Source organism: Salmo salar, chromosome 06, assembly GCF_965601325.2.
Source record: "Salmo salar chromosome 06, fSalSal1, whole genome shotgun sequence".
NCBI classification, from domain to species: domain Eukaryota; kingdom Metazoa; phylum Chordata; class Actinopteri; order Salmoniformes; family Salmonidae; genus Salmo; species Salmo salar.
In genome coordinates this window covers 54,846,250-54,909,243 of record NC_138296.1, presented here as the reverse complement: position 1 = coordinate 54,909,243, position 62,994 = coordinate 54,846,250, and the positions used below count along the sequence as shown (strand labels likewise).

Sequence of the window (62,994 nt, the reverse complement as noted above, 5' to 3'; positions counted from 1 at the left end):
GAGGTCTGGATTTGGAGACACACTCAAAATTAAAGTGGAAAACCACACTACAGGCTGATCCAACTTTGATGTAATGTCCTTAAAACAAGTCAAAATGAGGCTCAGTAGTGTGTGTGGCCTCCACGTGCCTGTATGACCTCCCTACAATGCCTGGGCATGCTCCTGATGAGGTGGCAGATGGTCTCCTGAGGGATCTCCTCCCAGACCTGGACTAAAGCATCCGCCAACTCCTGGACAGTCTGTGGTGCAACGTGGCGTTGGTGGATGGAGCGAGACATGATGTCCCAGATGTGCTCAATTGGATTCAGTTCTGGGGAACGGGCAGGCCAGTACATAGCATCAATGCCTTCCTTTTGCAGGAACTGCTGACATACTCCAGCCACATGAGGTCTAGCATTGTCTTGCATTAGGAGGAACCCAGGGCCAACCGCACCAGCATATGGTCTCACAAGGGGTCTGAGGATCTCATCACGGTACCTAATGGCAGTCAGGCTACCTCTTGCGAGCACATGGAGGGCTGTGCGGCCCCCCAAAGAAATGCCACCCCACACCATGACTGACCCACCGCCAAACCGGTCATGCTGGAGGATGTTGCAGGCAGCAGAACATTCTCCACGGCGTCTCCAGACTCTGTCACGTCTGTCACATGTGCTCAGTGTGAACCTGCTTTCATCTGTGAAGAGCACAGGGCGCCAGTGGCGAATTTGCCAATCTTGGTGTTCTCTGGCAAATGCCAAACGTCCTGCACGGTGTTGGGCTGTAAGCACAACCCCACCTGTGGACGTCGGGCCCTCATACCACCCTCATGGAGTCTGTTTCTGACCGTTTGAGCAGACACATGCACATTTGTGGCCTGCTGGAGGTCATTTTGCAGGGCTCTGGCAGTGCTCCTCCTGCTCTTCCTTGCACAAAGGCGGAGGTAGTGGTCCTGCTGCTGGGTTGTTGCCCTCCTACGGCCTCCTCCACGTCTCCTGATGTACTGGCCTGTCTTCTGGTAGCCCCTCCATGTTCTGGACACTACGCTGACAGACACAGCAAACCTTCTTGCCACAGTTCGCATTGATGTGCCATCCTGGATGAGCTGCACAACCTGAGCCACTTGTGTGGGTTGTAGACTCCGTCTCATGCTACCACTAGAGTGAAAGCACCGCCAGCATTCAAAAGTGACCAAAACATCAGCCAGGAAGCATAGGAACTGAGAAGTGGTCTGTGGTCACCACCTGCAGAACCACTCCTTTATTTGGGGTGTCTTGCTAATTGCCTATAATTTCCACTTGTTGTCTATTCCATTTGCACAACAGCATGTGAAATGTATTGTCAATCAATGTTGCTTCCTCAGTGGACAGTTTGATTTCACAGAAGTGTGATTGACTTGGAGTTACATTGTGTTGTTTAAGTGTTCTCTTTATTTTTTTGAGCAGTATATTACTCTTACAGAATTTCCAAGTGGGCGAGGATATTGGAAATTTAATCAAAGCCTACTGGATGATAACTTGTTTATAAATAGGACAGAAGAATTTATAACTGACTTTTTACCGACATAACATAGGTACAGCAGATCCCCTTATTGTATGGGACCCTTTTAAATGTGCCTTTAGAGGCCATGCAATTCAGTACTCATCTATAAAACAAAAGCAATTTAGATAAGAAAAGAGTCCATATGAAACGGGGTGAGTGACTGGTTGCCGGGAAGTCAGGCGCAGGAGAGCAGAGATGGGTGATAACAGGAGAACTTTAATATACACCCTGGCCCAAAGGCACAGGCGAGGTAGCACAAAGCACAACCACGGTAACATGAACCGGATTAAACAAAACAAACAAACCTAGGTTTGAAACAAACCTAGCGCAAGCCAGCCTGTAGCATAACACCCTACACAAAGAACAATTCCACACACAGACATGGGGGAAACAGAGGGTAATATACATTTAGTCTGATGAGGGAATGTGAACCAGGTGTGCGGGAAAACAAATGGAAAATCAAAGGTGGAGCGGCGATGGTTAGAAGACCGGTGACGTTGACCGCCGAACGCCGCCCGTACAAGGAGAGGGACCGACTTCGGCGGAAGTCGTGACACCATATTAACAAAGGAAATTGAAGGACTAACAGTACTAACAGTAGTAACAGATAGCAATATAACTGTACCATAGAGGCACAGAATAAGTTAGAGGAAAAACAAAAGAAATGGAGGAACTTATTCAAGAAAGTTCCAGTGTAATATATTATAAAAGTAAACCGAACGGGATGAAATATGGGGAAAAATGCACCAAATTATTTTTCAATCTTCAACATAGAAATGCTAAACTTGTTACAAATGATGGAGTCATGCATGATTCACCAAATGATATTTTGAAAGAGGAAGTAAAGTACTTTCAGAATATGTTTTCGTTTCAGTCTCCTCCATCTCCACTAACTGAAGCTAATTGCATGGATTTATTTCCTATTAATAATGGAAAATTAACATATGTACAGAAAGACTCATGTGAAGGCCAAATAACAGAGGAGGGACTTCTTGATGCAATTAAAGCCTTTACGGCTGGGAAAACTCCAGGGCTGGATGGCATACCAGTGGAAGTATATCAAACTTTTTTTGATATACTCAGAGGACCATTATTAGCATGTTTTAACCACTCCTATATATTGTAAATGGTAGATTATCGGACACACAACAAGAATGAATGTCTGATTTCATTATTACTGAAACAGGATCCAAGTGGTATATATAAAGATCCAGTCCATTTAAAAAAATTGGAGGCCTCTTAGTGTTGTGATGCAAAAATTCAAGCTAAATGCTTGGCGCATAGAATTAAAAAGAAATTGTCAGATATTCTTAATCCTAATCAGACAGGTTTTTTACATGGATGATACATCGGAGATAATATAAGACAAGTACTGGAAACAATAGAATACTATGAAAGATATGGGAAACCAGGCCTGGTTTTCATTGCTGATTTTGAAAAGGCTTTGGATAAAGTACGACTGGAGTTTATATATAAATACCTAGAATATTTCAATTTTGGAGAGTCTCTTATAAAATGGGTTAAAGTTATGTATAGTAACCCTAGGTGTAAAATAGTAAATAATGGCTACATCTCAGAAAGTTTTAAACTGTCAAGAGGAGTAAAACAAGGTTGTCCACTATCGGCATATCTATTTATTATTGCCATCGAAATGTTAGCTGTTAATATTATTGTTGGATCTAATTTTAAGGGATTAGAAATCTGTGGCTTAAAAACAAAGGTGTCATTGTATGCTGATGATTCATGTTTTCTTTTAAAACCACAATTAGAATCCCTCCACAGCCTCATAGAGGATCTAAATACTTTTGCTAACCTCTCTGGATTAAAACCAAATTATGTGTAGTATATTCCATATTGGATCACAAAAAAATTCAACTTTTACATTACCGTGTAGTTTACCAATAAAATGGTCTGACGGGGATGTGGACATACTAGGTATACAAATCCCGAAATAAAGAAATTATCTCACTCCAATACATTTTTATAGAAAGTTAGCAAAAATAGATAAGATCTTGCTACCATGGAAAGGAAAAATACCTGTCTATTTGTGGAAAAATCACCCTGATTAACTGTTTAGTCATATCACAGTTTACCTATTTGCTTATGGTTTTGCCTACACCTGCTTTTTAAATTATATGAACAAAAAATATTAAATTTTATTTGGAATGGCAAGACAGACAAAATTAAAATGGCTTATTTATATAATGAATATGAATTCGGAGGGCAGACATTATTACATATTAAAACATTAGACCTCTCACTAAAGGCATCAGTCATACAAAAAATATACTTATATCCAAAATGGTTCTCTAGTAAATTAGTAAGAAAGTCTCACCCCATGTTCAAGAATGGCCTTTTTCCCTTTATTCAGATTACAACTGCTAACTTTCGGTTATTTGAAAATTAAATAATCTCCAAAATATCATATTTTTTTTAAACAAGCCTTAGAAAGTTGGTTGCAATTTCAGTTTAATCCACCTGAAAATACAAAACAAGTAATACAACAAATATTGTGGTTAAACTCAAATATATTAATTGATTAAAAAACATATTTTTCAATACATTTTTGAAAAAATTTATAATTTTTGTAAATCATAAATAGGACTGGTGGAGTTATATCACACATGCAGCTAACACAGACATGTGGTAATGTCTGCTCTACCCAAAATTACAACCAACTAATTGCAGCATTACAGGCATGGAGAAGGGGGAAAAAGTAAGGAACTTGTCTGTCAGCCCTGCATTAAAGACCATAAATGGTTAAAGAAAATTGTGATGAATAAAAACATATACCAATTTCATTTAAGGACCAAAAAAATGACAGCTGTGCCATTTAAATTGCAAAATAGTTGGGAAGAGATTTTCGATGTACCGATTCCATGACACATGGTTTATGAATTGACACGCAAAACAACGCCGGATTCAAAACTTCACATTTTTCTATTTAAATTATACAAAATTCTTGCACCAATAGAATGTTCTATATATGGGGGATACAATCTTCCCAGCTCTGAAGATTTTGCTGCGAGGAGGTAGAGTCATTAGATAATTTATTTTGGTACTGTCCATATGTAGCTCGTTTTTGGTCACAGGTCCTGGAATGGCTGAAGAATTGGAACATTTACCTAGAACTAACGCTGCAGATAGCAATACTGGGTGATTTGAAAAGTCATAGTCAATCAATCAATAACATAATAATAATTTAACAAAAATGTTTAACTTTAATTTACAATCTGTAGGAAGCTACGACGAAAGGTTCAGTACTTTTGTGAAGCATCACAGCACAGTTGAAAAATATATGGCAAATAGAAATCCAAAATGGATGGTGTTAAGAGATAGATGGGAGGGTTTGAATGGAGCTGAAGGGTGGGACTAATAACAACAAGATAACCAATGTAAAACATTAGTTTGTAAAATATATATAAGTTCAGAGGAAGGACTAAAAACAAACAAAATATAACTATTGTAAAATAGATTGTCTGTATAATATGTATAAACTGAAGGTAGAAGCCTAAGTGTTATTGTTTATTAGTTTACACCATTTGGGGGAGGGGTGGTTGGGTTTGCAGGAATAATAAAGGTATATACTTTTTTTAAAGTGTGTATATGTATGTGTATGTATGAATGCTTATGTATACATATATATGGGTATTTATGTGTATATATATATGTATGTATATATATATATATATATATATATATATATATATATATATATATATATATATATATATATATTCACCCCAAAAATATATGAGGGATTGGAAATGATGCAATTACATTGATGGAAGCAACAATCTCTCCGCAATATTAAAGATCAGAATTCGACTGTCTGTGTAAATGCAGCCAACGTAGACGCAGGGCTCTATTTTCGGCTGGCGTTGAGGCGGGGCTAGTGTCAAACGCATGCTCTTTAGAAATTTCGACTTGTAAAATCCAGTGCTCTGCTGTTAGTAATTTACCTGTTCTATATCAGCTCACTTGCTCTGAGCTGGGAAGGGTGGAAATATTTCCTTAAAAATGTGCATCAATGTGTCAATTTCAAGCAACGCTACTGGTGATATTAAAGACACATGTAAAGCTTGTTTTAGCGGTAATGCAATTGGGGTTATGGCATTGATTTTGCCAGCGGAGGTGCACACCGTAGGTCTGGGACGATACCAGTATCGCGATAGTTGTTAGTGTTTTAGGAAGGAAACAAAACACGAAGTGGATTTACTTCTTTAGGAAAACTTAATTTTGGAAACAAATTATGTTGTCATCCACAGTCATATTTATTTATTTTCAAGTAAAAGCACATACTATTTTACATACAGCAGGTTTTTAAAAGACCAAAGTGTTTTCTCTGCTTCGGGTTTTCATTTTTGCCATGCGAATACAATGTGCGTTTTCATTTTTCGAAATGCTAACGCAATGTGGGTAGACTAATATTTCCATGTTGACGTCAGAATTTGATTAGAATTATGCTCTGACTTTTTAGGCCTTATTATTGGCCTAGTGAATTGAATCTTGCTTATTGACTTCATTTGGCATGTCCATGTCCAGACTGCAATTTACAGTAGGCCTAGACCCTATATCAGTGTGAATGCTACAGCCTATGTTTAAAAATTTATTACAACATATTTAGCAAATATGGGGCAGGCTATTTAATGAACTAGGCTATAACGGACTAACATTCGAATTGGAGTTGATGACAACACAATGCATAAAATACCGCAAATACACAACTTGAAGCAACCAAATATTTAGCCATGGAGCACTTTCTGATTGGCCAGTGAGGTGTCAAGCCTCGACACACCCACAACTTGTTTATTCATCTAAACCCAGCCCTTTCGCCAGTTACTGTACCCAGTTGTGAAAGCTACCACCAAGTGCTAAGATTTCCTGTTGCATTACGCTTGTTATAATAGAGCCCACAATCTTATCTATGCTCAATCACAGTCACATTTTTGGTGAAAAATTACAAGATAAGATTCTGCTCTGAAAAGTACATATCAGTGTCATTTTTCTTCTCAATATGCAGGATTACAGTTGCATCTTAAAAAGATGTGTGCTCATGTGTGATGATAGTGTTCATGTGTGATAATGACAGTGTCATGGACACAACAGAGTGCATATCACACACCATTATTGTGAAGAGATTAATTTCACAGACCGATTAATTTCACAGGGCATGAAGAGTAAAATCTATTATTTCTTCTCAGTATCACCATGATACTGACATAATATTATGGCCTAATTCTATGTCTTTGAATTAGTGAAAGAATATCATAAGAAATAAGAAATTAAACTATTATTTTATTTTACAAATGGATGAGGTCCTACATTGTTGTTGAGGTCTTTGTTGTTGAGGTCTTAAATTCTAGGCTCTAGCCCCTCACTGGATTCTGTTCGACACCTCATGAGCATTTCTGTTGTGAATCACACTTCTACCAAGCATTTCCTTATGGCAGACAAAATATCCAGTGTCCGGTTTGTTATCTCTTACTGGGTTAGTCTGTAAGTGTATTGACACTCACTCACTTTGTAGAATCCAGCCAATGCTATTGTCCCTACAGTTTATGTATTGTCCCCTCAGGGTTTTTTTATAGGACAATGACAGCTTGCCGGCAGTGCCTCATCTTGAGTCATTATGTGTCAGCCATGTTGTCTTGTGAAGGGAGGAAATGGCCTGTGTTGCTGGTGTGGTGACGATACTGCTGGCGTAGCACTTGACTTTGGACCACATGATTCACTGGTTGACTCACAGAGTAATGTTAAGAATAATGTTGTTCTAGTCTTTTCTTTTGTAGTCCTTAAAGCTACTCAAGTATGACGTAGTTAAAGGGGTTACATGAAAGTTAACCCTATAAATACTATAATTAATTCACTAAATCTTCCATTAACATTTTAGAAATAGTCTGTTGTTTTCTGTTTCTGTTACAATCGGTTACAATTGATGTTTCTATTGAGAGAGAGAGGTATTAGTACAGAGGTGCAGACAGTTATTGGCTTGTATGGGCAATGGCCTAATGACTTCTGGGGTCATTTCTACACTGAAGTTGTCCTTGTGTCTGTGTGTCCTGTAAGCAGTATTATATACCTCGAGAAGTCTTGGATGGATCTGGAAAACATGTAGATGTTTCTGGCTCTGGCTCAGGCTCTGGAGAGTGGGCGGAAGGTAATCCTGTTCATTTTATGTCTGGGTGTGTATGTGCATATGTCTGTGTCTGAGTTTTTTACATTTCTCAGTACCAAACATCTCTGACCAAACATGCTTCCACTCCTTTCAGTGTCCAAAGGCAGCAGGCAGTTCAAATGACCATGGCACAGTGAGGTTTACCACAATCTCAACATTTACATTGAAAATGAGTCAAGGTGACTCCTTGTTCAATGCCATCGACGAAGAGGATAAAAGTGTTCCAATTATAAGGAGAGACAACACCATAAATAAAATAAGTGTGTTTTTTTAGGATTTACTATGAGCTAAATATGTTCTCAAGAAAAAAATTGTGGAGTGTGAGTATCCCCTCTTTTTAGTCTTTAGTGTGACTCAGACCTGACCTTTGACATAAGGCCTAAGATAGGAGATGATTCTGGATCGGTCATGCCCTGATCTGTTTCACCTGTCCTTGTGATTGTCTCCACCCCTCTCCAGGTGTCGCCCACCCTTCCCCATTATGCCCTGTGTATTTATACCTGTGTTCTCTGTTTGTCAGTTGCCAGTTCGTCAAGTCAACCAGCATTTTTGTTCTCATCGCCTGCTTTTCCCAGTCTCCTTTTTCTTGCCCTCTTCGTGTTGACCCTTGCCTGTCCTGACTCTGAGCCCGCCTGCTGACCTGTACCTTTGCTCGACCTCTGGATTGTTGACCCCTGCCTGCCTTGACATGTCTATTGCCTACCCATTGGAATATTAAACCATTGTCAATTTGACGTGTCTGCATTTGGGTCTTACCTTGATTCCTAATAGGATCCGCCATTGGCAACGTGGCAAAGAGCGAGGTTCATCTAGCAAACAAACTCTTGCAGGTAACGTCTGACTTATTTACTATAACTTATCTAGTGTATTATTCAGTACATCCTCCATATTTACTAACAGATGCACTCAGAGAAGGCTGGTGGGAGGAGCTGTAAGAGGATGTGCTCATTCTAATGGCTGAAATGGAATCCGTGGAATGGAGTCAAACGTGGTTTCCATATGTTTGCTTTATATCATTCTATTCCAGCCATTACAATGAGCCCATTCTCCTATAGCTCCTCCCACCAGCCGCCTCTGTTTACTCTGTGGTCCAACCTTATTAGATTCTTCCTCTTTGCAGCTATTATCGCTGGAGTGGTGGGGAGATTGGTCTTGGCTGCAGCTCTGTTAATTAACACTCATGATCTATAACATGAAGAAAGACCACTGTCAACCAGCAGAACACTTCGAACGGAGGATATCTGGAACCTAAGAAAAAGGAGTTTATTGCGTAACTTCCTTATGCATGCATGACTAAGTCACTTTGAATAAAAGCGTCTACTAAATGGCATATTATATGAAGACCGTATACATCAATGATGTCGATCTTGCTGCTGGTGATTCTCTGATCCACCTCTACACAGACGACACCATTCTGCATACTTCTGGCCTTTCTTTGGACACTGTTAACTAACCTCCAGACGAGCTTCAATGCCATACAACTCTCCTTCCGTTGCCTCCAACTGCTCTTAAATGCAAGTAAAACTAAGTGCATGCTCTTCAACCGATCGCTGCCCGCCCGTCCAGCATCACTACTCTGGACGGTTCTGACTTAGAATATGTGGATAACTACAAATACCTAGGTGTCTGGTTAGACTATAAACGCTCCTTCCAGACTCACATTAAGCATCTCCAATCCAAAATGAAATCTAGAATTGGCTTCCTGTTTCGCAACAAAGCATCCTTCACTCATGCTGCCAAACATACCCTCGTAAAACGGACTATCCTACCAATCCTTGACTTCAGCTATGTCATTTACAAAATAGCCCCCGATGCTCTACTCAGCAAATTGGATGCAGTCTATCACAGTGCCATCGGCTTTGTCACCAAAGCCCCATATACTACTCACCACTGCGACCTGTATGCTCTCGTTGGCAGGCCCTCGCTTCATATTCGTCACCAAACCCACTGGCTCCAGGTCATCTAAGTCTTTGCTAGGTAAAGCTCCGCCTTATCTCAGCTCACGGGTCACCATAGCAGCACCCACCCGTAGCGCGCACTCCAGCAGGTATATTTCACTGGTCACCCCCAAAGCCAATACATGTAGTTATTGGTGTGAAAATACCATATCCTTTGCTTTAGTTTTGTCATGTGTAGTTTCCTAACAGAAATGTTTCTATTTATTAATACTTTTTGACAGACTCTTGATCTTTTGTAGCCATAATTTACTTTATATGTAATTTTAACAAAAATTCCATATTTTTATTTGTAAAATGTGTTAATTTTGGATGTGACACACACCTTAATGAAATGGACACTGTACATACAACTGTGAATGTAGTGTGGCCGTGAGTCTACAGTGTACCTTGTAATCATTTGTCTTATGTCCCATCACTCATTATTGCTTAATAAGTGGAAATAAACAGTGACATCCCTCACACAATACACTGCTTGTGCTGCAACCGTGAGACAACTTATTACGAAGCAGAGCCAAAAACAATATCTCTCTGACTCTGATCACTGTCAATACACTGTTGAATCACTGAGGTCATAAAGAACTGTATTACTACATTTCTGAACCAGATTATATTATGTATATTAGGTGCTTCTTCACCTGCATTGCTTGCTGTTTGGGGTTTTAGGCCGGGTTTCTGTACAGCACTTTGACATCAGCTGATATAAGAAGGGCTTCATAAATACATTTGGATATTTTTATCTTGCAAACACACATTTAGATATTTTCAAATGCTTATAGAGAAACTGAGTCTTCTTGGGTATGACGCTACAAGCTTGGCACACCTGTATTTGGGGAGTTTCCACCATTCTTCTCTGCAGATCCTCTCAAGCTCTGTCAGGTTAGATGGGGAGGGTCGATTCACAGCTATTTTCAGGTCTCTCCAGAGGTATTAGATCGGGTTCAAGTGCGGGCTCTAGATGAGCCACTCAAGGACATTCAGACTTGTCCCGAAGCGACTCCTGCCATTGTCTTGGCTGTGTGCTTAGGGTCGTTGTCCTGTTGGAAGATGAACCTTCGCCCAGTCTGAAGTCCTGAGCACTCTGGAGCAGGTTTTCATCACGGATCTCTATGTACTTTGCTCCATTCATCTTTCCCTCGATCCTGACTAGTCTCCCGTCCCTGCCGCTGAAAAACATCCCCACGGCATGATGCTACCACCACCATGCTTCACCGTAGGGATGGTGCCAGGTTTCCTCCAGACGTGACGCTTGGCATTCAGGCCAAAGAGTTCAATCTTGGTTTCATCAGACCAGAGAATCTTGTTTCTCATGGTCTGCGAGTCTTTAGGTGCCTTTTGGCAAACTCCAAGCAGGCTGTCATGTGCCACTTACTAAGGAGTGGCTTCCGTTTGGTCACTCTACCATAAAGGCCTGATTGGTGAAGTGCTGCATAGATGGTTGTCCTTCTGGAAGGTTCTCCCATCTCCACTGAGGAACTCTAGAGCTCTGTCAGAGTGACCATCGGGTTCTTGGTCACCTCCCTGACCAACGCCCTCCCCCAGTTGCTCAGTTTGGCCGGGCGGCCAGCTCTAGGAAGAGTCTTGGTGATTCCAAACTTTTTCCTTTTAAGAATGATGGAGGCCGCTGTATTCTTGGGGACCTTCAATGCTGCAGAAATGTTTTGGTACCCTTCCCCAGACCTGTGCCTCAGAGCTCTACAGACAATTCCTTCGACCTCATGGCTTGGTCTTTGCTGTGACATGCACTGTCAACTGTGGGACCTTATATAGACAGTTGTGTGGCTTTCCAAATCATGTCCAATCAATTGAATTTACCACAGGTGGACTAATGTCTAAAAATCTGTTTTCGCTTTGTTATTATGGGGTATTGTGTGTAGATTGATAAGGGAAAACAATTATTTAATCCATTTTAGAATAAGGCTGTAACGTAACAAAATGTGGAAAAGTCAAGGGGTCTGAATACTTCCCGAATGCACTGTATGTGAGTGGGGATATTGTCATGTGAATCGTAACCGTTGTTTAGCTTATACCTTCATGCACTCACACACAAGTGTTAAATTAGTATATCCAGATTTGAATAGTTTGGATAGCACATGCAGATTAGCGTTTTTCGTCATGAATCTTGTTCTGGAGGCAGCTCTACAGAATGTGTCTTTGCCTGCTAGCAACCAAAGTCATAAATTCTAATTGTAAACCAAACCTTAACCCTAACTTTAGGGCTCCTGCGTGGTGCAGCGGTCTAAGGCACTGCATGTCAGTGCAAGAAGTGTCACTGCAGTCCCTGGTTCGTATCCAGGCTGTATCACATCCAGCTGTATTTGGGAGTCCCATAGGGCGGCACACAATTGGTCCAGCGTCGTCCGGGTTTGGCCGGGGTAGGCTGTCATTGTAAATAAGAATTTGTTCTTAAATGACTTGCCTAGTTAAATAAAGGTTACATTTAAAATGTATATATAATAATAACTTTAACCACACTGCTAACCCTAATGCCTAACCCTAACCTAAAATGAAGACTAAAAATCTAATTTTAGTTTTCATGAATTTTTACAATAACTTTGCAGCTAGCTTAAGAGGAAATCACTCAGTTCTGCCTCCAGGAAAAGACTCATGACAATAAACATCAACCTGCATAACACACCAGTCTGACTTCAGAGTTAGTCAAACCTTCTGTATCACTAGTACTCTCCTGCCATCTAGAGCTCAAAGGATGAGTACTTTGACTGGATCTCAGTTGAATTTGTCACACGTAATACCCTAACACATAGTTAATTGCTGTTTTGTATCCATCATTCCAACATTAGCTGGGGTATTAAAACAACAACAAAACACTCCAAAAGACTTCTGCATTGCTCAGGCATTGACCTGAATACAGTGTGCATCCACTTGAGATATGTATTCTATTCATGTTAACAGATTATCTTTATTTTTAACTCGTAAACCCAGAGCTTTACTTGGATTGAAATAAGTGCCAGTACTCATTTTGGGTGCCGGTACTGTTTACATTTGGGTGCAGAAGCTCCACAATACCTTTGAGCTAATATTCTATAAGAGGAACAGGAGCTCAAGCAGTAAAACATTTGAGTTGCCCATACTCAGCTCCGGTGAACTCCTGCCCAGGTCAAGCATAAACCCCATAAAGCAGAGATGAAAGATGCAGGCCCATGTTTAGTATAAGGGTAGAATAATAAAAAATGTTCTGAATAACAGTTTTTTTCTTTTTTGAGAGCATGCTTCTTTTAGAGAAGGGAAACTGATGTAAGAGAAGGAAAACTGACGATAGAGATGTAGGAAATGAATTTCCCCATCATCAACCCCCGAATGCGCCACAGTGACATTTTTGTGGATTTGTCAGTGTGGTGAGGCAGCTGATTGGTTGACGTTCATCATCCTAGCTCTACAATGGCCAAAAGGTGTTGTCAATCAAAACAGCTAATCGTTTGTGTTTTCATTCAACACGCCTGTCACATGAGTGGGCGTTTCATATCAGTGTCGGTTGTTGATGGTGGAGGCTTTCTTAGTCGCCCAGCTTTTTCAGCGATGTTTATCCCTACTCTTGAGGAAGACATGCACCATTTTAAACCGAATCGACACAGGTTCTACACAACGCGATGCTGTGGGTGTTGCCATGTCAGGACGGGAACCATCATTCTCGGCACTTGGTACATGGTACGTACAAATGCCAATGTCGCCTGGCTTTTTAGATTGTGCTAGCTTACGTTAACTAGCTAGTGTTAGCTTATTTGCGGTTATGTTGCAGTACCCCCTGGTTGCCACTGTACTGTCGAGGAGGCCATTGTGCTAACTACCAAAAAGCTAAACCGAAGTCAATCTTTGTCAAGAAAGTCAGTTTGATATCTGATGCGTGCCATACTTTTGTAACATTATATATATGGAATATGCTATATTGGCGCTACTGTTATCGGATAGCTAGCTAACTAACTAGCGGTTAACGTTACCCGTATGGACTTTAAGCTCCCCCCGGTGCACATCGGATGTTGTTCTAACGTAGGCTAACTGTTACCAGCGTGTTAGGTAACAGTAATGTTAGGGTAAATCCATTTGAATTCAATCACTTTTTGACCGCATCCCTTTTGATTTAAACACAACTTTCCATACATGTTTACACATGGAAGAAGTGGTCAGAAAGGGACCATTCAGGAGATGCAGGTAGGGAAGTCAAAAATTCATGCTTCTGCACCAGACCGGTCTCATAGACTAGACATCAAATCAAATGTTATTGGTTAGCAGATGTTATTGCGAGTGTAACGAAATGCTTATGCTTCTAGATCCGACAGGTCAGCAGTATCAAACAGGTAGTATCTAACAATTCCAGAACAACCTAATATCTAAGAAATTTCACAACACCTAATACACAATCTAGTAAAGGAACGGGATAAGAATATATACAATATATGGATGAGGAGTGACCGAGCAGCTCAGATGCAATAGATAGTATATAATAGATAGTGTAGGATACCGTATATACATATTAGATAAGTAATGTGAGATATGTAAACATTCTTAAAGAGGCATTATTAAAGTGACAAGTGTTCCATTTAAAGTGGCCAATGAGATCAAGTCTGTAGGTAGGCCTCTGTGCTAGGGATGGCAGTTTAACAATCTGATGGCCTTGAGATTGAAAAACAGCTTCTATCTCTCTGTCCCAGCTTTGATGCACCTGTACTGACCACACCTTCTGGATGGTAGAGGGGTGAACAGGCAGTGGCTCGGGTGGTTATTGTCCTTGATGATCTTTTTTGCCTTCCTGTGACTTCGGGTGTTGTAGGTGTCCTGGAGGGCAGGTAGTTAGCCCCCGGTGATGCTTTGTGCAGTTTCACCACCCTCTGGAGAGCCCTGTGGTTGTGGGCGGTGCAGTTTCCGTACCCGGCGGTGATGCACCATGACAGGATGCTCTCAATTGTGCCTCTGTAGAAGTTAGGTGGGTTTTGGTGACAAGCCACATTTTTTTCAGCCTCCTGAGGTTGAAGAGGCGCTGTTGCGCCTTCACCACACTGTGGACCATTTCAGTTTGTCTGTGCTATGTACACAGAGGAAGTTAAACCTTCCACCTTCTCCACTGCTGTCCCGTCGATGTGGATAGGGGGGTGCTCCCTTTGCTGTTTCCTGAAGTCCATGATAATCTCTTGTTTTGCTGACATTGAGTGAGAGGTTATTTTCCTTTCACCACACTCCGAGGGCCCTCACCCCCTCACCTCCTCCCTGTAGACTGTCTCATTGTTGTTGGTAATCAAGCCTACCACTGTTGTGTCGTCTGCAAACTTGGGATGATGGGGTTGGAGGCGTGCATGTCAGGAAGTCCAGGACCCAGTTGCACAGGGTGGGGTCAAGACCCAGGGACTCAAGCTTAATGATGAGTTTGTACTATGGTGTTGAATGCTGAGCTGTAGTCAAGGAACAGCATTCTTACATAGGTATTCCTCTTGTCCACATGGGTTAGGGCAGTGTGGACCTATTGGGGCAGTAAGCAAATTGAAGTGGGTCTAGGGTGACCGGTAGTGTGGCGGTGACATGATCCTTGATTAGTCTCTCAAAGCACTTCATGATGACAGAAGTGAGTGCTACAGGGCGATGGTCTTTTAGTTGAGATACCTTGGCTTTCTTGGGAACAGGAAAAATGTGGGACAGCAGACTGAGCTGGGTATTTATTGAATATGTCCGTAAACGCCAGCCAGCTGGTCTGCGCATGCGGCAAGGGATGCCGTCTGGGCTGGCAGCCTGTTTTACTCACGTCAGCCACGGAGAAGGAGAGCCCACAGTCTTTGGTAGTGGGTCGCGTCGATGGCACTGCGATTAAAGAAGTTGTTTAATTTGTCTGGAAGCAAGACGTCATGTCCGCGACGGGGCTGGTTTTCTTTTTGAATACTATGATTGTCTGTAGACCCTGCCACAAACGTCTGTTTGAATTGCGACTCCACTTTGTCTCTATACTGACACTTTTCTTCTTTGATTGCCTTGGAGGGAATAACTACACTGTTTATATTCGGCCATATTCCCAGTTGCCTTGCCGTGATTAAATGCAGTAGTACGTGCTTTCAGTTTTGCGCGAAAACTGCCATCAATCCACGGTTTCTGGTTAGGGAAGGTTTTAATAGTCAGTGGGTACAACGTCTCCTATACACTTCCTTCATAAACTCGCTCACCAAGTCAGCGTATACGTCAATGTTTTTATTTTTTTATTTAACTAGGCAGTTAAGAACAAATTCTTATTTTCAATGACGGCCTAGGAACAGTGGGTTAACTGCCTTGTTCAGGGGCAGAACGAGAGAATTGTACCTTGTCAGCTCGGGGATTCGAACTTGCAACCTTTCGGTTACTAGTCCAACGCTCTAACCACTAAGCTACGTTGCCTCCCCGTCTCTGAGGCTACCCGGAATATATCCCAGTCCACGTGATTGAAGCAATCTTCAAGTGTGGAAGCCTATTGGTCACACCAGCATTTGATAGACCTAAGCATGGGCGCTTCTTGTTTTAGTTTCTGCCAATGGGTGGGAGCAACAAGATGGAGTCATGGTCAGATTTGCCAAAAGGATGGCGGGGAGGGCCTTGTATGCATCGCGGAAGTTAGAGTAGCAATGGTCGAACCTGTTACTCGCTTGTGTACTGCAGTCGATATGCTGATAGAATTTAGGTAGCCTTGTTCTCAAATTAGCTTTGCTAAAATCCCCAGCTACAATAAATGCAGCCTCAGGATAAATGGTTTCCAGTTTGCATAAATTCCAGTGAAGTTCCTTGATGGCTGTCTTGGTATCCGCTTGCGGGGGGGATATACACGGATGTGACAATAACCGAGGAGAGTTCTCTTGGGAGATAATAAGGTCGGCATTTGATTGAGGAATTCTAGGTTAGGTGAGCAAAAGGACTTGAGTTCCTGTATGTTGTTACAATTACACCATTAGTCGTTAACCTCTCTAGGCTAGGCGGGACGAATTCGTCCCACCTACGTAACAGCCACTGCCAGCCTGTGGCGCGATTTTCAAAACCTTAAAAATCCTATTACTTCAATTTCTCAAACATATGACTATTTTACAGCCATTTAAAGACAAGACTCTCGTTAATCTAACCACACTGTCTGATTTCAAAAAGGCTTTACAACGAAAGCAAAACATTAGATTATGTCAGCAGAGTACCAAGCCAGAAATAATCAGACACCCATTTTTCAAGCCAGCATATAATGTCACCAAAACCCAGAAGACAGCTAAATACAGCACTCACCTTTGATGATCTTCATCAGATGACAACCCTAGGACATTATGTTATACAATACATGCATGTTTTGTTCAATCAAGTTCATATTTATATCAAAAACCAGCTTTTTACATTAGCATGTGACGTTCAGAACTAGCATACCCCCCGCAAACTTCCGGGGAATTCGCTAACATTTTACTAAATTACTCACGATAAACGTTCACAAAAAGCATAACAATTATTTTAAGAATTATAGATACAGACCTCCTCTATGCACTCGATATGTCCGATTTTAAAATAGCTTTTTGGTGAAAGCACATTTTGCAATATTCTAAGTACATAGCCCAGGCATCACGGGCTCGCTATTTAGACACCCGGCAAGTTTAGCACTCACCATAATCATATTTACTATTATAAAAGTTTGATTACCTTTTGTTGTCTTCGTCAGAATGCACACCCAGGACTGCTTCTTCAATAACAAATGTTGGTTTGGTCCAAAATAATCCATCGTTATATCCGAATAGCGGCGTTTTGTTCGTGCGTTCCAGACACTATCCGAAATAGTAAAGAAGTGTCGCGCGCATGGCGCAATTCGTGACAATAAAATTCTAAGTATTCCATTACCGTACTTCGAAGCATGTCAACCGCTGTTTAAAATCAATTTTTACGACATTTTTCTCGTAGAAAAGCGATAATATTCCGACAGGGAATCTCCTTTTCGGCAAACAGAGGAAAAAATCCCAAAGGCGGGGGCGGTCGGGGTCACGCGCCTAAGCCCAGTGTCCCTTGATCGGCCACTTGAGAAAGGCGATAATGTGTTTCAGCCTGGGGCTGGAATGACGACATTCTGTTTTTTCCCGGGCTCTGAGCGCCTATGGACGACGTGGGAAGTGTCACGTTAGAGCAGAGATCCTTAGTAAATGATAGAGATGGAAAAGAAGTTCAAGAAATGGTCAGACAGGCCACTTCCTGTAAAGGAATCTCTCAGGTTTTGACCTGCCTGAGTTCTGTTATACTCACAGACACCATTCAAACAGTTTTAGAAAATTTAGGGTGTTTTCTATCCATATGTAATAAGTATATGCATATTCTAGTTACTGGGTAGGAGTGGTAACCAGATTAAATCGGGTATGTTTTTTATCCAGCCGTGTCAATACTGCCCTCTAGCCCTAACAGGTTAATCATGAAACATACACCCCTGCCCTTCTTCTTCCCGGAGAGATGTTTATTCCTGTCGGCGCGATGCACTGAAAATCCCATTGGCTGTACTGACTCAGACAGCATGTCCCAAGCTAGCCATGTTTCCGTGAAACGAAGTATGTTACAATCCCGGATATCTCTTTGGAAAGCAACTCTTGCCCTGACTTCGTTAACTTTGTTAACTAGGGACAGGACATTAACGAGTAATATACTCAGAAGCGGTGGGTGGTGTGCGCGCTTCCGAAGCTTCACTAGAAGACCGCTACGTCACCCTCTCCTCCGGCGGAGTTGTTTTGGGTCGGCCTCTGGAATCAGTTCAAATGCCCTGGGAGGTCAGACAAAGGATCCACTTTGGGGAAGTCGTATTCCTCATCGTAATGCTGGTTGTGCTGGTAAGTTGCCGTTTCTCTGATATCCAATAGTTCTTCCCGGCTGTATGTAATAAGACTTAAGGTTTTCTGGGCTAACAATGTAAGAAATAATACATTAAAAAAACTAAATACTGCACAGTTTCCTAAGGACTAGAAGCGAAGCTGGCATCTCTATTGGCGCATTTGGATCACGTAACATAGTAAACATAAATCAGAGACACTCAAATGAGTATGATATGTTACATTTGGTATGGTTACTTAAAACAAAAGGCAGGTGGTTAGTCGGGGTGAATGGGTGGGTGTATAACGCGTGTTCAAATGTCATCACGGAAAATGTTTGCTAATTAGCAACTTTGCGACTACTTTTTAGCTACCTTGCAACTAACATTACTTAGAATGTTTGCTAACCCTTCCCCTAACCCTAATCCTTTTAGCTAACCCTAACCTACACCCCTTAATCTAACTCCTAACCATAACTCCTAGTGCTAGCAAACATTAGTGTTAGCCACTTAGCTAACATTAACCACAACAATTTGGAATTTGTAACACATCCGTTTTTGAAAATTCGTAATGTATTGTACATTTTGCAAATTCGTAACATTGTGCTAATTGAGATTCTTAACATATCGTATGAAACGGATGATGCACATCCACAAAGTAACATACCAACCGAAACGTAGCAGATCATACTAAATGGAGTGTCTCGTATTTATGTACAGAATAATACGAAATGCTCTGAGACCACGTTGGCTGCGCACACACACTAGCCCAAAGGCTTGCAGATGGCGATATTGAGTTGTTTCAATTTTACCACCCAAAGGCATAATATGCAGACAGAAATACACTCGTATCCCCCGTGGACCGGTTTGTACCCAAAACTTTGTCCATTCAGGCTGCAAAGGTGTAAATTTCCTCCTTAACTAGATTTAATGGTTTGATGGCGGGGGGGAAAAACTGGGGAAATATGCATACTTTCTTTATGAAACACCATTTTCGACCACCATGGTAAAGTGTCTAATGCCTAGGAATGCTAGTCCCGGATGTTTCGCATCGTGATCACCCAATCGGGTTGCAGCGTTCTATTTACCCCTGGCCGAACACAGGGAGCAACATCAGGAAGTAGCACTAGCCACTTGCATGGTGGTGGAAAATGGTGTTTCATGAAGAAAGTAGGCATATTTAACCTGCCTTCTCGCAATGAAATGTACTTAAAGAGGAAATCGACGCCTTTGCAGCCTGAATGGAGAATGTTTTAGGTACAAACCGGTCCACGGGTGAAACGAGTGTATTGCCGGCTGTATACAATGCGTTTGGATGGTAAGATGAAAGCATCAATATCAGCATCTGCAGGTCTCTAAATGGTTAAATGAGTGAGAATTACAGTTGAAGTCGGAACGTTGAAGTCATTAAAACTCGTTTTTCAAACACTCCACAAATTTCTTGTTAACAAACTATAGTTTTGGCAAGTCTGTTAGGACATCTACTTTGTGCATGACACAAGTAATTTTTCCAAATGTTTTTTACAAACAGATCATTTCACTTATAATTCACTAAATCACAATTTACATATACTAAGTTGACTGTGCCTTTAAACAGCTTGGAAAATTCCAGATAATGATGTCATGGCTTTAGAAGCTTCTGATGGGCTAATTGACATAATTTCAGTCAATTGGAGGTGTACCTGTGGATCTATTTCAAGGCCTCCCTTCGAACTCAGTGCCTCTTTGCTTGACATCATTGGAAAATCAAAATAAAATCAGCCAAGATCTCAGAAAACAAATTGTAGACCTCCACAAGTTTGGTTCATCCTTGGGAGCAATTTCCAAACGCCTGAAGGTACCACGTTCATCTGTACAAACAATAGTACGCAAGTATAAACACCATGGGACCACGCAGCCGCCATACCGCTCAGGAAGGAGACGTGTTCTGTCTCCTAGAGATGAGCGTACTTTGGTGCGAAAAGTGCAAATCAATCCCAGAACAACAGCAAAGGACCTTGTGAAGATGCTGGAGGAAACAGGTACAAAAGTATCTATATCCATAGTAAAACGAGTCCTATATCAACATAACCTGAAAGGCCGCTCAGCAAGGAAGAAGCCACTGCTCCAAAACCGCCATAAAAAAAGCCAGACTACGATTTGCAACTGCACAAGGGGACAAAGATTGTACTTTTTGGAGAAATGTCCTCTGGTCTGATGAAACAAGAATAGAACTGTTTGGCCATAATTACCATTGTTATGTTTGGAGGAAAAAGGGGGATGCTTGCAAGCTGAAGAACACCATCCCAACCGTGAAGCACAGGGGGTGGCAGCATCATGTTGTGGGGGTGCTTTGCTGCAGGAGGGACTGGTGCACTTCACAAAATAGATGGCATCATGAGAAAGGAAAAATATGTGGATATATTGAAGAAACATCTCAAGACATCAGTCAGGAAGTTAAAGCTTTGTTTCAAAGGGGTCTTCCAAATGGACAATGACCCCAAGCATACGTCCAAAGATGTGGCAAAATGGCTTAAGGACAACAACGTCAAGGTTTTGGAGTGGCCATCATAAAGCCCTGACCTCAATCCTATAGAAAATTTGTGGGCAGATATGAAAAAGCGTGTGCGAGCAAGGAGGCCTACAAACCTGACTCAGTTACACCAGCTCTGTCAGGAGGAATGGGCCAAAATTCACCCAACCTATTGTGGGAAGCTTGTGGAAGGCTACCCGAAACATTTGACCCAAGTTAAACAAACAATTTAAAGACACTCAATTAGTATTTGGTAGCATTACATGTAAACTTCTGACCCAGTGGGAATGTGATGAAAGAAAAAAGCCTAAATAAATCATTCTCTATACTATTATTCTGTATTTCAACTTCTTAAAATAAAGTGGTGATCCTAACTGACCTAAGACAGGGAATTTTTACTAGGATTAAATGTCTGGAATTGTGAAAAACTGAGTTTAATTGTATTTGGCTAAGCTGTATGTAAACTTCCGATTTCAACTGTATGTCATAGTTGCAATAATTTGTGAGTGGGCAACATGCTATCATCTTAACATGCTATTGCACTATTTTCCCTAATGTGGACAGTTTATTTTACTACCTTACACAAGCTTGCATTTTCACCCCATGAAATAATTACACATCCTTTTTACCTCAGATTGGTGATGCTACTATAACAATTTAGTCATCACGATGATATAAGATTGATTGCTTAAAACAGATTTCTATCTTTGGTTTTGTATCATTTGATTTTGTCACACGCTGGAGTGTGCAGGACTTATAACGCAGAGTTCATTTTTGATTTCTCAAAGAGCACAAAAAATGTGGTCCAGTCTCTATAAAAGTCGCTGGCCACACACCAATATACATATCGATCATCAAGTTTGCAGACAACACAACAGTAGTAGGCTTGATCACCAGCAACGAGACAGCCCGTAAGGAGGTGGTGAGGGCACACGGAGTGTGGTGTCAGGAAAACAACCTTTCACTCAGTATCAGCAAAACAAAGGAGATGATCGGGGACTTCAGGAAACAGCAGAGGGAGCACCCCCTATCCACATCGACGGGACAGCAGTGGAGAAGATGGAACGTTTTTTTTAAGTTCCTCGGCGTACACATCACAGACAAACTGAAATGGTCCAACCACACAGACAATGTGGTGAAGGCACAACAGCATCTCTTCAACCTCAGGAGGCTGAAGAAATTTGGCTTGTCACCTAAAACCCTCAAACTTTTACAGGTGCACAATTGAGAGCATCCTGTCGGGCTGTATCACCGCCTGGTACGGCAACTGCACCGCCCACAACCGCAGGGCTCTCCAGAGGGTGGTGCGGTCTGTACAATGCATCACCGGGGGCAAACTACCTGCCCTCCAGGACACCTACAGTACCCGATGTCACAGGAATGCCAAAACGATAATCAAGGACAACAACCACCCGAGCCACTACCTGTTCACCCTGCTACCATCCAGAAGGTGTGGTCAGTACAGGTGCATCAAAGCTGGGACCGAGAGACTGAAAAATAGCTCCTATCTCAAGGCTGTCGGACTGTTAAACAGCCATCACTATCACAGAGGCTGCTGCCTACATACAGACTTGAAATCATTGGCCACTCTAACAAATGGATCACTAGTCACTTTATGAATGCCACTTTAATAAAGATGTTTACATATCTTTCATTACTCATCCTGTATGTAAACTCAGCAAAAAAAGAAATGTCCCTTTTTCAGGACCTTGTCTTTCAAAGATAATTTGTAAAAATCAAAATAACTTCACAGATCTTCATTGTAAAGGGTTTAAACACGGTTTTCCATGCTTGTTCAATGAACCATAAACAATTAATGAACATGCACCTGTGGAAAGGTCGTTAAGACGCTTACAGCAGGTAGGCAATTAAGGTGACCGTTATGAAACCTTAGGACACTAAAGAGGCCTTTCTACTGACTTTGATCAACACCAATTGAAAGATGCCCAGGGTCCCTGCTCATCTCCGTGAACGTGCCTTAGGCATGCTGCAAGGAGGCATGAGGACTGCAGATGTGGCCAGGGCAATAAATTGCGATATTCGTACTGTGAGACGCCTAAGACGGCGCAACAGGGAGACAGAACGGACAGTTGATTGTCCTCGCAGTGGCAGACCACGTGTAACACCTGCACAGGTGGACGTGGTGTTTGCAGCATGCTGCACTATGACTGCAGTCTTTTTTTTGTTGTTGTAAGGGTCATTCTAGCAGGAATGACCCTTACGGAAAGGTTTTTTACAAACCTCCGAATTGTAAAAAAAAGTTGCCCAGTTAATTTAATTAGAAAAAGTAACCTGCTCAAAATGAGTGCGTAACCGGCTGTATAGCCACAGCCAACACTAGTGGAAAACACTGCACTTAGATTAGAACCATGATTCCTCCCAATGTGTTCTCCAACTCATAAAACATTTTTAGAATAAAGCTCAGTGCTGTTACCCTTGCAAAGTGAGGTATTGAATGCAGGGGTGTCAATAATTTTGACACCTACCTTACTTTTTTTTCATAAAAAAAATAATAAAAAAAAAAAATTACTTGCTAAACAATGTTTATCTGAGACAAATATTAGTATAAAATATATATTTTTAGTATACAATATAGCTCAGTATTAGAATGATTTTATACAGTAGTTTTTGCACATCTTTTATCAAGGGTGTCAATAGTTTTGGACTCTACTGTTTGCTTTCTTCGTGTGAACATCAAGAGACGTCACTATTTTCAGTTGATCAATATTCAAAACATTCTACAACACAAGTGTCCTGGGCCCGGTTTCCCAAAAATCATATTAAGGCTAAGTTCATCATTAGAACCTTAGGAGCATCGTTAAATATCTGTAATATCTGTAAATACTGTCTGTAATTTCCCAATATATTTCATGATTTATGTGCCAAATCTGTGATTTAGTGAATTTGTATTGAGTAGACATTCAAATAAGCCGCCTCAAAAGTTGCAATGGTAATAGGAGCTGATCCTTCTTCAGTATTGTGAAATAATTTTAAACTAAGATTCTAAAGGAGAAAGCTAATCCGAGAGCAGTGCTCCCTTCGATATTATCAGTATCGACACTAGAGGTGTGCCAACATGACCATACTCACAATCAGATCTGTAAATTGACAGTTGATAATCAGATCGAATGATATTCGTGATTGGAAAAAGTGGAAGTGTTTTAATATACCTAAATATATGTTGGCAAAATACACATTCTCAATGCAAAAAAAAGATGCAGATTATGAGCAGTGTGCAGAGGGGTGTGTTTGTCCTCAATTTGCAGTGGGCGAGAAACTGATCAGGTGAAATTATGAAGTGAGTGGATGGAGAAATACAGCTCCACTCTATCCAATCAGAACAGCAGGATCAACGTACAGCCCGCCCTTCTCTTTACAGACTGCCAAACTAGCCAGTTGAGTTATTTAGACCACGTTGAGCCTTGCACATGACTGACTGACATGAGAAAGATACGTGCTGGCACCCGAAAAGTACTCCCCCCCCCAATCACAGATAATTACAAAAATACTTTGATCATAATTGTATCTAAAAAAGAAAAAATGCCCATATCCGTTATGATACTCATTTTGTCTTACTACCCGGCACAACTCTTTTCGACACCTGCTCCAACGATGCCCTTAGCAATTTCTCTCTGCGTTATGTTTTGGGAAACGCATGTTACATCTTTGGCCGTTGCAGGGAAGATGCATCTTTAAAACACTCAGAAGCCTATGTTCCATCGTGATGCCGGTCCCAGGTCCAACATTGTATAGTCGTCATCTTCAGTGGAAATTAATAATAATGTGGTTCGTAAACCACTGGACCATCGGCCTCATGAAGTAAATTGCATAGGCCCACCATGTGTTGTGGTGGTGGATGGGAAGTTGACCATAAGAGATACTAATAAGAGTTTTTTTGAGGACACTGTCCAGACTAAATGTTTCATGGAAGTCGTGGCTCTACGTCTTCCTCCATTCCCCTCTTTCTTTCTATCCATCTTGGCTACATCTCTCTGCCCTTTCCACTCCTCTTTTTTTTTTTTTTTTTTTTTTTTACAGCTTTTACTGACATTCCTTAGTCTGTGTCATTCATGTCTGCGGAAAGGAAACGTAAGTTGAAACAGAAACCGGTGTAATAAAATATAGATGTTCTAATCTACAACAGACTGTATCCTAGCCTGGTGCCCAGTCAGATCTATTTGTAATGTCTTGACAACTCCTATGGTTATTGTCACTCACGCCAAATTATAGGCGTGCGTTGGCAAACAAACACACATGGATCTAGGAGCAGGCTATGTATTCAAGAACATAGTGTAACAATACCTTTCTCTCTCTTGCCAGGTGGTGAACCTGTTGATGGGCATCCTGCTGACTGTGGCCGTGACCCACCCAGAGAATGTGCCCACTGTCGACTTGCAGTATGAGGTCATCGAGCACTACTTTAGCCACACCTTCCAAGGAGAGGGGAATGTTCTAAAGGGTTAGTTTATCTAATCTTCATGTGTGGCTCATGTTCAGCTTGAGTTGTCTATGTTCGCCATTAGTGACAGTGTCCACAATTGCTGCAGGCAGTAGCTAGCATGATTTAGCATCATCCCCCGATTTATATAATATTTGTTAACATTTCCACGATATTAGCAAAGCTGCACTACCTTTTTATATACTGGTACCTCATGGCTGTCCCAGACACACACACAGAGACAAATCCCCTTGATAACATCATCATGGATAACTATCACCAAATGCCTGCTTCTTTAACCTTTTTAGCCCAATACGGACTCATGTAATGGACATACACAAAATAGTCCAAATTGGTGAAGTGAAATGAAAAAAAAATGTATTAAAAAAATTGAAAAGTGTGTATTCACCCCCTTTGCCATGAAGCCCCTAAATAAGATCTGGTGCAACGAATTACCTTCAGAAGTCACATAATTAGTTAGATTGCACACAGGTGGACTTTTAAGTGTCACAAGATTTGTCACATGATCTCAGTGTATATATACACCTGTTCTGAAAGGCCCTAGAGTCTGAAACACCACCAAGCAAGCGGCACCATGAAGACCAAGGAGCTCTCCAAATAGGTCAGGGATAAAGTTGTGGAGAAGTACAGATCAGGGTTGGGTTATAAAAAAAATTCAGAAACTTTGAATATCCCACAGAGCACCATTAAATCCATTATTAAAAAATGGAAAGAATATGGCACGAACAACAAACCTGCCAAGAGAGGGCCGCCCACCAAAACTCACGGACCAGGCAAGGAGGGCATTAATCAGAGAGGCAACAAAGAGACCAAAGATAACCCTGAAGGAGCTGCAAAGCTCCACAGTGGACTAAAATTGAGCTTTTTTTTGGCCATGACGGAAAACGCTATGTCTGGTGCGAACCTAACACCTCTCATCAACCCGAGAACACCATCCCCACAGTTGAAGCATTGTGGTGGCAGCATCATGCTGTGGGGATGTTTTTCATCGGCATGGACTGGGAAACTGAATTGAAGGAATGATGGATGGCGCTAAATACAGGGAAATTCTTGAGGGAAACCTATTTCAGTCTTCCAGAGATTTGAGACTGGGACGGAGGTTCTCCTTCCAGCAGGACAATGACCCTAAGCATACTGCTAAAGCAACACTTGAGTGGTTTAAGGGGAAACATTTTAAATGTCTTGGAATGGCCTAGTCAAAGCCCAGACCTCAATCCAATTGAGAATCTGTGGTATGACTTAAAGATTGCTGTACACCAGCGGAACCCATCCAACTTGAAGGATCTGGAGCAGTTTTACCTTGAAGAATGGGCAAAAATCCCAGTGGCTAGATGTGCCAAGCTTATTGAGACATACCCCAAGGGACTTGCAGCTGTAATTGCTGCAAAAGGTGGCTCTACAAAGTATTGACTTTGGGGGGGTGAATAGTTAAGCACGCTGCAGTTTTCAGTTTTTGTCTTATTTGTTTCGCAATAAATATTTTGCATCTTCAAAGTGGTAGGCATTTTGTGAAAATCAAATGATACAAACCCCCAAAAAATGTATTTTAATTACAGGTTGTAAAGGCTTCAAAATAGGAAAAATGCCAAGGGGGTGAATACTTTCGCAAGCCACTGTAGATGATTTAAATGAAAACATAAAATTATGGCATTATAAACAGTAGGCTATAGGCCTATTTCAATCATTGAAATACATTTAATACTAATCAATGAAGTTCTATTTTGATACCTTCAGGCTTCTGTTTGTAATTTGTCTCTATATATTTCATGATGTGTAACACATCTGTGATTTAGTGCAGTTGTATTGGGTTAACATTAGAATAAGCTGACTCAATATTTTCAGCCGTAGGTGGTAACAGGAGCTCATCCATTGTCAGTATTGTGAAATAATTCTTAAAGTATTCATTTTCACTAGTACTCTTAAGTTGTTTTTAGTGGTTGTACTAAATATCTTCTAATTACACGTTGCTTTTGTTTACATTGTGAACATAGCAGAAACTCGAGCTAGCTACATTGACTAACTAGTAGCTTCTTGACTTCATAAATATTAGTAACATAGCCAGTGGTGTCTAGTGGGGGCCATTATGCAACCAAAATCAACTTTATTTCTCATTATTTCAATTCACAAGATGGAATGAACGTGGGCATCATCTGTCAAAAATGAAACCTCTGCGAATCTCGAGCTTGGAGGCTGCCGTTGGATTTAACTCAACACGAGCAGTATATTTCATATTTCAAAGGAAGCGTTCCCTCAATGGCTAATGTCTGATGGCAGCTCCGCACGCCGATGGTTGTAGTGTAGCTGGGCTGTTAGTGTCCAGAAGTAATTTAGCCATGCGTTGCATTTGTATTGGGTAACCATTAGAATAAGGCGCCTCATATTTGCAGCCGTCGGTGGTAATAGGAGCCGATCTGTTGTCAGTATTGTGAAATAATTATAATTTTAAGGTACAATTTTAATGGACAAAGCTGATCCGAGAGCAGTGCTCCCTTTCTTTCGATCCTATCAGTATCGACACATGCCTCAATGACGCACTTGTCGACTGTTCTCTCTGCATGATGTTTTGGGAAACGAATCTTTGGCTGTTGTAGAAAAGATGCATTGTTAAAACACTCCTAAGCCTAAATTCTATTATGAAACTGGGCCCAGTGGTATGCACTCTGGGTTGTCTTGCTGTTTAGTTGGCTCGATCACAGGGTGGGGGGTGGGTGCGCTACATAAATCCTAGCTTTAATACAATGTCAGCATTCAGCGGATTGATTGGGCTATTATCAAAGCCTGGCACTGCTGTGGCTTCATCAGTGCCATTTGTAGTCGGCCTCTTCCCACTTAGTTATTATGTTTAAGAGTTTGGCGTCTACCGATTTTTCATCTTGCAGTAAAGGTTCAAAATCCCTGGTCCGACACTTTCAATGCTGTCCATCCCTTTCCATGTCCCCCACCTACTGTCTAAATAAAGTCCACAAAATAAAAGTATATTGTTTACAGACAAAATATGAGGGACTAAACTGCTGTAACCTGTAGTCTGATATGTTAGTGATATCAAAGTACAAGGTGTGGAAGAAGAGGGCCCTGAGAAATCAATGGCTTCCTGCACAGCTTAAGAGTGACTGTGTGAATAATAGACCTTGAGAGCCTTGGGACTGAACCACACATGCCTCTCCTCAATGACTTAATCATTCCTTAGCAGGAAGCCATGAGTGGTTAGAAGCAGACGGCAGGCCAATTCATTAGCCTAGCGTAGCCTGTGCTGTTGTGCGTTGTTGTCTTAACTGATATTACAGAGTGCCTGAGCGGGAGAATGGAAGGGCTCCCCAGAGCAAGCTAATGCTAAAAGAGAGCAACCACACAGCCCAGAGATGCTCCAGTTACAAACAAATCAATTAGGCCTCAGTAGTAGTGAGCTCACTCTGACAGTTATATGAATGCACTCTGTGTGGCTCTACCGTGGGATGCAAATGGCTCAGACCAGGTGGTCATGTTGGCCCGAAACAATTGCTGCACAATAATTCTTCAATTGTTTTTTAAAGGTAATTCAATGTTTGGGCTCATGTTTTTGAGGTTAGATTTTTCTCCCAAAAGCCTTTGACTGACATTATTTTCCAAGACTTAGACCAACACGTTTTTGGATTTGTACTTAGGGTTGCACATTTTGGGGAATATTCAAAGGTGGAAACTTTATGTGGGAATTAACAGAAATATATGCAAATTAATATTAATACCATTTTAATGTAGATGTTTTTTTGCATTGGATATATTTACCATATCATATGGAGACCGAAACATAAACCTTTTGCCTTATCATAAGTAGACATAATTGCAAATTATTAAATCCTTCCAATATAAATTAAAAAAAACAAACAATTTAGTTACAAATTGGACTTTAATTGAGTTGACTCTTCACATGGGCTGATTTCACTGAACAACAAAAAAGGAATATTGAATGATCCCCAATGATCCATCGCATCTCCCAAAAACGTTTTCAACATTCATCTGTAAAATGATAGTCTAGAAACTAAAGCTTTGGTTGTCTTCCTCTCAAGCTTCCATGTCTTCTCACTGGACCTCCTCAATATCCACCTCTTGAACATCAGACTGAGGCCTCATCTTCACTGTCACTTTCCAACCTTGTTGAGGATGGCTCGTTGTCAGGCTCAAAAAGCCTCAAATTTGCCCGGATGGCCACCAATTTTTCAAACCTTGTATTGGTCAGCCTGTTGCGTGCTTTAGTGTGTGTGTGTTCCCAAACAAGGACCAGTTGCGCTCTGAGGTGGCTGTTGGTGGTGGGATTTGGAGGATGATGGAGGCAACGGGAAAGAGCCCCAGATCCACAAAGTCCCTTCCACCAGGTGGCTGATGAGATATGTTGGCACAACTGCCATATTGCATCTCCATCCCAAAGCCCTTGCATGGAAGTGTACTTCGCCAGACTGCCAAGAACCTTGCCCTCATCCAGGCCAAGGTGGCGAGACACCGGCAGTGATGACACCATAGGCCTTGTTGATCTCTGCACCAGACAGGATGCTCTTGCCAGCATACTTGGGATCCAACATGTACGCTGCGGCGTGTATGGGCTTCAGGCAGAGGTCTTCACGCTTTTTGATGTATTTCAGAACTGCAGTGTCCTCTGCTTGGAGCAACAGTGAAGTGGGCAGGGCAGTACAGAGTCTGAACATCAGACAGGATTGCATTGTCTCCCTCAATCCGTGCAATGGCTTCTGCTGTAGGTTTCAGGTGTTTCAGGCTGCTTATCACTCTCTCCCAAATACATCATCTAGGAGGATCCTTTTGATCTTGGAGTGACTCCTTCCCCTCCAGGAGACTGTCAAACATGATGACAACACCACTCCAACGGGTGTTGCTGGGCAGCTTCAATGTGGTGCTCTTATTCTTCTCACTTTGCTTGGTGAGGTAGAGTGCTGCTATAACTTGATGACCCTTCACATACTTAACCATTTCCTTGGCTCTCTTGTAGAGTATATCCATTGTTTAGTTAATTATTTGATGTAGTTAATTATTCCTTGCCCATGAACATTCGACCACCCATCAGAGATGATTGCAATAGTCTGCTTTCTCTATGATTTGCTTGACCTTCACTTGAACTCTGCATCCAGCGAATTAGTAAATAAAGCATGTCTGGTTGGAGGGGTGTATGCTGGGCGACGAACATTCAGAAATCTCTTCCAATACACATTGCCTGTGAGCATCAAAGGTGAACCAGTTCCATACACAGCTCGAGCAAGACATTCATCGGCATTTCTCTGACTACGTTCCTCCATTGAGTCAAAAAAACTTCTGATTTCCAGGACAATAAGGTGTCTGATTCATCATTTTCACCTCGAATCGAAGTAGAGGGACTTTTGTTAGAGGTTGTTTTTTGTGAGTGCTGAGGGAACTTTATGCACTTGGCCAGATTCTGCATCTTTGTTGCATTCTTCACATATGATTTGGTGCAGTATTTGCAAATGTACACAGCTATTCCTTCTACATTAGCTGCAGTGAAATGTCTCCACACATGAGATAGTGCCTGTGGCATTTTCCATAAGATTTTTAAAAAAGAGTAAAAAACAAATACAATTCCATTTACAGATAAATAGATCAGCAGTTAAATTAAACAACTCCTTTGTGAGAATGTTTTAAAATGAAACATGCATGGAAACAGGTGAATTAACACTTAGCAGGCTCAAGCAAGCTAAAACCCACATGATAGCAAAAACTAACTAGCAGAAATTGTTAACAAGTTCGAAATGATTTAAACACATTTTGCTGTAGGCTACTATTTACTAGTTAACAAAAAATCATGTATGTCATAAAATATATTCACCCCACCCCGTATTGTAATCAAAACGTACCAGATAGCATGTAGTCCTTAGCTCAGACCATGTAGTAGTGTGGGCTCAATAGCATCTCATTAGTGTGCAAGATCTTGAGAATCATCTGCACATTTTGATGGAAGAATGCACTGTGCATGCAGAGGGTTGCAATTCCATTGAATTGGGGATAGTTTCACCAAAATATGCCACAGGACCTAGAATTGCCTTGTGTATCCCACAAAAAGGTTCACTATTATAAGTTAACTTTTTTGATGAATTTAAGCAACATTCCCCAAATTCCAGGGCTTAACTTCCCATGGAAAATTTCCAGAAAAATTCAGGAAATTTACCGGGAAGTTTCCCACCCTTTGCAACCCTATTTGTCTTTCAATAAAGTATTTTACCCTAATGAATGTCTCTCTCTATCTGTGTGTGTTTAGAGAATGCCTGTGTGGGATTCGCCATCTCTCTGCTGATGCTCACGATCAGCGCCATGATGGTCTATGGAGCCATTACTGTAAGTTCTTCTGATTTGTATGTCTGTGTGAGCGTGTTTTCATCCACATCCTGTCCACAATGGAATTCACGACAATTACAAATTCTCCAGTCACTCCTCAACATATTTGCTCAAATAACCTGCATAATCTTTCATTCTGACTACTCTCTTGGTTTGTTATGCAAATGTCTGCTCCTAAATACACACGCATGAAAGCCTTGTTTTCCTACTTTCTAATAATAGACCTTTTGGTCACGGCTATTCTAAACCCTGAATGTAAATTTAATGAACGTGTAAAAGCGGGCCTACGACAAATACCCCTGGAGGAGTGGGTAAAATAGGAGGTGGAAATGTTATTGAACCTCAACCATTACGAAGAAAGCGGACTGAAACAGGAAGGAACTACCTGGAGTTGTCAAATAAGAAACACTCATTTTGAGTTTTGCATTGCAAAATGTTTTAAAACGATATGTGCCCTAATGAATACAACTCAGATGGCAGCCCTTTGTCATGTCCTGGTGTCTGAAAAGATCATTTAATGTATTTAATGCTTTTTCAGCAATGGACATTGACTCATTGCATGCAAACTCCTTACTTGTGCATTCTACTGCCCCACCAGGGCAAGCAGAATGTTTGCTACACAACGTTGCTCTAACGATATCATGTTTACCTCACCAGGCCTGCCTGATGGGCATCCACACTGACAGGTTTGTTGGCTATGTGACGTGGACCCGACTAGATCTGCTAGTTTAAATGGCGACGCACAGCTAACACATGCGTCTCGCAGAGTTTCTGCGTAAGCATCGAGCGTTATGCCTTAGCTGTGACTACAGGCTCTTAAGTTACCCTTGTTGATGCCCTGTATTCAGTGTTCACACAGTAGGTCCATTGCTGGCTGTAGCCTCCCCTGCTAAATACCAGTCATGATGACCTAAGCACAGATGTCTACAGTGCCTTCAAAAATCATTCACACCCCTTGACTTTTTTTGTATACATTTGTTTGTGCTACAGCCTGAATTTAAAATGGATTAAATTGAGATTGTGTATCACTGGCCTACACACAATACCCCATAATGTCAAGGTTTGAATATGTTTTTAGAACATTTTAAACAAGTCACATAATAAGTTGCATGGACTCGCACTGTGTGCAATAATAGTGTTTAACATGATTTTTAAATGACTACCTCATCTCTGTATCCCACTCATACAATTATCTGTAAGGTCCCTAAGTCGAGCAGTTAATTTCAAACAGATTCAACCACAGATCAGGGATGTTTTCCAATGTCTCGTAAAGAAACACCTATTGGTTGATGGGGTAAATAATTTGTATATCCCTTTGAGCATGGTGAAGTTATTAATTACACTTCGGATGGATCAACAACCTTGTAGTTACTCCACATTACTAACCTAAGTGACATAGTGAAAAGAAGGAAGCCTGTATACTGTTGAATTTCCCAGCAAGAAAACCAAAAATGTTGCTTAAACAGAAGGGGGAACTAACAAACAGTCACTGACAACAACCAAAATGAAACAGGTGGGTTTTAGGAGGGTGTCCACTGAAAGTTGCATAGCAACAACAACTGGGACCTAAAAAAGATCCACCATGAGCACCCACTACCAAACTTAAAGACAGGAAGCAAACCAAATAGTTGAGCAAAATGAAAACAGGTAAGATCAGACAAAGGAATTTTTTATTTTTTTAATCAAATAGGGAGAGTCAACTAAAGGTGTTGACCCTCCACATCTCTCAAGTCAACTGAAGCACTGGGCCAGCACAGGGGAAACACCTTCCGTCTAACGAGGTGACACCAATCGGTGTGCCCTATGTGCTAAAAGTCCAACCTCGAAACATAAATGGAAAAACCAAAACCTATAACAATACAAAAAAGTATATTTAACCCATTTTGAATTCAGGCTGTAACATGTGGAATAAGTCAAGGGGTATGAATAGTTTTTGAAGGCACTGTACATAGAAACTCTTTGATTTGTGACATCCTCAACATAGTTTAGTACCCAACATTTAGATTAAGCTTTTGCTATGGCTACATATGGCCATTGCTTGACAAACCTCCTGACGAACTCTAGTGAAATGGCCATCCTTTCACACTTTTGTTTAGTAATGTGTGTGTGTGGTTTTTTCCCTTCCTCCCCCCGTAGCATCGTGACGGCTGGCTTATCCCGTTCTTTTGCTACCAGCTCTTTGACTTTGCTCTGAGTTGCCTGGTCGCCATCAGCTCCCTCACCTACCTGCCCAGGATAAAGGACTACATGAAGGAGCTGGTGAGTCATTCTAGCTGACAGGCAGTGATGAAGGACTAGTCTCACAAATCACAATTATGAAGCTAACCACAAGTCTTGTGAATGTTTTTTTAATTTTTATAATTGTTTTATTCTAACAATTAACAGGAACAATTTTATTATGATAACCAGCTGACATTTTTATGATACAGAAAAATAAACATCTGCTATAAAACAGATATCTTAAATAAACATCCAGTTAATGCTCTTGGTTTTCTGGTTAAAGCACAATCAACTGGTGAGGAGGCGCTCCGCGGACCCTAACACTTCAGCTTCACTATACGCGTTGCGTTGCTTTACCTTCAGCGTTGTGTCATTGTGATGTTCTACCTGCTACACAGAGCGCATTGTTTTGAGAGCGAAGGAGCATCTTTATAAAAAATTTCCTTACTGTAACATATTGGTCTATTATGCGTAAGTACCATAGCTTTGTCCAGTTTTTCGCAAGTACTCTCATTGTTTCTAGTGGTTGTACTGAATATCCTCTAATTACACGTTGCTTTTGTTTACATTGTGAACATAGTCAATGTAGCTAGCTAGAGTTTCTGTTAACGTGTAGCTTCTTAACTTCACAAATCTTAGTAAAATAGCCAGTGGTGTCTAGTGGGGGCCATTATGCAACCAAAATCAACTTTATTTCTCATTATTTCAATTCACAAGATGGAATGAATGTGTGTGTCATCCGTCAAAAATGGAACCTCAGCAATTCTGGAGCTTGGACGCTGCCGTTGGATGTGACTCAACGTGAGCAGTATAGCAGCTTTTATTGATTTCAAAGGAAGCATTCCCTAAATGGCTAATGTCTGATGGCAACTCTGCATGCCCGTTTGCTGTAGTGTAGCTGGTCTGTTAGTGTCCAGAAGTAATTTAGCCATGCATTGTAGTCATTGCGATCTCTAGCGTTGCTATTTTCTCAAGTTTTCTCATGTCAATTAACTTGTGACATTCCTGGATTACTCATTATTAAAGCCCGATTTAATCAACAAATACGATGGTCAGTTGAAAAAAGGTTAAGGGTACTTTTTTTTATTAAACAATTGAGACAATCTAAGTCAGATTACTTATATTTAAGGACAGAATCTATATACAATCCCGAAATCAGCTGTAACTGTCAGTAGTAGAACAAAGCTTAAACTATGTTTGCGTGAACCCTAAATATACAGAACATTTATGTTGAGTTAGCTTCCGGGCATGGTAGACTGCTCCTCACCACTCTATGAAAGCAGTTAATTAAAGAAAAACATTCAAATGGGTTGCTGGTTCAAAGTTAGTTTGTATTCAGAGAGAACTGAAGTAATTCTAAGTACTTGGGAAAGTTAGCTGGCTAACTCATTGACCTCGCTCTGTAATATACCCCCCTAGAGGGTTTAAATGTGTTCTCACTATCGTTGTCACCTGGCCTGTCTGTCTTTATGGGGTTTTGTTTAGCTTCTGTATGTGCTGAATGTCTCTCTCCTTGCCTCTCAGCCAGACTTCCCCTACAAGGACAACCTGCTCTCCATGGACTCCAGCTGCCTGCTGCTCTTCGTCCTCGTCTTCTTCACCTTTCTCATCATCATGAAGGTCTCTGGGAAATAGCTGTGATTGAATGCTGCACTCCATTCCCCCCCCCCCCCCCCAACCAGATTCCCAAGAATATGCAATTTATTTGATTTACTGCACTTGTTAGTGTTCATGTGAGATTTGATCTGATTTACCAATCCATGAAAGTACTTTAGTAGACTGATGATAGACCTTGACTGACAGGTCTTTAGTAGATGGGTTATAGACCTTCAGATGCTGAATCAGGGGTGTTTTGAGCTGGGCTGTAACAAAAGCCTGCACACATTGTGGCCCTCTAGGACCAGGTTTGAGCATCACAGGATCAGGTAGAAGGACTAAACATTTTGACCACTTTCCCCTCAGGCTTACCTGATCAACTGTGTGTGGAATTGCTACAAGTACATCAACAACAGGAATGTGCCGGAGATCGCCGTCTACCCTGCCTTTACGGCGCCTCCCCAGGTATGTCTGTGCCTGAAAAGCCCCCACTCGGATTACCGGTAATCACATTTGAAGCATACCTTTCACATCTTTAAGCAGTCTACAAACAGGTTCGGTTTGCTCCTAGCAGAACTTGGCTAGGCGACGCAAACGTCTGTGCTCGAATACTCCCTAAAGACCTTCGCTTGAAAAATGTGAAAATATTATGCCAATATTACTGTTGTTTATCCCTCTTGAGCAACAACATAGCCAGAAATACTTCATCAAAATAGTCTAAGATAAATCAAGAAATCTGTAATTAATGTTGACAATTTTTCAGAGGTCTAAATGTTTGGAGCAGTATTTAAAGTGAAAAGATTTGCATGAAAACTAGTAGCCTCTTGTTGAATGACAACAAACGCTTAATTGAAGAATCCCGTCCATAGTTCCATCTTCCACTAGGAGTAGCACTGTTGACCATTCACAGACGAAGGGGCGTGGACTTTGTCTACCGAACTTCGACTTGCCTCGAGAAAAAAATGTGTGCTCGATCAACCGAAGGAAAAACTGGCGAATAAAAATAACTGTTTTCCACAAGCACAAGTTGCCAGCCCAATAATTAAAAAAAGTAGCAAGCCAGGCTCCCCGGTTTAAGACATTTTTGCAGAACAAACTCTATTTTGGTGACCTCTGGTACATTCTAATGCTAGATTGTATTTTCACACTAATTAGTGTTAGTTTTATCAGCTGGTGTGCAATATGATATAAAACACAGGAAACATTTGAATTTTGACTGCATTGGACCTTTAAAAGAATCCTATAAGAGTCTGCTGACTTCCACGTGCTTCAAGCTTCCTTTTTTAAGAGAGATGAGAAAATACATCTGCCAGACAGGTATGATTGAAGAATGAAGCAGGTGTCAAACATTGGCTTTGCTACACAGAAAGCAGCAGTTGACTACTCCATTGTCAATACTTTGATTAAGTCACTATCTTTGAAATATCATAAGTATCATTCTTTTTATTCAATCTGTTTTATTTGATCATATTTTGGACCAGAGTTAGGCTCTCTCCACTAGCCTACCTATTGTTTTTGCAGTGAAGAGGATTCAGCATCTTCATCAAATGTTTGCATAATTAATCTGCAGATAATAGCAAAAAGGGAGCCAAATGAACAGCTCTCTTACCGATGGAATTTGGTAGGCTACTGACGAGTCACTCACTTTAACGTCACTGTCTGGCAAGTCCTGATGGACTTCATATAAAAAAATACAAACAAGATCTTTACTTGTCCCGATGTGATACTATGGACATACACTGTGTACAAAACATTAAGCATTCTTTCCATGACATCGCCTGACCAGGTGATTCCGGGTGACAACTATGATCCCTTATTGATGTCACCTGTTAAATCCACTTCAATTAGTGTAGATGAATGGGAGGAGACAGGTTAAAGAGAGATTTTTAAGCCTTGAGACAATTTTGACATGGATTGCGTATGTGTGCCATTGAGGGTGAATGGGCCAGAAAGATTTAATTGCCTTTTGAACGGGGTATGTTAGTAGGTGCCAGGTGCACCAGTTTTTGTGTCAAGAACTGCAATGCTGCTGGGTTTTTAAAACTTAAGTTTCCTGTGTGTATCAAGAATGGTCCACCACTCAAAGGACATTAGGCCAACTTGGCACACCTGTGGGAAACATTGGAGTCAACATGGGCCATTCAGCACCTTGTAGAGTCAATGCCTGACAAATTGAGGCGGTTCTGAGGGCAAAGGGGGGTGCAACTCAATATTAAGAAGGTCTTAATGTTTGTGGACTCAGTGTATAACTAACTACATTGTATGATTTATTAAGGATATACAGAACCAGTCAAAAGTTTGGACACGCCTACTCATTCAAGGGATTTTCTTAATTTTTTTTTAACCTTTTTCTACATTGTAGAAGAATAATGAAGACACAAAAATTATGAAATAACACATGTGGAATCGTGTAGTAACTAAAGTGTTAATACAAAAAATATATATTTTTTAGAATCTTCAAAGTAACCATACTTTGCCTTGATGACAGCTTTGCACACTCTTGGCATTCTCTCAACCAGCTTCACCTGGAATACTTTTCCAACAGTCTTGAAGGCGTTCCCACATATGCTGAGCACTTGTTGGCTGCTTTTCCTTCACTGTGGTCCAACTCATTCCAAACCATCTCAGTTGGGTTGAGGTCGGGTGATTGTGGAGGCCAGGTCATCTGATGTAGCACTCCATCAATCTACTTCTTGGTCAAATAGCCCTTACAAAGCCTAAGGGTTTGTTGGGTCATTGTCCTGTTGAAAAATAAATGATAGTCCCACTAAGTGCAAACCAGATGGGATGGCGTATTGCTGGAGAATGCTGTGGTAGCCATGCTGGTTAAGTGTGCCTTGAATTCTAATCACTGACAGTGTCACCTGCAAAGCACCATCACACCTCCATGCTTCGTGGTGGGAACCACACATGCAGAGATCATCCGTTCACCTACTCTGCATCTCACAAAGACACGGCAGTTGGACCAAAAATCTCAAATTTGACTCATCAGACCAAAGGACAGATTTCCATGTCCGTTGCTTGTGTTTCTTGCCCAAGCAAGCCTCCTTCTTATTGGTGTCCTTTAGTAGTGATTTCTTTGCAGTAATTTGACCATGAAGGCCTGATTTCACATTTGATGTATCTGTCACTTGAACTCTGAAGCATTTATTTGGGCTGCAATTTCTGAGGCTGGTAACTTATGCTCTGCAGCAGAGGTAACTCTGAGTCTTCCTTTCCTGTGGCGGTCCTCATGAGTGCCAGTTTGATCATAGCGCTTTATGGTTTTTGCGACTGCACTTGAAGAAACTTTGAAAGTTCTTGACATTTTCCTGATTTGATTTATGTTTACATCTTAAAGTAATGATGGGCTGTCGTTTCTCTTTGCTTATTTGAGCTGTTCTTGCCATAATGTGGACTTGGTATTTTACCAAATAGGGCTATCTTCTGTATAGCACCCCTACCTTGTTGGCTGGAAAGAAATTCCACAATTATTTTTAACAAGGCACACCTGTTAATTGAAATGCATTCCAGGTGACTACCTCATGAAGCTGGTCGAGAGAATGCCGAGAGTGTTCAAAGCTGTCATCAAGGTAATGGGTGGCTACTTTGAAGAATCTAAAATATATTTTGATTGTTTAACACTTTTTTTGGGTAGTGCATGATTCCATATGTGTTATTTCATCACTTTTATTCTACAATGTAGAAAATAGTAAAAAAAAATAAAAAAAAATTGAATGAGTAGGTGTCAACTTTTGACTGGTACTGTTGAGATTAACTTTATTGACTCAGTTTGACACCTTTTAAAGACTAGTCAAGCTTGCTGTTTGACAGTAATTGGCCTATGTGCCACCACTCCGTGGCTGCATATGAAACTAGCCAGGGTGCAAAGTTAAATTCTCACTGGCCTGGAGTGGTGATCTACTGGCCTGAACATGGTGTAGTTCTTAAATGCATTGTGGACATGCAGGGCCTATAGGTTGACATGCTTTCTCTCTATATTCACCTATTAATTGGCTACATTTGGTTATTATGATATGTATTAAACATCTGTGTAATATAATTTAGCAATGCAAGTCATTCGTCCATTCTTTAGAACTGCATTCTATTAATTGCAGTCATTTTTGTTTCTAAATTGTCATTTTGTGAAGATTTTAAAACAGGACACTGCCCCTGTAAAGACAAACGTTCCAGAAGAGCAATCGACATGGCTACAGTAGGCTTGCCAAGACAAATGCTACTGCTTGAGATGTTGTGACTCGTGGGAGCATGGTGGTGCTTGAATGAATGGCCAATCATATTGCTCAAATACAAATAGCATGACATTTACGTGTGTAGTCTTCAATGGTAGACTGACCGAGCAGGTAAATGTTGAATTGGAATGCGAAAAGTTACTGTCTCTGTCGGGACAGTGACTGACGAGATCCACTGGCCCCACACACATTTTTACTGGCCCCGGGTCAGTGGTCCATCAATGATGTCGGACCCTGAATGTAAAATAAATTAATGTGTCTGAAAACAATGGGCTTAGTGGATTTTGCCTTATTTTTACCACATTATATGGGATGTGCGACTCATTCATGCTCTCTCCCTCCGTGTAAAGAAATTTGACTGGAACCACAGCGTACACATCACACACACCAAAGTTACCAAGAGGCGGGACAGATGACTGCCAAACCAGCAGTGTTTCTCTGTCATCGTTCACTTTGTGACTGACCAGGCGCCTGTACTATATCAATAGATCGCAAGAAAGTGCGTTTTGTTCATTCTAGCGGAAGAGGGCTCTGCAGTCTTTCTGACTAGAGTTGAAAAGTAGCTTAGTTAATTTAACCTGTCTGGGAACCCTAGTCAACAGCCAGTGGAATCGCGTCGCGTGAAATACAAATACCTCATAAATGCTATAACTTCAATTTCTCATAAATGCTATAACTTCAATTTCTCAAACATATGACTATTTTACACCATTTTATAGATGCACCTCTCCTGAATCGAACCACGTTGTCCGATTTTCAAAAAGGCTTTACAGCAAAAGCAAAACATTCGATTATGTTAGGAGAGTACCCTGCCAAAAAAAAACACACTGCCATTTTCAAAGCAACTAGCATGCATCACAAATACCCAAAACACAGCTAAATGCAGCACTAACCTTTGACAATCTTCATCAGATGACACTCCTAGGACATCATGTTACACAATACATGCATTTTTTGTTCGATAAAGTTCATATTTATATATAAAAACAGCATTTTACATCGGCGCGTGATGTTCAGAAAACATTTTCCCTCAAATGCTTCCGGTGATCAGCGCTACAATTTACAAAATTACTATTCTAAAACATTGTTAAAATGTAATATTGTCATTCAAAGAATTATAGATTAACATCTCGTGAATGCAACCGCATTGCCAGATTTAAAAATAACTTTACTGGGAAATCACACTTTGCAATAAACGACGTGGTATGCTCAGAAAAATAGGCTAAGCGATACATGTTAGCGCCATCTTGGAACCATCTAAAATCAAATATACTATTGTAAATATTCCCTTACCTTTGATTATCTTCATCAGAAGGCACTTCCAGGTATCCCAGGTCCACAACAAATGTAGTTTTGTTCGAAAAAGTTAATAATTTATGTCCCAATAGCTCCTTCTTGTTAGCGCGTTCCGAAGGCTACTCATAATGTACGAGGCGCGCTGGACTTGTCGTCACGAATGTGCAAAAAAAATATATTTACGTTCGTTCAAACATGTCAAACGTTGTATAACATAAATCTTTAGGGCCTTTTTCAACCAGAGCTTCAATAATATTCAAGGCGGACGATTGCATTGTCTTACTAAACGTTTCAGAACAAAAGGGTTCCCATGGGCGCCCGTGTCATAGTAGTAATGGCCCTCCCCCTGTGACCAACTTCCCAAGCCTCTCTTTGGGTCAGTTTCTACCATAGAAGACTCAAACCACTTTGTAAAGACTGTTGACATCTAGTGGAAGCCTTAGGAAGTGCTAAATGATTAATAAGTCCCTGTGTGTTTCAATGGCAAAGGCTTGAAAGTGATTCCACACATCAGATTTCCTCTTCCTGTTAGGATTTGTCTCAGGGTGTTTTCTATCCAAATCTACTAATTATATGCATATTCTAGTTACTGGGCAGGCGTAGTAACCAGATGAAATCGGGTACGTTTTTTTTTCCGGCCGTGCAAATACTGCCCCCATCCCCAACAGGTTTTAAGTGGAAAAAGTAGCCGACTGTACAGACTAATTTAATCTCGACAGTCGGCGCTAGTGGAAAACACTTAAAACGTCATAATATATGCGCATTACTGATACAGTACACCCAGTCTCCTTCCCAGATTGTTTAAGAGACAGATTATAGCATTATCAAATGTCGCTAATATCTCTGGTCCTTTCACACTGCGAAGTTGGCTATATTTATAAATTGATTTATTGTTTAATGAAATGAATGTAATGATTAACTTTCTCTCTCTCCTCAGTACATCCTGCCCACCTACGAAATGGCAATGAAGATGCCAGAGAAAGAGCTCCCTCCCCCCTACATGCCTGCCTGAAGACCCCCCTCTCGTGTGTGTGTGTGTGGCCTCCCACAGTTTGCCATTTTTAACTCAGCAGTGCATTTCTAGAGGGATACTCTTTAAAGGCCCAGTGCAGTCAAAAACGTGATATTCCTTGTTTTTATATACATTTCTACACTGAGGTTGGAATAATACTGTAAAAATGATAAATGCCCTTCAAGTTTCAAGTTGTATGTATGCGATACACATGGGAGACACTGAATGCTTACTTACAGGTTCCTTCTCGACAATGCAACAATAATAAGAAACAATAAAAGATGAGAATATTAACAAAGTATAAATGGCTCAGTAGAATAACATTTTTACCATGATTATAATACAGGAAGGCACAAATTATAGTCCAATATTTGTGTGTTTTGGGGGCAAGTGGTTAAATTGTGTAATATTTAGCCCTTTTAGTGTAAGAGCTGTTTGAAAAGCGTGCCTAAAATATTTGCCTGTTTTGGTGGGATGGAGTTTTGACCTTCCATGGTGACATCACCATGTAGTAAATTAGTTAATAGACCAATAAGGAAAGAGTCCAAACTTCTTTTCCAATAGAGGCAAATTTTCAGACCACTCCAACAGCAAAATTCTTGCTTCGGAAATTGCTCTTTGCTAAGAAGCAGTTTTTGTTTTCAATTAAAATGGTCAAAAACAAACAATCACTGTAAGGTGCTTTAATTGTTACCCAGAAATGATTTCATATTTAGATAAAAACAGGCCCTGTAACATTCAAACCCAGACCCCATAATATTGTAGATAAGTGAAAGGAGAGTGGAGGAGGAGATCAAGTAGTCTGCCATCGGATGACGTGAAATGTGTAAAGCGATGAAAGTTTTCCGATCTTTTCTCCCCCCCGTCTTTTTGATGTCTTAGTTAAAAACAAAAAGTTATTGTGAAAGTACCATCGCTTGAATGCCTACCACCAGTTAGTTCATCTTCAGAATAAACACCATCCTTTCCTTATAGATTGATATTGTATGACTATAAAAAATAAACATTCTTAAGACAATCCACTTATGATCTCTTATCTTATCGTTCATTTCTGGGGGTTTTTTTGGCTTAAAATCTAGATTATTTTGTCCAAAGAGTTTGTCGGGGACATCTGTAGCAGTTTTATCTCTTCATCCCTTTATTTATTTAGCCTTGGATGTCCATCAGTTAATCCGCCACCTGTGTGTGCCACGTCCATTATCCTCTGCCTTCTTCTGTGTGACCCTGCGTTGTTAGCTTAGTAAAGCTAGTGAATTGTGTTGCAGTTAAATGACCTGATGCTGCTAGTTAAAGTGAAAGTACACTCCAAACCCAAAGTTTGTCAGATGTTTTCAGACCTCAAAAGTAGTCTGTCAAGGTAAGTCTTATTTTATCTCAACAAAAGTCCACTGGAGGTCTGAAAACATCTGATAAATGTTGGTTTTGGAATCGATTGTCCTGTTTAAGGAGAGAGATGCCTTATCAGGAAAGTGGAGGGAATAAATGGCTAATTTTGTGAACAGTGGTGGCTGCATGCTACTCTTTCTGCCTTTTTCTTTACATTTTGTTTTGATCCTTGTGAAAAACACATTCAATAAACATTTTAAAACATTTATTCATCACCTGACTGAGCAGTGTGTCTTTTCTTTTTACCTGATATGAGCAAAGAAATGGCATTACTTTTTGTTGGGGATTTATTTGGTTCTGTACTCAATCTGAAGTGGATTTATACGAAACATACTCTATTTCTTGGATGAAGCATACAGTAGGAGTTCTTTCTTGGATGTAGCCTACGGTAGTAGTGGACGCCGCAGGAGTGTTTTGTGAGACTGGCCTACAGAATGACATTCATTATTAAAATCTATTTGGAGGCAGCTTCTCAATACTGAATAATAGATCTGGCGCCATCTCATGTCAGTAAATTATGAAAATAATAATGCTATTTTGAATTGCAAGCTCAGTGCTCTAAAGCCTTGTTTACACTGCAGGCATTAATGCTCAAAACAGTTTTGTTTTCCAAATCCGTTTTATCTGTGTTCAGACAGTTAATTGCTGACATGGCTACACTAGTTGTCATAGTAACGACAGGTGTGGATGCAGTGGTGTATGCTGATTGGTTGTCGCGCTCTTCGTTCTATCACTTAGAAGTAATTTAGCAAGGTAAGGTGACAATGCCTGCATGGACGTTTCCCAGTTGCTATGGACATTTCACAGTTGCTTTGAATGTTCAAAATCATAGTTTAAGAACACATTTAAAGCCTTAAAGGATAAGATGATCCAACTTTCAAAACAAGTCCTTTTTGGCTAGCAACAGCACTCAACTAACTAAACTCACCAAAAAAAGAAATGTCCTCCCACTGTCAACTGGGTTTATTTTCAGCAAACTTAACATGTGTAAATATTTGTATGAACATAAGATTCAACAACTGAGACATAAACTGAACAAGTTCCACAGACGTGACTAACAGAAATTGAATAATGTGTCCCTGAACGAAGGGAGGGAGGGGGGGGGGGGGGGGGGTCAAATGTAACAGTCAGTACCTGGTGTGGCCACCAGCTGCATAATGTACTGCAGTGCATCTCCTCATGGACTGCACCAGATTTGACAGTTCTTGCTGTGAGATGTTACCCCACTCTTCCACCAAGGCACCTGCAAGTTCCTGGACTTTTCTAGGGGGAATGGCCCTAGCCCTCACCCTCTGATCCAACAGGTCCCAGACGTGCTCAATGGGATTGAGATCCTGGCTCTTCACTGGCTATGGCAGATCACTGACATTCCTGTTTTGCAGGAAATCACGCACAGAACGAGCGGTATGACTGGTGGCGTTGTCATGCTGGAGGGTCATGTCAGGATGAGCCTGCAGGAAGGGTACCACATGAGGGAGGAGGATGTCTTCCCTGTAACGCACAGCGTTGAGATTTCCTGCAATGATAAGCTCAGTCTGATGATGCTGTGACACACTGCCCCAGACCATGACGGACCCTGCACCTCCAAATCAATCCCGCTCCAGAGTACAGGCCTTGGTGTAACGCTCATTCCGTCGAAGATAAATGCGAATCCGACCATCACCCCTGGTGAGACAAAACCGCGTCTCGTGAGTGAAGAGCACTTTTTGCCAGTCCTGTCTGTTCCAGCAATGGTGGGTTTCTGCCCATAGGCAACGTTGTTGCCAGTGATGTCTGGTAAGGACCTACCTTACAACAGGCCTACAAGCCCTAAGTCCAGCCTCTCTCAGCCTATTGCGGACAATCTGAGCACTGATGGAGGGATTGTGCTTTCCTGGTGTAACTCGGGCAGTTGTTGTTGCCATCCTGTACCTGTCCCGCTGGTGTAATGTTCAGATGTACCGATCCTGTGCAGGTGTTACACGTGGTCTGCCACTGCGAGGACGATCAGCTGTCCGTCCTGTCTCCCTGTAGCGCTGTCTTAGTCATCTCACAGTACGAACATTGCAATTTATTGCCCTGGCCACATCTGCAGTCCTCATGCTTCCTTGCAGCGTGCCCAAGGCACGTTCACGCAGATGAGCAGGGATCCTGGGCATCTTTCTTTGAGTGTTTTTCAGAGTCGGTAGAAAGGCCTCTTAAGCGTCCTAAGTTTTCATAACTTTGACCTTAATTGCCTACCATCTGTAAGCTGTTAGTGTCTTAACGACCGTTCCACAGGTGCATGTTCATTAATTGTTTATGGTTCATTGAACAAGCATGGGAAACAGTGATTAAACCCTTTACAATGAAGATCTGTGAAGTTATTTGGATTTTTACGAATTATCTTTGAAAGACAGGGTCCTGAAAAAGGGACGTTTCTTTTTTTGCTGAGTTTAGCAAGGTAGCTGTTTTAGCTTATTAGCACATTCACCAATTTGTAAACAATTAACAAGCTAGTTAGCTACCACATCCCTTCTGAAAAAAGATTATAGTCAGAGTGTAGTATAACTGCAGTATGCTGCAAATACTTTGTCCAAAATAACTTTATTTTACTGCAGTAATTTTGCAGTATAACTGCAGTTTGTGTTATTCTGTAAAATGGTATAGAATCAGCTTGATCCCCTCTGTCGAAGACGCATGGACCTTCTTTTTTATATTTTCAGCGGTATTATTAACAATCACACCCCCATAAAGAAAATGAGAATTAAAAACGGGTTCAGCCCCTGGTTCGACCGTGATCTTACAGAGTTACTCCACCTCAATAATTGCATTTGGTGAAAGGCTCGGCACACACATACTCAGGCTGAATGGCTCTCATTCAAGCAAATGAGAAATAAGTGCACTCAGGCTATCCGGAAAGCCAAAGTTAGTTACTTTAAGGCAAGGGCTGATTTCAAAGCATTACATGGGCTTGCTCCTACCTATCTTTCCGATTTGGTCCTGCCGTACATACCTACACGTGCGCTACGGTCACAAGACGCAGGCCTCCTTACTGTGTCTAGAATTTCTAAGCAAACAGCTGGAGGCAGGGCTTTCTTCTATAGAGCTCCATTTTTATGGAATGGTCTGCTTATCCATGTGAGAGACGCAGACTCGGTCTCAAACTTTAAGTCTTTATTGAAGACTCATCTCTTCAGTATGTCCTATGATTGAGTGTAGTCTGGCCTAGGAGTGTGAAGGTGAACAGAAATGCACTGGAGCAACTAACCACCCTTGCTGTCTCTGCCTGGCCGGTTCCCTTCTCTTCACTGGGATTCTCTGCCTCAAACCCTATTACAGGGGCTGAGTCACTGGCTTACTGGTGCTCTTCCATGCCGTCCCTAGGAGTGGTGCGTCACTTGAGTGGGTTGAGTCACTGACGTGATCTTCCTGTCCGGGTTGGTGCCCCCCTTGGGTTTGTGCCATGGGGGAGATCTTCGTTGGCTATACTCTGCCTTGTCTCAGGATGGTAAGTTGGTGATTGAAGATATCCCTCTCGTGGTGTGGGGGCTGTGCTTTGGCAAAGTGGGTGGCGTTATATCCTGCCTGTTTGTCCCAGTCCGGGGGTATCGTCGGACGGGGCCACAGTCTCTCCCGACCCCTCCTGTCTCAGCCTCCAGTATTTATGTTGCAATAGTTTATGTGTCGGAGGCTAGGGTCAGTCTATTACATCTGGAGTATCTTTCCTGTATATCCGGTGTCCTGTATGAATTTAAGTATGCTCTCTCTAATTCTCTCTCTCTTTCTTTCTTTCTCTCTGAGGACCTGAGCCCTAGGATCATGACTCAGGACTACCTGGCCTGATGACTCCTTGCTGTCCCCAGTCCACCTGGTCGTGCTGCTGCTCCAGTTTGTTCCCCCCCTTTTTTTTCAATTTTCACCTAAAATGACATACCCAAATCTAACTGGCTGTAGCTCAGGACCTGAAGCAAGGATATGCATTTTCTTGACAGCATTTGAAAGGAAACACTTTGAAGTTTGTGGAAATGTGAATTGATTGTAGGAGTATATAACACATTAGATATGGTACCATCATCTTTGAAATGCAAGAGAAAGGCCATCATGTATTTATACAGCCCAGGTGCAATTTCGATTTTGGCCACTAGATGGCAGCAGTGCACGTGCAAAGTTTTAGACCGATCCAATGAACCATTGCATATATGTTCAAAATGTTGTATCAAGACTGCCCAAATGTGCCTAATTGGTTTATCAATACATTTTCAAGTTCATAATTTGTGCACTCTCCTCAAACAATAGCATGGTATTCTTTCACTCTAATACCTACTGTTAATTGGACAGTGCAGTTACATTAACAAGAATGTAAGTTTTCTGCCCATATCAGATATGTCTATGTCCTGGGAAATGTTCAAGTTACTTACAACCTCATGCTAATCACATTAGGCTACGTTAGCTTAACTGTCCCATGGGGGCGACACCGATCCTGTAGAGGTTTGTAAGAGGGAGGTGACCGGTGGATGAGGTGAGGCGAATGAGCAGTAAGAAAAGTGAGGGTGGAGTAGAAAGTACTACAGTGCAGTTAGAGTTTGAAGGGAATCTTCCGAAACGAGTACATCTAGGATTCATCAGCTTTTATGTTAGGGAGTTTGTGCCAGCGCCGCTTTGGTGCTTTAAGTGTCAGCACATGGGACATGCAGCTAGCATCTGTAAGGGGCAGAGACGTTGTGTGAGGTGTGGGGGACCACATGAATATGGCAAGTGTGGAGTGGAGGCCAAGGCAAGGTGCTGTAATCACACAAGTACTGGTATTTAACCCTTTCTCCTATGCTGAGTCTCCTCCTTACACATCTGAACAGCCAGTACACCTCTGTTGCTTGACAGAACTTTAGTGATATCTGTTCTTCCTCACTTCATCTGACCTGAACTCGGCCCAAATTCCTCACTCCACCCCAACTGCCTTGATGACAGCTTTGCACACTATTGGCATTCTCTCAACCAGCTTCATGAGGTAGTCACCTGGAATGCATTCCAATTAACAGGTGCCTTCTTAAAAGTTAATTTGTGGAATTTCTTTCCTTCTTAATGCATTTGAGCAAATCAGTTGTGTTGTGAGTAGGGGGGAGGGGGGGGGAGGTTTGTACAGACAATAGCCCTAGTTAGTAAAAGACCAAGTCCATATTATGGCAAGAACAGCTCAAATAATCAAAGAGAAATGACATTTCGTTATTACTTTAAGACATGAAGGTCAGTCAACACAGAACATTTCAAGAACTTTTAAAGTTTCTTCAAGTGGAGTCGCAAAAACCATCAAGTGCTATGATGAAACTGGCTCTCACGAGGACCGCCACAGGAAAGGAAGACCCAGAGTTACCTCTGCTGCAGAGGATATGTTCATTAAAAAGTTACCAGCCTCAGAAATTGCAGCCCAAATAAATGCTTCACAGAGTTCAAGTAACAGACACATCTCAACATCAACTGTTCAGAGGAGACTGTGAATCAGGCCTTCATGGTCGAATTGCTGCAAAGAAACCACTAGTAAAGGACACCAATAAGAAGAAGAGACTTGCTTGGGCAAAGAAACACGAGCAGTGGACATTAGACCGGTGGAAATTAGTCCTTTGGGCTGGAGTCCAAATTGGAGATTTTTGGTTCCATCCGCTGTGTCTTTGTGAGAAAGATCATCTCCAATGTAAAGCATGGAGAAGGAGGTGTTATGGTGTGGGGCTGCTTTGCTGGTGACACTGTCTGTGATTTATTTAGAATTCAAAGCACACTTAACCAGCATGGCTACGAAAGCATTCTGCAGCAATACACCAACCCAGCTGGTGTGGGCTTAGTGGGCTTATCATTTGTTTTTCAACAGGACAATGACCAACACACCTCCAGGCTGTGCAAGGGCTATTTTACAGAGAAGGGGAGTGATGGAGTGCTGCATCAGATTACCTGGCCTCCACAATCCCCCGACCACAACCAAATTGAGATGGTTTGGGATGAGTCGGACCACAGAGTGAAGGAAAAGCAGCAAACAAGTGCTCAGCAAATGTGGGAACTCTGTTGGAAAAGCATTCCAGGTGAAGTTGGTAGAGAATGCCAAGAGTGCGCAAAGCTGTCAAGGCAAAATGTGGCTATTTGAAGAATCTCAAATACAAAATATATCTTGATTTTAACACTTCTTTGGTTAATACATGATTCCATATTTGTTATTTCATAGTTAATGTATTCACTATTATTCTACATTGTAGAACATAGTAAAAATAAAGAAAAACCCTTGAATGAGTAGATATCCTAAAACTTTTGACCGGTTGTGTATAACTACTAATGTTCAGTAGCTAGCTAACATACCAGTACATAGTGCTGTAATGATATCCAATGTGGTTCGTAAGGACAGCGTAGCTAACAAATTGTCAGCCAACATAACGTGTAAGGTAACTTATTTAAAAAGTCATTACATTGACTACCCCTTGGTCGTTAGGGCAACTCTGGTCTCCGATGTGGGGGGGGGGGGGGGGGGGGGGTTCACACCTAGCTCGGCTATTAGACTACTCTTTAGTAAAGGTCGAATAGTCTATTGTTCAGCTATTAGCCCAACTATTAGCACAACCGAATGGCTCGCTTGTGGGCGTGCTGGCAGGATAGGGCAGCGTCTTCAGTTGCGCGTCAAGAATTCTGCATACAGTAGCACGTTTGTATGAAGGTGTGGTTAATCACAGGCAAATTGTTATATGCTATGGAGGTACATTTGTGTCGAGAGCAAAACCTTTATTTTCAAATAATTCTTCTGAAAGCACATTCCCGCCCCCGACACAAAAGGATGTCAAAGCGGACACCTACGAAGATGGCATCTCAGGTAAGCGGCACTGGGCTGTATTGACGCATCCTAAAAAATGACATGTGCTGCTTTAGATTGAACGGTCATATCTCAGTTATTGTTTTCTTTACTTTCAGAGAGCGAGCTGACCTGAGGACCAGGCAGTGGAAGCTTTATTGCTGGCATAAAAAGTGTCCATAACCAGAGGTAATTAAACTGTTCTGTTTTTTTTCTCCATGTCTGCCTGTCTTGTTGTACATGGAACCTGTCTCACATGCATGAATTACAAAACCCTTAAGATGTCAGCTGCTAATTTACTCCACATAAACACAGCCATTTTCACTGGACTATCTGTTGCTGCCAAGTCATGATTTCCCTGGGGGTTAGCCTCACAATAACCAAGTGGTGAGAAACACAGCCCTCTATATTTAAATATTTCAGGTACACTCTGAAAGAAGATACTGTGTGACGCAGACACCTGTTGGCATTATCCTCGTGGGTCTGTTTTTCAGCTTAAAGTACTCTGTAGCCACTAAATCCTCTAGGTTATATCAGCTGTTTTGGTGAACCCCTCCCGCATCTGAACTGGCTGACAGAGGGCACAGAATGATCATAGGTGAGATGTCACTTGATTGAGTCAACACAAAGTATTATTAAAGACATGCTTTACATTGAAATCCCAGAGTTAATGATCCAAGGTCAGTTTTGCATTTCACCTCCTGATTTAAGATGACTGACCATGTTAATCATGCTCTCTCGTCTGCAGGTATGTTTTGATGTGAGAGGAAGCCAGTCCCGTCACTGGCCCCCCCAAGGTTAGGAGACAGGTCATCACAATTGCGCTGAGAGAATATTAGGGTAGCACTGTCATCCATGAATCATATGCCGTCTGCCGCTGTTCTTACCTCGTCTTCTAATGCACACCATACGTGCATTGAAGTACAGATTTGCCTACCTTTATTTAACTAGGCAAGTCAGTTAATGACGGCCTTGTTCAGGGGCAGATTTTTACCTTGTCGGCTCGGGGATTCGATCTTGCAACCTTCCGGTTACTAGTCCAACGCTCTGGCCGCCCAAGATTGAACTTGCATTTTAATTGTATTATTATAAATACACTTCAATAAAGCATTTCATATTCTCCACTGGTTGAAATACTAGCCGGTGTCCTCAGATATGCATAGGGTTTTTTTCCCCCCTTTATATGAATTACAAATCAATCATGTTTAGTCTATTGCATAGTTACACAATGTGTAATCATTGATATCCCAGGAGCAGTAAACAGTTGAAGTGTAATACATGCATGCAGACACCGCATCATTTAAACAATGGCGTTTGATATGACTGAAAAAGAATCTGTCATACCTGAACCGCACATGATCAGTGAATATAGTCAATGTACAGGCTACAATATGGGGACTTGCATCCTTGGCACAATATATTCTACTCTAGGCTTCATAGATTGGTATGAACTTTACGTTTTAGGGTCCATACCCAGATCGGCTACATAGTCATTTTTAATCCGACACAATAAGCAAGTAAATAGTTAGCCAGCTAGATTCTTTACATCCACTGTTTCACAAGACAACAGCCTGGTTTGCTGGTTCTCAGGAGTCCCTAAAAAGACAAATTCATTCTCCTAACACTAGCTAATTTACCTTTGACAAAATATAGACGCACATTAACATATTCCTCTCAAATTGTACATTTGCTTGACTCGTTAAGACACCTTCCATCTGTTTTGTCAGCCAGCTTCGTTGAACGCCACAAGGCAAGGGTGGCTCGCGTCAAAATTCGTCTTTGGAACGATTGGTCATAACAAAACCTTGGGACCCAAATGCATAATGAGTGCGCCAACTCCCCCTTGTGGTGGTCTGGAGCAATGAAGCTGGGTACCTCTAAGTCCCGCAACTTTTAAAGGAGGAACCACTGTCTCTTCACAGTCCCCGCTGTTCCGTAAGGTGTTTCTTTGAATCTGATCCTGAGATTGTGAAGAGACCTGTGGTGGCATATGCATGGGTAGTTTTAAAAAACAGACAGCTCGGTACATTCAGCTTGTCAACACTTCTTACAAAAACAAGTAGTGATGAAGTCAAGCTCTTCCCATTTGAGATTGACATGCATATCATTAATAAAGAAATGTCCATATTTGGATGGAAACCAAGCTAGTGAGAGGTATCAAGGAAAGTTGTAATTTCAGTTGAAAATTAACACCGCTGCGCTCCCTGGGGCCTGCATCCAACCACAGCCCTGCTGGCAAACCACCATCTGCTATAACATTGAGTCAGTTCTTCCTACTGGACATTGGAAAGCTTTTGTTTTCACACCTATTGTTTGTCCTAGACGGGAAATTAGTGTGCAACACTTATCTCCGGTGGATGGTTCAGAGTTCCATGCTTACAAAAGGGTTGATTGATACACGTCAGATGACAAGCCTACTACGTCCACTAAAGTACATGCGCCGTGGTGTTAAATGCAAATCAGATACAATTAAGGTAGCTCCAACGGTTAGGATTGTTGCCGCGCAAGTAAAGCAAACTTAATTGTTATATAGAACACTTTATTTGACATGTTAGAACAAGACATTACACCCAAAGAATGTATCCAGAAGAAACATATAAATGATGTTCCTCAAAGAGGTCTTTGACATGTCGTTGACCTGTTGAGAGAGAGAGAGAGAACCCATTAGTTCAGTTATGGTCTGACAGGGTCTGAAAAGCATAAAACAAGACCGACCTCTTTTCGGGTTGTCCTGATTCACACATTGTCCACTACAGGGGCCACCAGTGGGACTACTGGCATCACAGATGACCACGTCACAATGGACAAAGACCTAGGAATCAAAGATTTTAAAAAAGGGATGATTGCCAGTCAAACAAAATTAACCAATAAAGATTGGGTGAACTTTGTTACCTGGCCCCTCGGCTCAACCGCATCCTCAGCGAAGGAAAACATATGGACCTCAAAGCGTTTGACGTGAGGGGGGAAGTGGACCCTGGCATCAGCTACCACCGGGTGGAAGACCACACGGTATGGATCCTCCGGGTTCTCACAGCTGCCAGTGTAGAGAGAGGGACTAAGTTAGGCACAAGAAAACGCTGTAAACCCCAACCGCCTTGTGTACGAAGTCTTATGGTGGTGTCACGACTGTCCTGTGAGGATCAGATCAATTTACAGGAGAAGTGGGTTCTTTCTCCCCCTCCAGTATGAACTAAAGGAATGTCTTTGTTAACAGGCTTTTCCCACCAAAACTCTTTTACCTTTGTCTTGAAAAAAGACAATTCTACATCCAACATGTATATTCAATTACATTGACATGAATGCATTCTCATGTGGTGAGATCTAAATGATCCAGAATGGTCAGACTACCTGAATATTGATCGTGGTTTAACCAAAAGTTGCCGAATATACAGTCGGTATCATCAACAACGCAATCATTTGAATTAAGAATTTCATGCAATTCTTCCGCTGTCGGAAAAATTGGTCACACAAAATAAATTCTACACCCACGGCATCGGATTCACACGTGGAGGACTTCTGTGAAGGGAGCAGCTCTACTATACAAAGTAACCGACGCATTGACAGTTTAGGCACACTTTTTAATTTGCATCTTTGGGAGGTTTCTTGTTTAACTGCCAGATATTAGCAAAAAGGGATTTGTGAAGAGAGACAAACGCCCACACCAGTACAAATCCACTTGATCTGACAGACGATGGCCAGAGCTTTCTCAGGATTTTGCACAACGATTTAAGCCAAGTATGATATAGTTGCACTTGAAGTGACAAATCTGAACTGCCCATTTCATGCACATGTGGTGTCTTTTCCTATGATATACAAAACATTTTCACACTGCTACCATTTAGTAAACAGCTGCAAAGTTACTCCCGTGACAGATGAGCCTTGTGTCCACATGGCCGCCGGAGCAAATTAAAATAGGGGTGCCAAATTTAAGTTTTTGCGACCATTTCCTAAAAACGGCAAAATTGCATGATTTGATAGCGTTTTGCAAACCCGATCCCCCAAATGAATGGTTTTGACCAATAAAGTTGCTTCACTACACTGCATCCAGTTACTGAAAAGGCACCCGCAAAATAAAGTGTCATTTGCCCATCTACCAAAGGTTGCAGTGTCCATTAAAATGTAGAAAAGTCATCTTTCAATATAGTTACCCAATTTCAATTCTTGAGATAAGATGGCAAAGTTAAAAATAGGCCAGCGGTTTCCATCTGTGGCGAAGTGCTCACCCAAATCAATGCTTATGACAAACCCAGCCAGCTACTCTTTTGAGTACTGTGCTGTAACATTTTTTTAGCTAGCAAGATGCTGCCACACTTGACCGTGGTATTTGTTCATGTTTAGCAACTCCCAATTAGCTCATTCCCCAGGTACAGGGAATTACATTGAAAGTGGCATCAACTTCTGGGGATCCTTTCAACTGATCCTATTCAGTTTCAAACATTAACTTCCATGCTGCACAGGCGTGTGAACCATCCTTTATGTTTAGTGCAATAACTGTTTTAAACGCAAGAGGTCACAATTCAACCCAAAACCAATCGGAAAGGCAAGCTAAGCTTGCCAGCCGCTCTTGATTTCCATTCGACTGACCATCAGTTCGGCACAACACTGAACTGTAGCAAACCAAAAGGATAACATTGAGTAAAAAGGTGTAGGTACAGGTAACGCCAACATAGTGTCTTAACCTTTTCACACGCGAGTTCCAAATATCTTCAACAGTCGCCCCAGTGGGAGTTTAGTTTATGCACGTGATGTCAGAATGCACTCACTGTTCCAAAATGTGGACAGATGACCTCAAACCAAGGCACACTACCTGGCAATTTTCTATAGGCCCTTTCAACGTCTAACTTTGCCTCATTAATTCACAAAAGTAGCCCATTTCACGAGCCGGCCAAACTTTCCTTCAAGAGAAAGCCCAAGCATACAGACATTTGCACATCTAGTCAGAACAGGCCTGGCACATTTATTGCATTCCTATCAAAGTGCCTTATTTTCTGTGTAACGCATTGTCCTTTCTACTGTAGCATACCGTAAGTATAATGTACTTAACGTTTTATTCAGACAATGCGGTTTAGAGTCGTTTGTTGCATCATACGTTCTGTTCCAATGGTACGCTGCAGGGACCCCTCAGTGATAACAAACATGTGATCGTACGCGTAAAAAAATGGTTAATAGGGCCACCACGAACCACAATAGCTTCAATGCACCTTGGCATAGATTCTACAAGTGTCTTGAACGCAACACCATTCTTCCACGAGAAATTCCATCTTTTGTTGATGGTGATGTGAAACGCCGTCTCAGGCCCCACGCCAGAATCTCCCATACGTGTTAATTAAATTGGGTGGAGATCTGGTGACAGACCGCATACATTGTTTTAATGCTCAAACCATTGTGACCACTCATGACCTACGGATGGGGGCATAGCCACGGTAGCCAAAGTAAATGGCCTGCCAAGCATGATCGGTTGCTAATTACTCAGGAACCACACCTGTGGAATAACACTTGTTTAGGCCCAAAAAACAACAAGTTACCCATTAATGATGAGATTCCACCGGGGTCGGGAGTCGCGGTCCTCGTTGAGGGTGGCCCAGCAGTGGTCAAGCATCAGCGCAACCTTGGGGTCAGAGGACCTGGTCAGCTCCACCTCAAAGTGCAGAGGCTGTTTCAGGTATTTCACCACTGGATAGTCCTCCTCCTGGTAGAACGTGTTATACGAGGCGTCTGGAACACAGGACGAGACAACCGGGGTCGTGTTCAGTGGGCACAAAACAGCGAGGTACCATCTGAACTTGTCCATTGAGAAAGGCTCGTTTATCATATCCTGTTGTGCCGCGATGAACACTAATCACTTATAGCAAACGCTACTAGTAATATATCATATTTGTGCACGCTTACCCTGAGCGAGTCTCATTCTGACCATTAGTCGACCCGTCCCAGTCTCGGCAAAAGGCTCGTTGTCACGCGGCCTGGTGAGGAAGGCCAATGTGCGAGTGATGTTGACCACATAGTAGCAGGAAACCTTTAACCTAAAAAGAGGGATGTAGGCAACTTCAAGCAGTGGAGTGGACACACTGGTAGTAGAGGCACAAGTATTGAGCAATTGGTGAAGGAAGAAAAAACTACTATAAAAATCTAATAGCTACAATTGTGATGCGTAATGCACTCACTGATATTCGTCCTCTGAAGACGTCGTGGCATTCAGCTTCACCTCAAGTTCATCTGGCAAGGAGATTTCGTTCTCATACAGCATCACATTGTTGATAAACTATGTAGTAGAGGGGAATTGACTTATTACAGCCTGCAGAAGCAAACAGTCCGTAAATACACAGTACCCATCACCTCAGGGTAATAGTCATTTTACCTTCCTGGTGGTGCCACAGGAGTTGACAGTGAAGTGGAAGTAGGCGAAGCGATCGTCGCTGTAGGTGGGACCACAGGCGGGGTCGCTCAGGGTCAGTTGACCGGGGTTCAGATTGGGAGCAGACTCCACCTTCACCGCCAGCGCAGTCATCGTCCCATTAGAGAAACACTCTTGGAGGGGGGGGGGGGCAAAAGACATGTAGCTATCAGACCTGGATTCTGTGTTAATTGAGCTTGCCAAGCACAGTAGAACCAATGGAATAGCACCAAAAGTGCAAACCATGCCCATCTGGCACTACTATTAGACTCAGTATTTCCAAGGAACCCAGGTTTGGTAACCATGTCATACGACTATTTATCGGAAGTAATTGTTTGAGAACCAACCAGTCAGCGTTTTGAGGAAGCTGCAAGCCAGGGAAAAGTATTTGATGGTCATGTTGTTGTAAGGATTCAACAGAGCCACATCCAGTCTGCTCCTGACAGAGGACGAGTGAACCGACTGGGAACCAGTGGGAGAGTTCATTAGTCCAATATTGTATACAGGGTAAGGAAAGCGAGGCTAGCTGCAGCAATTTAGGTTAACATGTTTTGGGAGAGCATCGTACCTCAAACACTGCGTCCGGCGAAGAGAAGGGCAACGTGATGGTGAAGTCTGCGTCGCCCTCTGTTAAATACTGTTGAGCAAGCTCATGGTTAAGCAGCCGCTTGCCAACCAAGACCACGAAAAAGGGCTCTTGGTTGCTGTAGTCCACAGTGATGTGGAAGTTCTCCTGATCACAGTTGCCAGTGACTGAGGGTGGCACTACAAGGACAAACAGGGTTGTGTTCATTAAGCACAAAAAACAGGACTTGAACTTGTCCAAGAAGAAACCCTTGTTTTCGGTTGCAAAATCTTTTGCTACGGTGGGACTGAATAAACACGATCCTGGAAAATCAGGAACAGGACACTGGGTCCAAATACTCTAAAGCTTAACATTTTCTTTGTAGAGAGACCGCGTAGGAAAAGCCTACAGTATGGCTAGTTGGGCTCTCAAGTCCACCATGTGGCTTTCACTGCCAATTTCCTTTCAGGGCAATCATTAACGAGAGGAAACCATTCAACAGTAGTTTGGCGTAGTCCAGTTACATACCAATGTCCAGCAGTACAGCGTCCACAACGGCAGAGTGAGAGAAAGGAGCGTACTCTGGAAAGACGACCAGGCCGTAGATCAGCTGAAGAGTGAAGGTTGTGACACCTTGTTCCACCCTTTTCTGTAGTGAAGTTAAAAGCATCATTGTTGTAACAGAACTCTAGTCAACATCAAGTGACAACCAAGCACATATGGGGACTATTAAAACAATGTTGCCCTCATTCCTCTAAATCAAGCACTATTGGCAAGTGAATGCATACAACTGCCAAAATAATGGAAACACTTGAGTAAATGAGGGATACAAAGTACATTTGCACCATCATTTCTATTTTGTTGGTGGCCCACTTATTAGGGCATGTAGCTTGTGGCTTTGCATTTAACAGAAACACACCTCCTTAAAGACCACCGGGTCTGAGAAGGGCACCTCCATCCTGAAGGTCTTCAAGGTGTTGTCCAGGGATCTCTGCTCCTGAACATTGAAGCCTCTGGCGTTGCACTCTGCAACAGTTAGCACCATGGTGGGAAAGGTGATGTTCAGCAGCTCCACATCAAGGTTGAAGGTCCCCAACTCAAGCACAAACACTGCCTGCTCAGGAACCGTGTCTAAGGGCGTGTCTGTTCATTGGCAAACATTTTGAAATGCGGTACAATGGAAGTCGAAAATGGACATTTGTTATTGGAGAAGTCCGGGTATTGCCTCCCCGTTTCAGTCTTGTGCCTAATGAACAACCCAGGCATCCCAAATTACCATAGGCACCATTTAACTAAACCAGACTCACAGTTGCGAACTTGTGGAGGCCTGGCCATCGGAGGTGTTGTGATAGGGAAGAGGACTTTGTATCTGGTGTCCTCGTGTGCGACCTCCTCGATCCACAGCAACTCAAGCATGGGCTCAATGGTGTAAGTGACAAAGTACTTGTCATCCTGAATATGGCTCTGTAAGGGAGACGAGTGATGCATTCAGGCTGTAATACACAATTGGAGTGCCAAAACAGGTTTTTAAAAAAAGCCTACCGGTTATCTGTGTGGTTTGTCCTCCAGCCGCTCGTAATTTAAAGACAAAATATCCAAAGGAAAGTATTGTTTACCAGACTTTAGAGAGCTGGTAGGTATATGGTTGTCAACTTGCATTTTCAAAGCAACCGACACGCAAATGTAAACAGTAGCCGAGTGTAACCGAGCGTTGCTTGCATTCAGTTGCCAGTGGCAAAGCTACCGGCTCCCTAAAAAGCCTGGTAAACAATACTTTAGTGTGGATATTGGTCTCAAATTTCAAGCGGTAGAGTATGTTTAAATGTAATTTTATGCAACATTCACACGATTTTGCAATCCAATGTGTCAGGCTGTATACACACCCACCGATCCATTGTATATTAGCCTGATTAAGCAGACAATTGCTCAATAAGAAACATTTTACACAAGACAACGTTTCTAGGAGTTTACCCATGAGAGATGGCAAAGGGTTACTGCAAAGCACTGACAACTGCTGCTGTAAAAAGGGCTCTACAAATAGATTTGACTTAGAAATTAAACAGGAACATTTTAGTCATCCAACGCTGACCTTGAAATAGCCGCCAACCGCCCCCACCGGAATTTCAACAATAATATGAGCCTCTGTGACTAAAACCGAGTAGTTTCTGGCAGCCATTTCCTCAGTGTCCAGCCTCTTAGCGTCAATTCCCATGTACACCTCCAACATGGTGAAGGCATCAGAGGACAAAAGTGGGTCGATGTGCTTGGGCATGTACCAGGTGATCACTTCTGGAGTAAAGGCCACTGCCCCTGCAGTGAAACAAGAAGCCAAGTGCACATCATAACAGAACATTTTGCAACTGAAAACAAATGTGCCATTATTGAAAAAAAGTTCATCCCATTCAAAGACATTGTCCCAACTGAACACTACATAACACAAACGAAAGTCTTGTCTGGAGCCAATTAAGAAATGGGTTTATAGGTTCTTAAATTTGCCAAGTTAGTCCATTATTTCACACTCAACCTGGTGTTGGACAAACAGCCGTGGCATCTACGCGAGTCACCAGCCACTTCTGCTCAAAGAAGGTTGAGGTTGAGAGCACCCGCATCGGAACCCCAGCTACCTGTTCAGGGGGCAACCACACCAGGGCCGTGTTCAGTAGGGCACACCGTATTAACAATATGTTGCAGAGTTCAGGTAGGGCCACCGTTTGCTCTACTGAACATGACCCAGTTCATGGAGGAAGTGAGCTTACATTCTGGAGGTATGTCTCCTCTGCATTATGAGGGCTTCTTAACACCAGCCGTGTGGGAGTGTTGGCTATTGCATAGCCCTTTCTTTGGACCTCATCCACATTCATGACCTTCTTGCTAGGACTAAAAACGACTGCTGTCATTTTGTATCCTGAAGCAACAGCCTGTCTCAGGAAATGGAAACGTGAATTAAACAAACGCACATTTTGTTTAGCGCCATCCTGTCATTTTGTAGTGAAATTACAGAAACATGGCTACCTCAGCTCCTCTCCTTGCTTTCGGGCCTCCAGTGGGCTGTTCAGGGACGGTTTGGATGTCTGGAAGAGTCCTTCTGACAGACACCTAGAGAAGAAAGGCCATTATTCCCTATGCATTTTCTCCCTCCCATACAATAGGAACGCAATCTGTCCACTCGCCTCCTTAAATGCACTGAGAATAGGCCAAGATTCCTCGCCGCTAAAGTTGTCCTATGTGCATTTTGAAGAGGCGAGAGGAATTGAGAGACGGTCAAGACACAGAAGAAATGAAACACTGGACAATTGTAGCTCTAGACAGATCATTTAAGCTCCACTGTAAACATCTCCGTTGGGGCATGCTCTGCTCACTTGCCTCCATGTAGTTGCGGTCGCACAGAATCTCTCGGGAGGTCCAGGGGGTGTAGCTACAGGTTTTGCCCACTCTATACACAGGGTCTTCAGTCATGTGGTTTCCTGGCAGCCTGAACTGCATGACCAAGCTGAACATCTTATCATCCTAAAATTAAGGGGGGAAAAAAAAAAAGCCTCATTATATAGCAGAAAACAAATAATTCAGTTGACATTCATGCAAGTTAGAGACTGTGGCTATATGAATGCAGCTGCCACTGTATTGAAGCCACACTACAGGAGAAGAGCTCAGTAGTACACATCACTGCAGTCTGTATCAGAAAGTTGGCTGGCCCTCCATAAACTTCTGCTGTACCTTACTTCATCGTTAACTTAGAAGTAAGAGATACCAGACCCAGTCTCAGGGGTGGCTAACTATGGAGATCCACAGAGTTAAGTAAAACTGCTTAAATGTTTCTGGCACCGTACTTCTAATAACCTCCATGCTCTACGGCAACTCAGGCTGATTGAGGACCTTTTTACTGAAGAAAGTGTTTGTTTTCAATTATTTCATCTAGTGATGCAAATATTGACTTGTATCTTTGTGTATACAGGGCTCATCTGTAAAAGAGCCTGGCCTCAGCATGACTCCGTGTCAAAGGTTAAATAAAATGACGTTGTTACATTACGGGGTTGCAATTGCAGTGACACTGAAAGGCAAACTGTCCATTTGAAGTTAGAGCAAACACTACAGTGCTTAGGGTTACCATGGTCTGGGAAAAGCAGTTTTGAAGAGAAGCAAAAAATATGGCATTCCCCATTGGGTCAAATTTAAAGCTGAATCCACACTGAGTAGCAAGGCCAGGCGTCAGGTTTATGATTTGTGTGTCATCTGGAAGGGATGGAGATGGTGTGAACACAACAGTTGACAAACAATATCAATCCATGAATTATGAAAAGGAGAGAAAGAGAATCATACGAGACAAACTCACTGAAGACAGCGTCGACCTCTTCAAAAAGAGGAGCTACACTCAGACGAATAACGTTACCAAGGCATTCAGCATTGAGGTCATCTGGAATGGGAAAGCTTAGTTAAAAATCTAAAAAAGATATTGTCAAACGCTTAGTGCTTGAATTTGCAGGGTGCAAAATGCATACTTATAGAAGGCGTCTGTTGTGCTTGTATGCCCACAGCTGCCATCAATAGGCAAAACAACCTGTAAGGCATTTGACAAATTATTATGATTGATTGATTAAAAAAGGAGGAAGAAGACAACTCAAATGTTTGCGTCGCATAAGACTCTTCTAGGCCTGCTACTACTTACCCTGAGCCAAGGAAATTAACCATTGTAGAACAGAACTGTTTTGATGAAATACACAGCTACAGAATCTAATATTTGACCCAAGGTGTGCAGCCTACAGCCCAGGGGTATTCTACTTTTACCCTATGACAAAGGCTTCCCACACTCAGTCACCTGAACCCCAAAGGGCTGCACATTTTCTTTTTATTCCCCTAGCCCTACAAAGCTGATTCAAATAATCAACTAATCATCAAGCTTTGTTAATCTGAATCAGCTGTGTAGTGTTAGGACAAAAACCTAAATGCACACCAAGTTTGGGAAACGCTGCCCTACGAGCCTGCTGGTTTTCTGTTCTAACTGATAATTGAGGAAAATAAGAACAATCCGAAATTTCTTTTTGATACTGTCGCAAAGCTAACTAAAAAGCAGCATTCCCCTAGAGAGGATGGCTTTCACTTCAGCGGTAATAAATTCATGAACTTCTTTGAGGAAAAGATCATGATCATTAGAAAGCAAATTACGCACTCCTCTTTAAATCTGCGTATTCCTCCCAAAGCTCCGTTGTCCTGAGTCTGCACAACTCTGCCAGGACCTAGGATCAAGGGAGACACTAAAGTGTTTTAGTACTATATCTCTTGACACAATGATGAAAATAATCATGGCCTCTAAACCTTCAAGCTGCATACTGGACCCTATTCCAACTAAACTACTGAAAGAGCTGCTTCCTGTGCTTGGCCCTCCTATGTTGAACATAATAAACGGCTCTCTAACCACCGGATGTGTACCAAACTCACTAAAAGTGGCAGTAATAAAGCCTCTCTTGAAAAAGCCAAATCTTGACCCAGAAAATATAAAAAACGAATCGGCCTATATCGAATCTTCCATTCCTCTCAGAAAAAGCTGTTGCGCAGCAACTCACTGCCTTCCTAAAGACAAACAACGTATACGAAACGCTTCAGTCTGGTTTTGGACCCCATCATAGCACTGAGACTGCACTTGTGAAGGTGGTAAATGACGTTTTAATGGCATCAGACCGAGGCTCTGCATCTGTCCTCGTGCTCCTAGATCTTAGTGCTGCTTTTGATACCATCGATCACCACATTCTTTTGGAGCGATTGGAAACCCAAATTGCTCTACACGGACAA

At 41.9% G+C, this 62,994-nt stretch overlaps 2 protein-coding genes across 4 annotated transcripts; one reads left to right on the top strand and one right to left on the bottom strand.

Moving 5' to 3' along the window:
- Positions 1 to 13,143: 13,143 nt before the first annotated feature.
- On the top strand, positions 13,144 to 43,685 carry lap4a (Lysosomal-associated transmembrane protein 4A). Of its 2 annotated transcripts, none has more exon segments than NM_001140354.1 (7): positions 13,144 to 13,317; positions 25,260 to 25,398; positions 31,652 to 31,728; positions 33,865 to 33,987; positions 35,473 to 35,568; positions 35,911 to 36,009; positions 42,010 to 43,685. In NM_001140354.1, coding segments are annotated over 7 exon segments (738 nt in total). In that variant the 5' UTR covers positions 13,144 to 13,188; the 3' UTR covers positions 42,085 to 43,685.
- Positions 43,686 to 52,776: 9,091 nt separating this feature from the next.
- LOC106595957 (uncharacterized) lies at positions 52,777 to 62,015 on the bottom strand. Of its 2 annotated transcripts, none has more exons than XM_045720700.2 (21): positions 61,874 to 62,015; positions 61,707 to 61,765; positions 61,541 to 61,621; positions 61,316 to 61,440; positions 60,574 to 60,717; positions 60,223 to 60,306; positions 59,967 to 60,128; positions 59,735 to 59,834; positions 59,300 to 59,520; positions 58,518 to 58,674; positions 58,130 to 58,353; positions 57,739 to 57,859; positions 57,214 to 57,410; positions 56,993 to 57,107; positions 56,610 to 56,779; positions 56,416 to 56,513; positions 56,144 to 56,274; positions 55,780 to 55,969; positions 53,147 to 53,288; positions 52,970 to 53,066; positions 52,777 to 52,892 (listed from the first exon to the last, which is right to left on the bottom strand). In XM_045720700.2, exons 1-21 carry the CDS (start codon positions 61,894 to 61,896, stop codon positions 52,819 to 52,821), a joined length of 2,715 nt encoding a protein of 904 aa, XP_045576656.2. In that variant the 5' UTR covers positions 61,897 to 62,015; the 3' UTR covers positions 52,777 to 52,818. The 2 variants fall into 2 exon arrangements, with proteins under 2 accessions (XP_045576656.2, XP_045576657.2); XM_045720701.2 differs by having other exon boundaries at positions 58,130 to 58,341.
- Positions 62,016 to 62,994: the final 979 nt, after the last annotated feature.

Bases quoted from the DNA above. Each gene is read 5' to 3' on its own strand.
- LOC106595957 (XM_045720700.2), bottom strand. From the start codon at position 61,896: ATGGTTAATTTCCTTGGCTCAGG. The intron at 59,521-59,734 runs GTTGAGTGTGAA...GTTTCACTGCAG, and splicing joins GGCTGTTTGTCCAACACCAG to GGGCAGTGGCCTTTACTCCA. The intron at 57,411-57,738 runs GTATGTAACTGG...TTGTCCTTGTAG, and splicing joins CGCTGTACTGCTGGACATTG to TGCCACCCTCAGTCACTGGC.
- lap4a (XM_014204584.3), top strand. From the start codon at position 13,768: ATGTTTACACATGGAAGAAGTGGTCAGAAAGGGACCATTCAGGAGATG. The intron at 13,819-25,259 runs GTAGGGAAGTCA...CTCTCTTGCCAG, and splicing joins GGACCATTCAGGAGATGCAG to GTGGTGAACCTGTTGATGGG. The intron at 33,988-35,472 runs GTGAGTCATTCT...CTTGCCTCTCAG, and splicing joins AGGACTACATGAAGGAGCTG to CCAGACTTCCCCTACAAGGA.